The 72,089-nt window shown below is 32.3% G+C and overlaps 3 protein-coding genes across 3 annotated transcripts; all 3 read right to left on the bottom strand.

Annotated features, from left to right (window-relative positions):
- Positions 1–5,939: 5,939 nt before the first annotated feature.
- LOC116007467 (heavy metal-associated isoprenylated plant protein 35-like) lies at positions 5,940–7,841 on the bottom strand. The gene is made up of 3 exons (XM_031248142.1): positions 7,708–7,841; positions 7,538–7,613; positions 5,940–7,293 (listed from the first exon to the last, which is right to left on the bottom strand). Exons 1-3 carry the CDS (start codon positions 7,759–7,761, stop codon positions 6,341–6,343), a joined length of 1,083 nt encoding a protein of 360 aa, XP_031104002.1. The 5' UTR covers positions 7,762–7,841; the 3' UTR covers positions 5,940–6,340.
- Positions 7,842–26,148: 18,307 nt separating this feature from the next.
- LOC116006016 (respiratory burst oxidase homolog protein B) lies at positions 26,149–32,971 on the bottom strand. Its single transcript, XM_031246259.1, has 12 exons — positions 32,343–32,971; positions 31,531–31,690; positions 31,386–31,434; positions 31,185–31,298; positions 30,225–30,653; positions 29,352–29,738; positions 29,150–29,245; positions 28,330–28,445; positions 28,149–28,251; positions 27,967–28,040; positions 27,140–27,654; positions 26,149–26,388 (listed from the first exon to the last, which is right to left on the bottom strand). The coding sequence occupies exons 1-12, from the start codon at positions 32,812–32,814 to the stop codon at positions 26,279–26,281; spliced, it is 2,625 nt and encodes an 874-aa protein (XP_031102119.1). The 5' UTR covers positions 32,815–32,971; the 3' UTR covers positions 26,149–26,278.
- Positions 32,972–38,444: 5,473 nt separating this feature from the next.
- On the bottom strand, positions 38,445–42,319 carry LOC116007181 (probable xyloglucan endotransglucosylase/hydrolase 1). The gene is made up of 4 exons (XM_031247788.1): positions 42,055–42,319; positions 41,862–41,962; positions 41,028–41,221; positions 38,445–39,084 (listed from the first exon to the last, which is right to left on the bottom strand). The coding sequence occupies exons 1-4, from the start codon at positions 42,239–42,241 to the stop codon at positions 38,679–38,681; spliced, it is 888 nt and encodes a 295-aa protein (XP_031103648.1). The 5' UTR covers positions 42,242–42,319; the 3' UTR covers positions 38,445–38,678.
- Between the last annotated feature and the right edge of the window lie 29,770 nt (positions 42,320–72,089).

The following is a 72,089-nucleotide window of genomic DNA, read 5'->3' on the forward strand; positions in this document are numbered from 1 at the left end:
AATTACGCGTAATTGCAATTCCCTCCAACCAAACGCTGTAATTGTCGAATTCATTGAATTGAAATTCAATAAATTACAACTCAAACCAAATTACACCCAACCAAACAACCCCTTAAAATACATTCAATCAAACGGGTTGTTAGTTGTAAAGTTTTGCACCTTGATGTGCAGGCAAAGCTATGCACTGACTATTCTAAAGTAGTTAAAGCTGGGCATTTAAATGTGCAAAGCTCTGCACCTTAAAGCCCAAATTTATGCACCTCAAAGTGTAAAATTATGCACCTTGAATTGCGAAGCTATGTACTTGAGTACTTCAAATTATGCACCCCAATGTGCAAATTTATGCACACTAAGTTACAAGGTAATGCACCTTATGTTGCAAAATTATGCACGCTAAGGTGCAATTGTGCAAAGCTAAGTTATGCATTATTCTATATTTGTTGTTATTTAATGATTTTTCAAGTGAATAACTTTGGTTGATCCTTTAAATTATTAATTCCAATTAGTTGACTGTATTAAAGCCTGATTAATGTTTTTTGTTGTGAATTCAATGTATGAATTATTTTAATGGCTGAATTTGATCTTCACACTACGATTTGAAGAATTATTTCATTAAGCATTAGTAATTGTCGAATTTGATCACTAGAATTATTTCATTAAGCATAACTTTAAACCTTGCGATTAGAAGAATTAACTTTCATGAAGATTTTTTCAAAAAACAAAAAACAAAAAACAAAAAAACTTCAAAAAAGATTTTCTTAATTGATTCATGTATGCATTGGAAGAGTTATCAAGAAAGCACCACTCTACCAGTTGGAATGCACAGAAGTGTTATCACAGATACAATATATATTACAGATTTACAAATCCACAGCGCAACATGACTGCCAATAAGCTGAAAGCCAGTAATAGGGAAGTATTTGAATCGTTAAATAATGCCCCAAGAACCACATTCAAGAATAAATTGTACCATCAAAACTATGTTAATCAGTATTTTTTTAAGACACCCGCCATTGCTCCACCGCAGCAGAACTTGGAGTCATCCACCGAGCAAAGGAATTGGAGAAGTAGCTAAGGCGGAGGAATATAAGTAAACACACGAATGGAAACAGAAGCTTCGAAGGAATCTGACGAATTTGTCGCGAATGGCTGGTTTCAGAACACTAATATGCCCTTCCTCTAAAAAGCCTTAACTATTTTAGAATGATCAAATACCAATTTTGGTCCACGACTATTAGCAAATACCAATTTTGGTCCACATGTTTAATTTCTACCAATTTTGATCCTACCACTATTGTTTTAGTACCAATTTTGGTCCCACGACTACTGTTTTAGTGCCAAAATTTATCGCGTAATTGCGTCGGTCACCCATCCGTTTAAAACGTGCCGAAATCTAAAATTTTTAAACGTATTTTCATCTTTTCCAACTCAATATCCCAATTTGAGCATGAATAAAAAGATTTAAGCTCTAAGATCGATCGCAATTCACAATTCTCCTCCTCTAATTAAGGTAAAATGAGGTGGAAAACTGCGAATTTTGATCGATCTTAGGAATTTTGCTAATAGTAGTGAGACCAAAATTGGTATTTGCTCATTTTAAAATTAATTTAATGAAAATCCAATGTTAACAAAATAATTAATCAGAATTGTGCATTAATCTGAATCAAGGGTCCGAATCAGTACACAAATTTACATATAAGAAGAGATTCCCATTTGAACCTAATTTTATATATATAGAACTAGACTGCGGGTGTTTGCAGATTGCAAGTCACTAGGAACTGTAACATATAAACAACATGTAATAGGTGTGTGCTGTTAAACCTTAAGGTGCGTGTTATCAAGCCTTAAGGTGTGTTAATTAAACTATCCAATGCATTAGACTTACAAAGTGTGAGAATTTTTCAAATGGAATGTTTAAAGTGCGTAGTTTGGAAGTTTAAGGTGTGTGAAACAACATCTTCAGGTGCGTAGTTTTTCTGTTTAAGGTGCGTGTCTTCAATGCTAAAGGTGAAGTAACTTAATGTCTACACTCCGAAGCCTTCGGTGTGTACAGTTAAACCTTCATGTGCGTAAACGGATATCTTAAGGTGCGCCAATGTAACAACAATTGAATTCAAGGAGCGTAGGGTAAGTGTTTCAGGTGCGTGATTTGTATCCTTACGGTGCGCGACTATAAGTCCTTAGGTATGCGCAAAATAACAATGATAGAATTTTGGGTGTAAATCACTTAAATCTTATATTGAAACCTTAAGGTGCGTCTATATAGTGCTTAGTGTGCATAATCTTCCTAATTTAAACCCTACGATGTGTGTTTTTAATCGGTATATTGAAAAAGCAACAGAAATATAATGAATGCAAAATACCTTAATCGAGTTCTGCCATTGTTGAACAATTGCTCCTGTTTTCGAATTCGCGATCAAATATGAAGAGAATATATTTTATAGACAATAATCGAGATTTGAATTCGGCTGAGATTAGGAAAGAATGGAGATTAGGAATCCATGGAGAATTTGGAAATCGGAGATGTGTGAAGAAGGAGGTTATAAGAAAATGACAAAAACGCCCTGACTAAGCCGTTCTCCTTAATTTCACGCTAAATCTGCTATCCGTTAGATCTAAGTAAATAAAAAAAAGTGTGTCCTGAAGCTTTAGACTGACGCACCTTAAGAAGGAAAACAACGCAACAACTAACGCACCTTAAGAACATAAACCACGTACCTTAAGAAGAAAAACACGCACCTTAAGCTTCAAGTTGACACACCTTAAGTTTCAAGTAATCATCTTAAGCAAAAAACTCACGCACCTTAAACAAAAAAATCACGCACCTTAAGTACAAAAACCATGCACCTTAAGTACAAGAATCACGCACCTTAAGCACAAAAATCACGTACCCGAAGAAAAATCACGCACCTTAAATTTATGTCATCAAATCAACGCTCCATATATATGTTTTACAAAAAACACCATTCTACGTACTAAAATACACCAGAGGACTGATAAAGCACAGAATTCCACACTATAAGCAAATACACATATTCACTTAAAATTCATCAGTATACGTAATAAAATGCATCATTCTACGTATTAAAATGTACCACAACGTGCCTCATGTCAGATTATAAACATACACTATTTACACATTAGAAAACATGTGCTAAAATATGCACCATTCTATGCATTAAAATGCACCACAACGTGAGTTAAAATGCACCACAACGTGAGTTAAAATGCACAATTCCACTTATTGAAAATCATCATCCTTGATTATAAACATGCACTATTACACTTATTAGAAAACATGTGTTAAAATACACACCATTCTACGTATTAAAATGCACCAGAGGACGGATTAAAACACACCATTCCACAACACACTTATTAGAAAACATGTGTTAAAATACACACCATTCTACGTATTAAAATGCACCAGCGGATGGATTAAAACACACCATTCCACAACACAGTTAATGTACCAACATACGTAATAAAATGCACCACAGCATGTATTAAAACGTACCACACCATGTACTAAAATGCACCATTTGAATTCACGTAACATAAATACTAAAATTACCATAATAACCCAACTTAAACATACGCGAATTACAGTTGGATTAATGAAATCAGACGACGCAGATGCAACCACACGATCGCATGGGAGCTCACCGCCGCATTAATGAGTAGATATATTACAACTCCATCACACATGAAGATGAAAATATTCTCAGCATGCATTGACGTAAATAACAAGTGATAGACGACGATGTTTAATGCATATATATTACTCCATGGTCCGTACATAGGGTTGAACAAATCCTAATTATTTATAAATGTGAGCTTCGACTCCCATCCAAGAGAAAAGACGAAACCAAGAAATATAATAACGCAAAGAAACACTTGCTTTTAAGGATTAATTAAAGAATTCATAAAGTTCAACATATACTACCAAACACTTTGTAGTTGGCATGTGCATATGGTACATGATGGCTTATTAAGAACTAATTGATGGAGATTCCATTCTTGTATAGAAGAGGGAGAGAAGAAGTAAGGAAAGATTGCAGAAAATTAATTTTTAACTAGTCTCAAAACTTGTGGTCTAGTGGTATCCGGTTACACGTCCACATGAGAGGGGGTGGGTTCGAACCTCAGTAAATGCGATATTGGCTCTTGGCATTTCATTTGGTTGAGAAAGTAGTTATGAACAAATACTACATTGTAACAGAGTTAATAGTACTCAAAAAAACTATTCTCAAAACTTACTAGTTATATTTAGAGGGCTTTGAGTTGTAGAAAATAATAAATGAAGCAATAAATAGAATACTCATAATAATGGTAAACACATTTATTTATTTATTATTTTTTAACTTAAGTGATGTCAACTTTGACTAATAACATCTGCGGCCCCAATCTGCCCACCAGTCAAATCGTAGTCTTATGTTCATATAAGGGATAATCTAATTCAAACTTTCTATCATCTTTGAGCCATTTTTTTTTTCATATATGTTTCCAGTGAAATTTGAATCTCAGTATCTCACACTGCTACTTCCAGTCATGACCTTTTAAGTCATGTGACGAATCAACTACGCTAAACCCGAAGGCAATGGTAAACAAATTTATTGCCTAGGAATATGGTACGGTCGCTGAATAATCCTGTACAGGTGTTTCTGTTTATCTCCTATTTATGGGCTAATATATTCATATATATATTTAATTAATCTTCCAAATAAGATACCAAAGTTGAAGAAGAAAATGGAAGTGATAAGAAGGTCTCAATTAAATAAGTGTCATTATGTCATAGCTATCCTTATTGCTACTTAAGTACAAACCCCAATTAAAACAAATAATACCCTTTTCTGAAGATAAACTTAACTAATAATATGAAGAATAAAAAAGTCATTTTACAATGTGACAATTAACATTTATATATTGGAAAACATTTTTTTAAAATAAGGTACACAAATAAGAATTAAAAGAAAAAGAAAACAAAAATATTAATAAAAGGAGAAACTAAGGCAGAGAGTAGAAGTAGTAGGACAGAAATAAAGTGGTTGAAGTCATAATTAAGTTAAGAAACAAAAGCAAAAGACAAAGCATTTGTCATCAAAACCTCAACTCAAAGCATTTGAGACTTTTAATGAAAGGCATTTGCTTTCCAAAAGAGACTCCAAAAACAAGGACCCCTCACCCCTCACCACCTTGTAATTTCAATCCCCCTATTCAACCATCATCACACTCACTTTACACCTCACACACACTAACAATACACTATTACTTCCTCTCTTCTTCTTTTTTTTTTTTTTCTTTTTTTTTTTGGTACATTTCTTTTTATTTGAAAACATTTTGGGTACATTTATAAAGTTAAAGTTTTACCTTGGTGAGTTTTAACACTTGAGAAATTTTAGTTGCTCTGGCCTACAAAAATCTAAGGATGCCAAATTGGCAAATCTGCCTTTATACATACTATATGGTGACCATGAATTGAAAGTGTCCAAACATCTCAACAAGTTTTGGGTCATTACGTGACCAAACATCTCAACAAGTTATGGGTCATTACTTTTCAAGTGGGTTTTCACCGTCGGACATAGGTCGCTCCATACCCAAACTCAAGAACTTTTTTTTTAATATTATTCTACTGAAGCACAAAGAGTAAATACTTCTCATGACCTGCAATTTGAAAGAGTCAGTTCGTGCTATTAGACTACAAAATCATTGAATTGGCACAACGCTTGAATTTAATACATAAATAAAAAGGTGAATTTAATACATAAATAAAAGGGTTCTAATGAGTAAAATTTTCATTGTCTCGAACCCACGACCATTTGCATGGCTCTAATACTAAATTAAAGCATGTGCTCCATTTCAACTAAAAGTTTAAACTGATAATTAGACTGCACATCTTATATTTATGCTCAGAACGAAAGTTAAAGCAAAGCATGAGAGAGAGATAGAACTATATATGCATTACATGGCTAACAACTTTTACAGCAAAAGAAGCCAAAATGACTACTAAACTTACCAACTAAGGCTACATTGTACAAAAGCAAGTAATAAAGAAAACCCCAAAACCTCTCTTTTGAACTGATTGAACAACAAACATCTCATCCAATAAAGATTTGACACGTGTTCACTTCCGTGGACACGAATCTCAGAACACTGGATGAGGGGGTTATATTCGACATTTTGCTTGGTTGTTTGCTTTTTCACGGGGTTTCCTTCTAATTCTAATTCTGATCCCTAATCTCTCCCACTTTCATACATCTATACAATTTCCAAAATTAGCCCTCACAATCTTATACGAGTGGTATAAGCGAAGCAACCCTTTAAAAGGCTACAAATAATATCACATAACTGAGCACCCATTAGGGTTCTCATCACTGAATAGTTCAAATGAATCCAACGGCTGCTGTGGATGCACCAAATCGGACGGTGGTGGTTCCATGGTGGGGCCGGGGTACGTATAAGCATACGAATTCGAGGGCGGTGATGCGTAGTACGACGTCGTACTGCTACTTGTTGGGTAGGCCGTATTGTAGCTCACGGCGTATACGGGTGTGGGGCCATAGTATGGATGATGTGGAGTGATTTGATTGGTGAAAGTAGAAGCCGCGTGTGGGGCCGTTTCATGATGTTGTGATCCCGTACCTGCTGGTCCACCTGCACTTGATGAGATTTTCTCGCTGGAATTCCCATTTTGCCCTTTCTTTTTCTTTGTTTTACCGGTACTGCCATTTTCTGCCCCACCGCCATTCCTGTCCTCACCGGCGGCGCTACCGCCGGCTTCGCCGTCCTTTTTCTCCGCCGTGGCCGGAGTTTGAGAACTACTTTCTCCTCCTGTTTCAGGTTTCTTCCCCTCTGATTTTGACTCTTTTGCTCCTTGTAAATTTTCAACACTCTTAGAGTCACCGGCGCCGGTGCCGGCGCCGGCGACACTGTTTCCTTCGTCTTTAGCAACACCGCCGCCGCCACTAGCGGGTTCCTCTCTACACCCTTCAGTTTTCTTAGCCGGAGGCTCTTGAATCACCGCTGCTACTTTTCCCGGTGGTTTGACTTCTCTTTGACCGCCGCCATGGCCGGAGGTACAACTATCCTCTGGTTTACTTTCTGGTTTCAGTTCTTTGGCTTTCTTAACGGCGGCGGCGGCGGCCGGAATCCCCTCCCTCGGCGCAACCATCTGCGGCCATAGCTCCGCATTTTTACCGGACTTCACCAGCTTTTTTATCAGAGTATCGGCATGAACGTCGCCGGTTACCACAACCCTTTGCTGTCTTATGTCAATATCTATATCTTTCACACCTGAAAACCAAACAAATTAAATTTTAAACGAACAAATTTCATACTCAACATCAAAATAAACTTTCACAACTTCTCTATAGGGCGAAGTAAAATTGTTATGCGGTGGTAAGTAAAGGATTAAATATGTTGCCGTATAAGAAAATAAAATTATGTATTCACTACTTGCTATAAATTTTTGTTTAAAAGCTTTATTTTAAGGAATAATTCGAGTCAAAATATAATAAATACTCCGTAACTTATATACCTGGGACTTGCAGAAGAATTTTCTTGACTTTCCGTTTACAGCCTTCACAGTGAATAGAAACTTTCAAGACCCACATCTATCAAGTAAAAGAAAAAAAAAATATTAAGAGAATTATATTGATCGAATATAATGGGAAAAGAAGCAAGAAATTGGAAGTGAGGGTGGGTAACCTTGTGTTTGAGAGGTTCTGGATGGTCTGCTGGTGCAGCTGTGTGGGAAGCCATTGCTGATGGGTAGAGAGAGAGAGAGAGAGAGAGAGAGATGGGGAGAAGAAGAAGAAGATGCAGTGAGGCTTTAAAGGTGGAGGGAAAGACGGAAAGAGGGAGATAGCAAAGCATTGGTGCAAAATCTCGCGGGGCCCGAGGGGATACCTAGTAGTAATTATTCCGTAAATCAATGGAATAGAAAAGATGGGTGATTTTCCATGATTCCTGGTTTATTATTTGCATTCCCAGTAATTCTTTCAAAATCAATGAGTATCTACTTGCTCATCATCATAAATATATGCTATACTTTTTATCAATGTTTATTATTGTTGTATCAGATACACTAACAAACCCCTTTGTTGAATATTATGTGGGACAATTGACCTGTATAATGATCCAACTCTTGAGATTTCGTTAATAATGGATGAGTCCATTCTTCTCAACTAACCACACCCTAATAAAATAAAATAATTATAATATTTAAAATACATGTGAATAAAGTAGGAATTGTGTCTGACTTTATCCCGTAAGAAAGGATTAAAGTATAATAAAGTAGGAACTGAAATTTCATTATTTGGTAAACATAAATATAATTATTGAGTATTTCAATTAGAGTATTTGATATATATGAAAATTGAAAGTGAATATAATAAGTAGTATAAATATCAAAATATCTGTATAATTGCAATTTGGAAAGATATAAAGATTATTACAATCTACAAATCTACAATCTATATGTAATATTTTACAATCTACAAATCTACAATGCACAAATCCAATTAAAATTTATATTTTACAATCTACCTTCCACAATCTACAATCTATATTTTACAATCTATAAATTAATATTTAGAGTTAATTCCAGCAATGGTCCTCCGACTATGTTGATTTTTCAAAATTAGTCCCCGACTTATAATTTGGATAATTTAGATCCCTTGACTTTCAAATTCTTTCCAATGTTGGTCCTTTCGTCAAATTTTGGTTAAGTTGAGGTCAAATGAAAGGGTAAAATTGTCCGTTCACCTGTTTAGTGTATTGTTACTCGTATTTCTCCTGTCCTATACGCTGTATATATGAATATAATCTCAGTCAAAGTCTCAATCGAAGCCATATAATCAGTCAATGTCTCTTCGATTGATATTATATTCATATATATAGCGTATAAGACATAAGAAATATGAGTATACAAGTGAACGAACAATTTTACCCCTTCATTTGACCTCAATTTAACCAAAATTTGATGAAAGGACCAACGTTGGAAAGAATTTGAAAGTCAAGGGACCTAAATTGTCCAAATTAAAAGTCGAGGACTAATTTTGAAAAATCAACATAGTCGAAGGACCATTGCTGGAATTAACTCTTAATATTTATATTTTACAATCTATGAATTAAAGTTTATATTTTACAATCTACAATCTATATTTAACAATCTATAGGTGTGCTGAATTATTGGGGAAGTGAGTGCAATGCTATAGAACACAGTGTGCACGTGTCGCTCAAAGCGCAATGCATACACCTGTTTGCGATTTTGCAGCACTGTTATACCAAAATGCATGATAGTAAGCACACAGTGTAGATAAGGTCGTATGGCTTCACAACCTTTGGCAGCATTACTATGGTTTCTATTATACACACATGGACAGATATGCACAATATTCAATATTATTCTACAACATTAGGGACTCTCAGTAAAATGCACACACCAACTTGGGTGTTTGCACACATTTAGGGTATGCCGTATGCTTACTAAAAAAACGTACAACATGATTCCTGTATTTAATTTTTTTTTTTTTTTAGTTTTGATTCCTACCATTTATAGAATCCCTTTTAATAAGGATAATATTATATTTCAATTATATTCCAATTCAAACAAAAAACTAAAATTACTATGTCACCCTTATGTATTAAATATATTCTAATATAAATGGGTCTTTAAATTCAATCCTTATCATTAATTAAATTTAATTGGATGATTGAGATGGGATCTAATGATCTCATCTACTAGGGTGGTTTCATAGGATCCAACCCAATTTTAATTGGATGATTGAGATAGGATCTAATGATCTCATCTACAAGGGTGGTTTAATAGGATCCAACCCAACTGACTCTATTACATTGTAGTATCTGTTCTTATATACTTTCTCAACCTATTGAAGCACAAAAAGTCGATACTGCCTCCACTAAGGCTCGATCTCATGTCATCCCATATGTATGTATGTATGTATGTATGTATGGATCAAGTGCGAACAGCTTGACTTGTGTGGACGTATGGATGCACTATCAAGTCAGTATTAATCTACAGCAAAACATTTCGAAATGCACCATGCATTACTTTCATCCTGAGTAGCCCTATTTGTATGAGACACCTTTAAGCATGTACCATACTCAAACTAATCCCTGTTCGCATCAGGCCGACTAATTTAAGGGGCAAAGTGCTGGCCAGATTGGGTTTTCCATACAAGAGGGGGTTCGGATTTTCAACCTCTCTTAAGGGACGAGAGTGCACGACCACTCACGCCAATCAAGCTTGTTGCATCATGCAGTACTTGATTCTCATTGATTGTCAACTCTGATGCATTTGTAAATGTTTGACAATACATTTTAGGAATATTTGGTGATGCATATTATTTATGAAAATCAATGAAAGGGGGATGATGCACTGTCAAACAATTAACAATGCACCGTAAAACATTTTCAAATACACTGGGTACTGCGTGATTGTTAACACTTGTACATTTAGAAATGCTTTACGGTGTATTTATACTGACTTGATAGTGCATTCGGACGTTCTCATGAAAAGACTTGTATGCACTAGTGTCTAAGTCTATACACACACACACACACACATACTAGCGGGGCACGCGTGATGCGCATCATGCAATGCCCAATAGAGATTGAAGACAATAACTTGTATGAGAAAATAGTAGTAGACGATTTTCAAGTCGGGTAACATTTGCATTTCAAGTTCAACCGGCTCAGCTCCTCTCTTATTTTCTCATCTTCTAGGATCTTTCCTCTGGACAACCGACTTCACGTAGAGCTCTACGCTTTTTCGAAGGTCGGTGCAATGGTTGCCCAATCCTAGCAAGATAGCTTTCCTCGATTTTTACCTCTAGGAGTGGCCTTTTGCCTTTTCTCCTTTTCTTCATACAACCCCTCTTGCCTTTTTCTACTTTGAATTAGCTAGGGATTGTTTTCTCTAAGCTCACTGAAACGCTCACCTTTTGCCCCATGCACTATCAATGTTTGTTCAATTCCAAGCTTCGCTTATCACTTATCTTTCTAAAATTAAGAGGTGCACACTCCCACTTTGAGAGATCATTGACTAAGGTCCTCACAAAATAAGAGGTGAACATCATGCAAGCACACAAAATTTCACAAAACTTTCATTTTTTGGTCAAGGCGGAGGTACTTTCCACGGCTATTCAAAGAGAAAAACTTTTTGGCACATACTTAGCATTCCTCATAGATAATGCGAACAATTACGCACTTTCCAAGGATCGGTCACACCTTTACAACAAAACACATCATTAAGACAAGTAACTTAAAGCAATTTCCAAATTCACAGCACAACGTGCTCTTTCCACACTTTAGAACAAACATCGTCCTCGATGTTGTCATGAAGATTGATGGAACAACAGCACATGACCAACAAGGTGAGCGCCTTTCCACACTTTAGAAGTGTTTCCAGGGCTCTGAGGTTACGGGAAAGTAGCCTTAAGTGAACAACTTGTGGTGCACTCATCATGTGTGCAAAATGCTATGCAAGAGAGTTTATCAACTTTTCCACACTTTTAGAACAAGAAAATGAGGCATAGAAAAGCAATATAAGAAGGGATAGGAGGTATAGAACCTAGTAAGCATCCTCACTCTCCATGCTTCAGCTTTTAAACACATGTGCCTCCTTTACAAAGGTTTGCAATTCTTTCCTCGAACCCTTTGCACCTTCAAAAACCTGCATTTCAGAGCTACAAAACCTACTAACTAGGGGTATACAATCAACCAACTTGGAGGGCTAAACTACAAGTTTCAAAAAGGTAAAAGTGAAAGCAATGAAAATCTCGGGTTGCCTCCCGAGTAGCGCTACGTTTAACGTCTTTAGCCCGACGAATTTTCTGCTTTTTTAGCAGTCATCATCCCATGGCTCCAAATTGCAGCAATGGACCACTCCTTGCATCTCTTCCGTTCCGAAGTATTTCTTAACTTGATGATGATGATGATTATTATTATTATTATTACTACTACTACTACTAGTATTTTCACCCATGCGATGCACGGAATGGATTTGTTATAATATATTAAGAATATTTGGATCGATATATAATTTATAAATTATAATATCAAATATTATATAGTGCAATTGAAGATATGTTTTGGATTGATTATGTTTTCTGATGTTATCCTTGTTTGAATTCCAGCAAATAATTGCTTAATTTATAGCTAATGTGTATATGTACGCATGCGGTGCTGGAACTTTAGAGATTTTATACATCATTGTTTAGGATTTTTATAAATTGTGCAAATATGCTTGTTCTCTAGTAATTCAGTTACAGGAATCAATTGATATTCTAATTCTACCACAACTACCACCACCATCACTTATTATTATTATTATTATTATTATTATTATGAAAATTAACCAAATAGAAAAAATGTACTACCTCCGTCCCATTTTGTTTGTCTGATTCGGTTAACGAGGCTTGACTGGAGTTATTTTAAATTCAATTTTTCATAATATTAAATTTAGTATTAGTATATAAAATTTATATATTTAGAAACTACATTAAAAGTACTATTAAACACAAAAAATCAAATTTAAAAATAATTAAAAATTACTAAAGAAAATAAGCAAGGAAGAAAAAGTTGGTTTGACCAATGAAGAGTAAACAGGACAGGTAAAATGGGACAGAGGAAGTAATTTTTTAACTTTCAGTCAAATACAAAAAAAATAATTTTCTATCCTTCAGTCAAACACTAAAAAAATAAGATATATTTCAGAAAATAAGCCATTTCCTAAAAATTATTTTCCAAATTTTCAGACGTACTCTAATAAATTCAAGAAATATAATCTTTTAAATTTTTTTCTTCCATATATTTTATTCCAATATTCAAAATAAACAAAGGGAAGGCTGGAAAATAAATAAATTTTATGATTATTGACATATTTAAATCAGATAGTAAATTAGTAAAAATAAATAAACAAATATGACAATTAAAATAAAATCCGATAGTAAAATAAAATTACTGAATCAAACATGAAGGCGCGCCACCCACCCTAATATATATATGTGGGGAATTGGTTGTGAAGGACTGAATCACATGGGGGAAGGACAGTGTACAAAATAGAATTGAAGCAGCCATGTTACTACTTAATTAGTAGCCTCACCCACTCTGCATGATATGGATTGAATCCCATATAATTGATGCCTTCAATCTTGATGCTCACAACTTTAAATGGGTAATGACCCACGAAAACGACCATTCCTATATTACTGCCTCTGTTTTATTTATTTATTTATTTTTATTTATTTTTTTTAATTAATTGGACCATAGCTTTTAAAAAAATATTTTTAATATATTAATTAAGTGATACATTTTCATTTTTAATAATTAATAAATGCACATTAAATTGTTTCTATAATAAATGCGGAAGGTTTTTAAAAATAGTTTTGGATAATCAAATAATATATATTTTTTTGTATTTATGAAAAGTCACAATTTTTTGTAATGTAATTTAATTTAAAGAAGAGGGTGATAAAATTGAAATATGTATTTCATCCCAACTATGTATTCCCAGCCTCATTATGTATTGCAGTTACTTTTTGATAGATTCCAAATTTCACATGGATATAGTCCGATATCAAATTGAATGATGTGTTTTTCAAGTCTAAACTATCTATATAAGAGCAAACTCACATGAGAACTTGTTTCAAGGAGAAAATTAAGAAACAATTTTAACTGTTAATCTAGACACATCTAATAATTTTAAAGCAATAGAAAAAAATTAGTGACATTTTAGTAAATGCTTTAACTTTAAAGTGCAAATCGCAACACAACAAAGTGCACTTTGCAAAGTGTATGTTATAGTGTTACAAATACACTTTTACATGAATTTTAAAGTGTCAAATTCAATACCGCAGAGTGTACTTTCATATAATATCGGATGAACTCTGCAGCCTTGCAAAGTGCATTATATAGTGTTACAAAATGTATTTTAAACTTTGAATTATTTACCAAAATGTTACAACATTTTTTCTCCTTATTCTAGAATTGTGACCATATAGAAGACTGAGATTGATTTTTATTTTTATTTTTCTAGAAACACATTCTCATACACAGGTAATGGAACATATGGGAACAAGTACTTAGGGAAAAAATTAAGAATCAATCTCATCCTTATATATGAAAAATCGAACGGATCATATAATTTTTATTTTTTTTAATGCGGTGACATTTTTGTAATTATCACCAACTTACTATGCAAACTTGAACGCTAAAATTCGCATATTTCAAAATTTTTAAGATTTGCACATTTAGTTGTTACAAAATGCAGAGTTAGTATTAAGAAATTACACATTTAGTATTAAAAAATTGAACTTCCAAAAATACGAAAATGCAATGCACTTAGGGTTTGGATTTTAGAGTTTATTACTAAGTTTTTTTTTTTAATTTTTTTTTGTTTAGGGTTCACTTTTTTACTACTTAGGGTCTACCATTTATGGTTTATATTTAAAATTTAGCTTTTTTTTTATTGATTTTTTAAAAATTTATCCAGTTTTACATATTTAGTTGTTACAGATTGCACATTTAAGTATTCAAGTTTGTAAAGTAAAGTTAACGATAATTACAAAATGTCACCGTATTTTTTTAATTAGATTTGATTTGTCCAATTTTTATAAATGTAAGGCTGAAATTGATTCTTGATTACACACATATATGATTAGGTGTAGTAATAGGTTGCAGGTGAAAGATGGGGCTTAATCTCAACCCCTGATTTAGCCAAAATCAATAGCCTAAATTAAAGAAAACTTTAAAACAAAATGCAGTGTCATTATGGTAAATTTGGATAAGTTCAAAACTTAAGTTGCGTAGTTTTATAGCTTAGGGTGTGTCACTTTTATAGTTTAAGGTGCATCAGTTTAAACTTAGGTGCGTTGTTTTATAGCTTAAGGTGTGCTGTTTTATAACTTAAGGTGCATAGTTTTATATTTTAAGGTGCATTAGTTTGAAACAATTGATCATTTGCATGCATATTGGCATGATGCGTGTTTTTTTAAAATAATTTTTTTTTTATTTGAGCAGTTGATCTAGATTAGATCAACAGCTATAAACTTGTGTTTAAATGAAAGCACTTCCTTAGGTGAGAAAGTGCGAACAAGCACGAGTGCACATTATCTACTCCAAGGTGTCCACCATCATCCAGACATGCCTAAGAGTAGATTGTGTGCACTCATGCTTGTTCGCACGTTTTCACCTAACGAAGTGTTCTTATATGGTCCTATATATATACTAGTTTTTCACGCGTATTGCGTGAATGTGATAATGTCCAATGTTTAATTTTAAATAAGTACTTCAAAGTATATCAATGCAAGATTATATAGGAGATGTTCATGCATAAGTAATTGAATGTTGAATTTGTTTATTTAAATCGATAATTCAATGTATGGTATATATATATAATATATATGCAAGATAATATATGAGAGATTGATTATAATTGTCATTAAAATAAATGTTTGCAATTATGTAAAAACACTAGTCTAAATACTTAGTCGAAAAATGATAGTCTAAATAAATACTACTTTTGGTTTGAATTTTGATAGGTGCTAAAGATACCTATGTTAAAGGTCTAAATAAGGGGTGAAACTGTGTTATTCGATATCCTTTTGTGGTTAATCTATGGTGTTTTGTGCTCTAATGTGTTAATCTTTGCAAATCTCTAGTCTTGGTACACTTTAGGTTGTTTTGTAGGTTTTTGGACTCAAGGAGAAAGCATATGAGCTTGGCAAGGAAACAACCAAAGGAGGAAGCATGTTGGGAGCATCCACGTCCAAGTGCACGCGTGGATTGTGGCATGGTTTATTTCCAGAAACTTCCACGCCACAACTCCACGACGTGGAAAGGAGATGGAATGCTTTTAAGTGAAAAGTCCACGTGCGATCCACGTAGGTGGACTTACTCGTGGAAACGTCTTTGGCGCGAAAGGTGATCAAAGTGCAATTGGATGAAGCTATTTAAGGGATTAGATTAGATATTTTAGCCGTTGTTAATCATTTTTTTAGACATTAGACAAGTAGTTGTAGATCATATCTTTAGAACACTCGTAGATTGTAGAGAGAAGATTGTGAAGAAGATCATCTTGGAGACATTTGCTTGAATTTCAATTGCAAGTTCTTACGTAAATCCTAATCTCTACTTTGATTTGCATTTCAATTTGATTTCAATTGCGTTCTTTATTTGTCCAATCTAGGTTAATTGTGATTTTCCTTTGCAAGTATGAGTAGCTAAATCCTTCTATAGGAATTGAATTGTAAGTGTGTCATGATGCTAAGTGTGGTTCCTCAATTCTAATTTGGAGTTTGTGTTGCCTTGATCGGATGATCTATTCTTGTTAATTGTTGGTGAATTGTATGGTTTTCTATGAGGGTGGCCATCTCATTGAATGATCTAAGGCATCAAACCTAAGTATGATATTGCTAAGATTGTTGTAGTTCCAATCAACATTGATTTTCTATTCTAGACCTAAAAAGTGTGAGTAGGAGAGGTGACGTAGGCAAGGTGTTTGTTAAAACACCCCTAAGCTCTTTCGTTACCTAAAAGTACTCCAAATCTAGGGAGAGCCTAATAGACCTATTGGTGAACGGTGTTTGGCAAAACCACCCGTGAATAGCCAATCAAGCAATGCAAATCTCCTAGACCTTAGACACACTATAATGCATCATTTCCACTAGAAATTCATTTCCTAGTTTCCTTTAATTGATTTTTAAACCTCATTCCCTTTATTCTTTGAACTACAACATCTATTCTTTTATTCATTGATTGGTGTGTGACAATGGCGAATGAGGAACATGCTTTATATTCCATAAACTAAGAACTAACCAATACTTCCAATTTGTTTTCCCTAGAGACCGACACAACCCGGGGGTAACCCCAATCATCTTTGATTTATCCGCACACTGAAAGCGAATAAAATCAAATTTCTATAAGTCTCTTTAGTTCTCTTTCAAGTAACATTGTCATTGTTTTCATCTTCAGTATTTGTTTTTTTTTTTAACTTATTAGTAATGTTTTATGTGCAATTTGGTTAGTGGTGGTAGTATAGAAGGCAATGTCATGCAATGAGGTTATAGTGTAGGAAGCTGTGGATTTGCCTCGTTGTGTTTGTGTATATGACTGAGATCTTTGCTGTACTATGAACTCTTGATCTTGCAAACGCCTGTTGATATTTGGCAGTGGTAGTTTTTCCTACATGTTTCATGTGTTGTGAGATGTGTGTCGTCCATTCTCATGTGAAAGTATTGAACAAAATATTAATATTTATTATATTTGTAGAAGGTTAATGAGTAGTACCTTTTGTTCTAGTTTCATAATTTGTTTACTTGATAGTAACAACAATGACTTTGCATGTAGTCCGAATACTGATACAACAATATGTCTAGTTTCATCAATAGTTTCCACATCCATTTTGCACATGTTCATTTTGATGTTCATATTTTTGGAATTAGTATGAATGAGTGTAGTGCTTGATTTTATGTATGCAAGTGTGTGTGTGTGTTTTTGTTGAATTGTTATTAATTTTGGAGTATCCACTGCTACATTTTCACCATAATGCATGCAGTTAGTTAAATAGTTTGCCACTTTGTGCATAAGCAATTTTAATAGTGACTACATCCTATATACCAATTATTTATTTTATTGTCAAGATTAATCCTAATTTTGCCTTTAATCTAAGTAGGTTGACTATAGAAAATGAAATGAATTGTAAAGTTATATTAGTTCTAATATATTTAAATGATGCACAACAAGTATTTTACATACAAGATTAATAAATGCTGCAATGGTAGCTATTTTTGAAATTTCTTCATTTTTTGGATTTGAAAGATTGATTCTAGCAAAGTTGTAGTCTCAGCATCTTTTCAATAAGTCAAGTGTGTCACAATGTTCTATTGCCCTACATTGACACTTTTAATAATGAGTTTTAAATATAGCTGCGTAGGATAATGATTACCATTTACATATTATTATCAGCATAACAACATATAAGTTCTTTAGGTATTCTACTCGAGGTACTTTTGGTTCAACCATTATGGTTGAATGAATTCTTGTGGATATAGAAATTCATGGTTTATTTAAGGAATAAGATTAGATAAGGTAATAAAAATTTATACATATTAAATCATATTAATAAAGAAATACGATTTACCTTCAAAGTGAACAACTGTGATATAATTCAAAGATATTACGGGGTAGTTTCCCGCTTCAATTTATTAGATTATTTGAATGTCTTCTTTGTCAACAAATCATCACCAAGTAGTTAATATGATTGATTTTAAATTGTTTTTTTTTTAAATTTTTCCATGTTATTGATAGAATACTTGGTAAATAAATATGTAACATTATTTTGTATTATAAGTTTGATATTTAATTACAAGATAGTGTAAAAAGAACATAATGGACAATTTAATGAATATCAGTTGATGAATTTGAATATAAAGAATATTTGCATTAGAGAAAATAAAGACAATATAACTAATACAATTATTTTTCTTACTTAATTTATTGATAATGAATACTTTTTTTTTTAAATAAAGGCATTGTAGACACATAATTCTAAATTAAAGAAATGCATATGTATCATTTTTTGTCGTAACTACTAATTTATTTAATTCAATAAGAGTAAAATAGAGTGATCCCGCTTCAATTTGTTGGGTTATTTGTGTACTCTCTTTGTCAACAAATCCCAGAATAGTTAATATAATTAGCTTGAAATTATTATTTTTTTTCATGGTATTAATAAAATACTTGGTAAATAAATATATAACATTATTTTGTATAATAACTTTGATATTTAATTACAAGATATTGTAAAAAGAAGATAATGGACAATGTAATGAATATCAATTGATGAATTTGAATGTAAAGAATCTTTGCATTGGAGAAAATAAAGACAATATAACTAATGAAATTATTTGTCTTATTTAATTTAATTTTTTGATAAAGAATAATTTTTTCAAATAAAGGTATTGTAGACACATAATTCTAAATTAAAGAAATAGATATGTATCATTTTGTGTTGTAGCTACTAATTTATTTAATTTAATTAGAGTAAAAATAGAGTGAGGAACTTAATTATGCCAAATTTGATTGCGATGAGGTTCGAACCTAAGACCTTTCTTATACAAATTAATGGGTAAGTTAAAAGTTAACGGAATATTAACGGAGAAGAGATTGTTTAACGGAAAACTTAACGGATAATCATATAATTAAAGATAAATTAGAAAATCTCAAGGAAAAATATAAATCTAAACAATCTGAACCATGTATCCAATTGAGTTAATAATTTGACCGTCATTTTTTTTTTCTATCCATTATATATATATATGGTGAGGTTTTTATGAGAATCAACCTCCCCATGAGTTCATGAGAACCAATCTCATCCATTAAAAAAATAGATCGATTAATTGGGAATTAAAAATGTAAGTCTGTATATTAACCATTATGATGTGTACATATTAAGTATGTATATACTTTGAATTACTTATATCTACTATACTAATAAGAGCCAAAGAGAGTTAGGCCTAAAATGGGTAGAAAAATGGCGGTCAAATTATTTAATCAAATGGATGGTTCAGATGAATTATTTAATCAAATAGATGGTTAAGATAATTCAGATTAATATTATTAATAGAGATTACCTAATTTAACCTTACTTTTATGATTATCCGTTAAGTTTTCCGTTAAATATTCTCTTCTCCGTTAATATTCCGTTAACTTTTAACTTACCCATTAATTTCTATAAGAAAGGTTTTAGGTTCGAACCTCATCTCAATCAAATTTGACATAATTAAGTTTCTCACTCTATTTTACTCTTATTAAATTAAATAAATTAGTAGCTACAACAAAAAATGATACATATGTATTTCTTTAATTTAGAATTATGTGTCTACAATACCTTTATTTGAAAAAATTATTCATTGTCAAAAAATTAAATTAAATAAGAGAAATAATTCATTAGTTATATTTTCTTTATTTTATCTCATGTGAATAATGTTATATATTTATTTACCAAGTATTTTATTAATACTATGAAATTTTTTTAAAATAATTTGAAGCTAATTATATTAACTACTTGGGGATTGGTTGACAAAGAGAGTACTCAAATAATAACCCAACAAATTGAAGCTGAATCACTATATTTTACTCTTATTGAATTAAATAAATTAGTAGTTAACCAAAAAATGATACATATGTATTTCTTTAATACCATGAAAAAAATAAAAAAGAATAGTTTGAAACCAATCATATTAACTACTTGGGGGATTTGTTGACAATGAAAGTACTTAAATAACCCATTACCCAGCAAATTGAAACGAGAAACTACCTTTTAATATCTTTGGAATACATAATATTTTAAATTTTCAAATTTTTATTAATTTATTTAATCTTTTTTCTTAAACTAGGGATTTCTTTATCGACAATAACTCATTCAACAATAATGGTTGAACCAAATGAACCCCAAGCAGAACACCTAAAGGAAAGTTCATAGCTCCTATATCATAATCTCATTGCATGACGTTGTCATCTATGCTACCAATAATAACCGAATTGCGAATAACACACTACCAACAAAAAGGAAGAGAACAAATAGTAAAAATGAAGATAATGACAATGTTACTCAAAAGAGAATTAAGAACACTTATAAAAATTCGAGTCATTGCCATTTTTTGTCTTACTGTTATTGGGGCATTGCCAATTTTAGTCCACTTCATTAATTTTTGCCACATTGCAGCCAGTTTTATTTAGTCCTTGCCACTTTTAGTCCACCGTTAAAATTCCCGTCAAATAGTCGTCCAAAACAGGGGTATCTTCGTCTTTTCATGCTTTGGTCATCTCCTTTACCATTTGTAGTGGTTTTCCTTACACATTTTCATCAAATGGAGACCTAAATCTTTTTATGCGGCGTCCCCTATTTTGGACGACTGCAAAGGGTAAAGGAGAAAGGGACGACTACAAATGTGTAAGGAAAACCACTGCAAAGGATAAAAGAGATGACCAAAGCATGACAAGACGAAAATACCCTTGTTTTGGACGGCCATTTGACGAGAATTTTAGCGGTGGACTAAAAGTGGTAATGATTAAATAAGACTGGTCAATGTGGCAAAAATTAATGAAGTGGACTAAAATTGGCAATGTCCCAATAACAATAGGACAAAAAATGGAAATGACTCTAAAAATTCAAATTAAAAGTAGTATTTATTTAGACTATCATTTTTAGATAAAATATTTAGATTATCGATTTTACAAGGTTGCAAACATTTATTTTAGTAATAATTATAATGAATTTTCTATATTATCTTGGATTCCTATACTTTGAGTTAGATATTTAAATAAAAAAATTCGATATTCAATTACCCATGTATAAACTTCTCCTATATAATCTTGCATTGATATACTTTTAAATATTTATTTAAATATAAACATTGGGCATTAACCCATTTGCGCAATGCGCGTATAAAACTAGTTTAAATATAAACATTAAACATTTAATCAGTCGCACAACGTGGGTGTAAAATTAGTATATATTTATAAAAGATAATTTGAGTGTTTTAGTCTTTTAGATACAGAGGGGTATCGCCAACCAACCTTTTTAATTCGACAGCTACTTTGGCTTCTGCTCTTTTAACTCTTGCTACAATGCTACCTACAAAACATCATTACTCATAATTCACCATAAATGTTCCCAATAAATGTTCTCAAGATATTTTTGTTTTGTTTTTTGTTTTTGTTTTGTTGTGCAGCTTTGTCCTACTAAACAATAAAAATAAAAACTCTGTTTAAAGTTGTCATGAACGTGTTTATTAATTGAAGAATTATTAGATAGTATATTCTAAATAGGATGCTTATTTCTATTTTATTATTTATTACTGTTGAGTATATATCTATTATACTAATAAGAGCCAAAGAGAGTTAGGCCTAAAATGGGTAGAAAAAATGGCAGTCAAATTATTTAATCAAATGGATGGTTCAGATAATTATTTAATCAAATAGATGGTTAAGATAATTCAGATTAATATTATTAATAGAGATTACCTAATTTAACCTTACTTTTATGATTATCCGTTAAGTTTTTCCGTTAAATATTCTCATCTCTGTTAACATTCCGTTAACTTTTAATTTACCCATTAATTTCTATAAGAAAGGTCTTAGGTTCGAACCTCATCTCAATCAAATTTGACATAATTAAGTTTCTCACTCTATTTTACTCTTATTAAATTAAATAAATTAGTAGCTACAACAAAAAATGATACATATGTATTTCTTTAATTTAGAATTATGTGTCCACAATACCTTTATTTAAAAAAATTATTCATTATCAAAAAATTAAATTAAATAAGAAAAATAATTTCATTAGTTATATTGTCTTTATTTTCTCTCATGCAAAGATTCTTTACATTCAAATTTATCAATTGATATTCATTACATTGTCCATTATCTTATTTTTACAATATCTTGTAATTAAATATCAAAGTTATAGTACAAAATAATGTTATATATTTAGTTACCAAGTATTTTATTAATACTATGAAAATAATTTTTTAAATAATTTGAAGCTAATTATATTAACTACTTGGGAATTGGTTGACAAAGAGAGTACTCAAATAATAACCCAACAAATTGAAACGGAATCACTCTATTTTACTCTTATTGAATTAAATAAATTAGTAGTTACACCAAAAAATGATACATATGTATTTCTTTAATACCATGAAAAAAATAAAAAAGAATAGTTTGAAACCAATCATATTAACTACTTGGGGGATTTGTTGACAATGAAAGTACTCAAATAACCCATTACCCAGCAAATTGAAGCGAGAAACTATCTTTTAATATCTTTGGAATACATAATATTTTAAATTTTCAAATTTTTATTAATTTATTTAATCTTTTTTTCTTAAACTAGGGTAACTCATTCAACAATAATGGTTGAACCAAATGAACCCCAAGCAGAACACCTAAAGGAAAGTCCATAGCTCTTATATCATAATCTCATTGCATGACTGACGGTAATAATGCGTTACCGGTATATTATTTGAGTATTTGAATGTTTGTCAAGTATACAGTATTGAGTGCAATGCACAGTATACAAAATGAGTTGAGTGTTGTTCTTTTGTCTAAGTTCAAGTGTCGTCTCTACAAGTGTTTTTTGTGAGCCTTTTATTTTGTTCAGCTCAGTAATGGAGCATTAAGGCTGCTGAACGTTGGTCATCAATGCTGAGGAGCTGAACGTCTGAGGAGCTGAACGTTGGTCATCAATGCCGAGGGTCAATGCTGAGGAGCTGAACGTCTGAGGAGCTGAACGTTGGTCATCAATGTTGAGGAGTTGGACCGTTGCGCATTGATGCTGAGGAGCGAGGTGTTGAACGGTTGGTTGAACGTCCGTTGCCTTGCCTCTGGGTCCTGCTAGTGGGTCCGGGTCGGGTGCTGCTAGCCGGATTACTCTGTCACCAGTCCCCCCCACTCCCTAGCCAACGAGAGTGGTTGAGGTGGTTTGGGAGTAATGACCAGCCTAAAAATTGTTTTTTTTTGTATTTTTTTTTTCGTTGCATCCTCACCTCGGCACCGTGCAGGGGTCACGTAGCTGTGACTTCGGCACGGGGCCGAGGTCACATGACCTCGGCCAGCGCCGAGGTCACATGACCTCGGCCAGCGCCGAGGTCACGTCGTGGTGTGACCTCGGCCAATGCCGAGGTCACGGTACGTGAGTCACGCCGCGGTGTGACCTCGGCTAGTGCCGAGGTCACGCACTGTACGTGACCTCGGCGTTGGGCCGAGGTCACGGGCGTGACCTCGGCCAGTGCCGAGGTCACGTCGCGGTACGTGACCTCGGCGCTGGGCCGAGGTCACGGCGCGATCTAGAGAACTCATCTTACAGTCAACCTTAATCTTAACTAAGATATCGGCAAATTATTATGTGGACCTACACAATTTACATACTGAATGTTCATAATTTACATATTGAATATTCAGAACTTGAATTGTGAACATTCAGTATGTAAATTGTGACAGATCTATCTTATAAGGTGAATCCGGGTTCATGGTATAACTATTGCAAGATATCAATTATGCATAGACTTATACAAATATATATATTGATAATCTTTGTTGGTGTGGCAATGAACGATGAATCTTAAATTTTAAATTATGTCTTATTTTGAATGTTACGTCATTGTCAAAATTCAAAGATGTTATCCAACAAAGATGCCATGTCATTGCCATTTTCGCTATTTTAACAACATTATGCACTTGTCAACTACTTAGTTCCCGATTGTATTGAAATTGTCATAATACGTATTTAATTGTAACAAATAAATAAAGATTAGTTCAAATATTGATTGCATTTATTTTTAATTAATGGGGTGTTTAACCACACTCTTGTCAAAATTAAGAAGATACATCTAACTATTTCATCTAAGAGATGGTTTGTTTATCATTTCAAACTTTAATTTTTCAACCACTCGCTCTTATGACAAACACATAGGTGAGTATTTTTGGTGTAATATTCATTCGGGGCTAGGTTCGGACAAATATTTTGACAATCTTGATTGGAATAGCAATGCATATGACTCACTATTAGAAACAAGTGTCATTTAAGTTTTGATGATATCAAAAAAATTAGGAAATTTAGGTTCCTAATCTTTTTTTTTTCTAGACTTAAGAAATTTTTCATGTAAATCCGAAAAAGGTCAACTCTAGGAACAAATTATACTTTCTGAAAGTAAAAATACGGAAAAGTAAACTCAATCCAAAAATTAAACCTTATGATAGTTGAGTCTTAAAAAGTAGTGAATAATAGTAATCTTTGAAAAGTCGCCATCCGAAAGGTTGAAGACGGAAGAGTTCAAGATTTAAAGACCGAAAGGTTGAAAACGGAAGAGCATAAGACTTGAAGTTTGAAGCGTTGAAGACCAGAAGGTTAGTGGTCGAAATAGAAGGGCCAACCTTGACTGGAAAGTAGTTTGGGATAAGAAAGTTAAGCTAATCGAATAGTTAGTTTATACCAGAAAGTAGTAAGATTTAACTTACAATGTAGATCATGGTCCACAGTATACTGATGGTCTGTTCTTGGCCTAATTTTGTAGTCAGAAAGCACTCATTCTGATTAGGCTGATACAAATCATATATAGAGAAAGTGGTGGGTGAGATGACAGTTGTTTGTTTAAGATTAGGCTCATAAATTGTTTGTTAATGGTAGTGGAGAAGCAAAGTATTCCAGATAGATGATATCAATCAGCACAAGCTTTACAGCTGATAGTTGAGTAGTCTGTTCTTAATTTTTGTATATTCTCTATAACATCATTCAACTAATTGGATTCAAAGTCAGATCACCAATCATATATCCATGAAAATCTTGTCTTTCTTTTATTGTAGTACAATGATAGTGTTGGATGGGCAGATTTTAACTGCTGGTTTTACCTGAAAACTTTGTTTTGTTTTTCTCTCTTCCTCTCTCAATTCATTTCTGACGAAAATTTTTACCCACACTTTCGATAAAAGGTTGAAGTATTCGCCGGTAGTTTTAGTTCGCAAAGCTTTTACTTTGAGTGCTCAAAGTTGTAATCTGTTTTATCCTGAGAGACTAACGCTACAACGCTCCTAACACCTTCAAGAGCTAGTGACAATATTTTTCTCATTGAAAAAGATGGCTATGATACAATGACATATATCCTCAAGAAATTCTAAATTCTAAATAGGGAGTATTTCAATTTTAGGACTTTCAAATCACATGCTAAGTGCCATTAGCCTTGTGTTCAAATGGCATGTAGTGGCTCTCCATATGGAAGGTCACGAGATTGAGTATCAGTGGAGGCGATACTAACTCTTTATGCTTCAACAGGTTGAGTTAGTTGTATACATAAAAATCCTAATCGTTATAATGAAATGAAACTATCAGCCATAGTGTGTGGAAAATGAAAATTACAATAACATATATTGTCAAATGAAGGGTGCTGAAGAGTGAAAATGTACAAAACACAAAATTTAAAGTGCAATGGCGATGAAAATGAATCTTGAAATGAAAAATTACATGGGCATTGCCCGGATATTACACTAGTGTTCTTTTATAAAGTGGAAAAAAAGTTACCTATAAAACTAGCATCCCCTAATGGGAATTGTAAATTACATCTTTAATCTTTTCTAGACCAATATCACCTCAATTTGCATAAACAAACAAATTATATATTGAATATTTTACAACCACCTTAGTAAGGAAAAATACATCTTAACAAAATTATATATGTTACATTTGAGATATAGGTTAGAAATTCTCCTTGTGAAAATCAAACTTTGTGGTTGTCTTGTGGGTGAAATGTTGAGACAATTGTCTCAGCTCTCCAACCAGGCCAGGCGGACCGCAATAGAACACTCCTGTCACAAATCAAACCATAATCACTATTTAGATATGTGTATTGGGTAAATCTATTCTTGTCTCAAGCTGGCAACGCCTCAAACCAAAAAGGGCGATAAGCTTTAGGAGTTGAACTTGTAACTTTTTTATTACTAAGTCAGCAGGCCGATAGGCTCTTCCATCTAGGAGTCCAACTTGTAACTTTTTGATTACTAAATCAACAGCCTAACCAACTTAACTGAGATTGCCCCACTACTCGATAGTGTGCATTGGGTAAATCTCATCTTATCCCTAACTGGCAACGACTCAAGGCATATGGGAGTCAAACTTGTAACTTTTTGATTACCAAGTCAATAATCTGACCAACTTAGTTGGGATTGCCCTTAAGCGATGGTGTGCATATATAAGCTAAGGTAAATCATGTCTTGTCCTTCACCGCCAACACCTCAAACAAGCTCGATAGACTGCTCCCTATGGGAGTCGAACTTGTAACTTTTTTATTACGAAGTCAATAGTCTATCGAGATTCTTCGGACCATATTTCCTAGATCAATTTGATTGGGGTTGCCTTTAAATCATTACCCGATGACGTGTATTGAGTAAATCTCATTTTGTCCCTTGGCTGACAACGGCTCAAACCAAGAAGGTCAATAAGTCACTTCATCTAGAAGTCAAACTTATAACTTTTTAATTACTAAGTCAAAAGCTGACCGACTTGATTGGGATTGTACTTAAAACATGAAATTTTGGAACAAGTAAAAGTAGAGCATACCAATTCTTTGATCAGGATGATTAACGGCGACGTGTTTAAACACCTGGCGCCAGTTTGGCCTGGCAAAGTGAGTCTTAGCCCTGGTGCCAGAAACAATGTCCAACCCATTCTTGGCGTGCTGGATGGACTGAAGCATGGTGATGAGGGCCGAGCGGGCGTCTCCTTCTTCATAAACACTGGTGCAATAGTTATGGAGCTCGATCAACCCTTCCTCATCGTTCTCAGACACCTCATTCATCACCCCTCTGAACCACTCGAACGACCCTTGCTCCCGTGTAACCCAATAGAAATAGGCTCGTCTTGTGGCGAAAGGCTTTTTCTTTGTGCCCTTCACACCGCTCTCTACTGTCCCTTCTTCCTCCTCTTTTTGTTGCTTAATGTTGTTCAACACATCTTTTACTATGCTAATCAATGGCGTCGCGCCTATTCCTAGGCCGACTAGGAGGACGACGTCGTACTCCTTGTAGTCCTGTGCTGGTGCCCCATATGGACCATCAATCAATAGCCTTGGCACTCTGATAAAAGCAACCATAGGACTAAATAAAACATTGAACATTAATTCTACTGAAAATTATTGCATTTTTTGTTCTCCAGTTATACTGTACCCATGGTATAGAGTTCTTAAATTATATATATGATCATTTTAACCTTAAGAGCAATACTAAGAGGGGTAATTTTGGATGGTTTTTCACGCATCATTTAAGAGTTAAAAAAGATCATGCATATAACTCAAAAACTAAATATGTACCACGGATATAATTGAATGACCAAAAATACAATTTTCCCTTAATTCTGTGCTGAATAGAGCTAAGGGATATGTAGTTTACCTAGGCATGTTCTCTTCTTGTGGAATATCAGCCCTGAGAAGCCCACTCTGGTCACTACTTGGAGGCTGACACACCTATATGTGACACAAACAATATTAGAATCACTGTCTAAGATTTTATGCTAAGCTAATTAAGGTTGTATAGTAGCAATGGTAGTTGTGATTTTCTGAGGTAATTAATACCTTGGAGAAGAGAGTTTTGAGCTGTGATGTCCAGTCACCAACAGTTCGAATGTGAATACTTAGATAATCATCACCAGGAGCAGAGGTAATCGAAAAAGGATGCCTGCAGAAATGCAATGGTTATGGATCAGTTGTCATTATTGGTAATTAATGAGAGAGTTAAATATGATTTTTTTGTTACCATTGGAATGGTGAAACAGCTGAGCAATTCACATTGATGTATTGTCCACTTGTGTACTTAAATCCTGGGGGTTTAGACATATGAAGTGCCATTACATTCCCTGGGTACACTGCAACCTGAAAGTCAAGAAAATTATGGCATGTTGTTAGCTAGAATCAAGCGTCCAATTTCCGGAGTCACTAATTGTTGGACTTGTTCTATCAATTCTCCCTCCCAGTACTTGCCCCAATCTTCCACTAATTGCTAGACTTGTTCCATCAATTCTCTTCCTAGCACCTTCCAGTCTTAACTGCTCTATCAAGTGCCCAATCTCCTTAGCCACTAATTGTTGGTACCGTAACTATCGCTTGTTAGATCAAACTCTTACAGCTAAGACGCAACTTTATTTCCTTATTTACAGTCACTATATTTTCGAGTGGCAAAGTGCTGGACTTGATCCTTTCTCCGACACTTCGCCGAACAATCCCCTAGCCATCAGTTGCTAGACTTGGCCTATACCGACCTCCGCCCAACAATCTTGTAGCCATCAGTTACTGGACTTGGCCCATACTGGCTTCCGCCCAACAATCCCGTAGCCATCAGTTGCTGGACTTGGCCCATACTGGCCTCCGCCCAACAATCCCGTAGCCATCAATTGCTGGACTTAGCTTATACTGGCCTCCGCCCAACAATCCGGTAGCCATCAGTTGCTGGACTTGGTTCATACCAATCTCCGCCCAACAATCCCCTAGCCATCAGTTGCTGGACTTGGTCCATACCGGCCTCCGCCCAACAAATGCTCTTTACTTAATTTCAGCAGTCTAGAAGTGGGAGAATTTACCTTTAAGATTTTGACTGTCTTATAGCCAGACCGGAATGCGCGAATCAAGCGTTCACAAGCATATAGTATCATTGGGACAGCAAGGTACATCCATGTCTGCCATTATTATAAAACACCAAGAGATCATCAGAACATGCATTAGGCCATCAAATATTCCATATGTACATATATGTGCTTGAGTTTAATTTCTGAAGGAACTCACAGTTTTCTTGTACCATTTCTTCTGGAGATAGAGGAAGTACCCATGGATTATGAAGAGGACATAGACTATGACAAATAAGTGGTGTGAGTACCAAAAGGCATTGAATCCAGTAAGCCTCTTGATTGTTGTTGGGAGGTTGAGCCTATTCCTCCGAAACCATGGCTGTGCTAGTATGTAAGCTATGGCCATAAGCACTACCATCACCACACCAGTCCACCCCTCAGTGCCTTTCACAAACCACCAGTAGTTGTTTGGTCTGTCATCCCCAAAGAACGGCTTCATTGGTTCGTATTCTGCATCTGTCGCGTGTAGTAACCGAGGAAAATCACACGTTAAGTGCGAAATTGCATGCAGCCCTACACCGACTACCACTCCCAGAGCTATCACCTGAACAATTATCATATTGTTTTATAAATTAAAGGGCTATCTGTTTGATACTACCTTGTAAAGAATCATGAGCCTTATTAAAAAAAAAAAGGAGGGGGAAGGGGGTGGGAGGGGGGGTTATTTGTTTGTTGTTGTTAGGCCGTTCCCATTAGCCATTTTGGACACAAAAATTAAGGAAAAAAATGACTCATTGCATTTTGAACAAATGGGAAGTGGTGCTTTATTATGGAATCTTTCTCCTGCAAATGGGAGATTTTTCAGGTAAATGGTGGGGGCCCCACCATTTAAGGCAGTTGCGCCGCGTGAGGCCCGTGCAGTTCATGCGCCCGCCTGGGTGCGTAATATTGATTTTTTTTTTTGTCAGATTTTGTTTTTCTTTTTTCTTTTTTCTTCCAGTTCATTTTCTCTTTCCTAATCACACTTACAAAATCTTCTCAAAATCTAGACCAAAATTCTAACTATTGGAGAAGGCCTTATGGATGTTACCTTGTGGAAATTAATGTTGTCATTGAAGGGGATAATAGCCCCTAGCTTGGTTCTAGTCCTTAGCCAAGTGATTGTGTTTCTGCAGACAGGCAGAAGGATGAGAGCCATATTGAGCTTAGTGGTTTCTGCTCCTCCTTTTGCAGTGCTGACACAATAGCCCATGATGTCAAAAACGGCTCTATGCTTGTATTGAATGAATTTCCAGGTGAAGAGCCCGGCGCAGATTGATAGCCACAATGCCATCACCCAGATTCTCTTCCAGTTATCCTCTATGAAATATTTCAGCTTTTTGTAGCATCTAATCAAGGGGTTGGGCTCTTTGGTTGGCTTCAGTTTCTGGCTCAGTAGCTGACTTAGAACACGACTGTTTGTGGCAAGGTTTGTTGAGTGGTTCGGCGCTTGCAGTAGTAATGTCTCCAGATTGTGTAGCTGCAGGAAATGTTACATATGATTCTTCAGTAATTAGCTTTTGGGTGACGAAAGAAACCTGCAATCATTAGCCTAGGGAAGAGCGTGTATGAGATATATCCCACATCGTGACCCTAGCTGAACTACAAGGAAGTAAACCAGCCTATATTGTCTATGGCTGATTGGTTCAAATCAAGAATGCTAATTGACGAGAAAACTCGCTATCACTACCTAAGGGTAGCTAGCTGGCAAAGGACCACAAGATGTAATCCAGCCTACATTGTGCATGGCTGACTGGTTCAAACCAAGAAAGACAACCCTTAGTCACTACCATAGGGTTGCATTAAGTAAATCCCACCTTACAAAAGGACCACAAGGGGATTAATCAACCTAGATTGCTCATGACTGATTGGTTCGAACTAAGAAGGTTAATAAGTCACTCCGATTGAGAATTAAACTTGTAACCATATGGTTAACAAGTCAACCGTCTGACCAATTAGCTGGGGTTGTCCACTTATTAACATTATATTGTACAAAGGTAGATTTACAGACCTCAATGTGTCCCATGTTATCTGGATCCAGTTCTTCCATAATGAGAGCTGCATATTCCTCAGCATTATCTTGGATTTTGGAGAGCTTATTGGCAGAAGCGCTGAGAGTGATAATCTGCAGAAATTTATTTCAGATCAAAACATAAACTATAAATTTTTCCTATCTAGCTAGTGCATTTTATGGGTTAGAAAACTAACGTACCTCTTTGACCTCTTCTTCAGTGATTCGGCCATCTGCATCTTTGTCCACCCTACATGCATTATAATAATAATTCCATTATATTCATTAACAAGTAACAACTAAACTTATGATCACATTCTAAGATTCTGTGTGTTGGATTTCTTACATGTCAAAGAAGGTTTGCAGCCTGGCATCGAAGGAAGTGTCGGTAATTTGTTGCCAGAAATCTCGCAGCTCGGCCAAGCTTATGGAGGGTGTTGTGATGCATCTTCTTCTCGCTAGAGCATCAAATAATTCATCTGCAAATTCGCCCGACTCGTTCATTCCTGCGCCGCAAATTAAACCACAAAACATTAGCTCATGATATGTGATATGTCTGGCTTGAAATTGCAGCAACAAAGGTCACATATTGTTGGGCAGATGCCTGTAAAAGATGAAGTCTAGCACCAAGTAGCTAGAGAATTGTTGGGCTGAGGCTTGAAATGGCAAGTTCAACACTTGCCTCTCGAACACTTAGTGGTATAAGGAAATAAAGTTGTCTTCACTGCTATAATTTTTAGCATATTGATAAGTGCTTGACGATTCTAGCAAGAGTAAACTGTGCACTAAGAGGTGTTGGGCGGAGGTCGGTAAGGACCATGTCCAGCACCATGTGACAAGGAAATTATTGGATGAGTTGGAGGTCTGTAAAGAATAAGTCTAGCATCATATCCTATCTAACTCTCGAAAATGTGATAGTAGTTTAAAAGGAAATAAAATTGTGTCTTTGTTACTAGCTATTAGAGCTTTTGGGGAGTAGTAAGCCCTCGATCCTAACAAGTGGTATAAAAGTTTGAGTCCCAACAAGTTAAGAATGGCTAGTGGTGCTGGGAGAGAATTGTTGGGCGGAGGCTAATAACCGCCAAGTACAGCACCATGCTGCTAGAAGTTGTGCTCTTTAATAGGAGAGGAAAATGTAACACACAGATGGAAACTAACCAATGCATTTGCCAAACAAAGACTTGGGAAGCATCCCAGCAACAGAAAGCTGAGCAAACCGGGTTTCAACGTCGGACCATCCTTCATTTCCGAGGACGTTGTTGTGAATGAACCTAAGACCTCGGAGAGCACGAGCAGCCCCGGACTTAGTCCGGTCGAGATTCTCAAGTTTCCTAGAAGAAGTGATTCTTCTGAGCTCATTGGAGACCTGCCTGAGATGCATAGACAGCTGCGACCCAAGATTATTGCGTCTCTTCTCCATCTTGCTAGCCAGCAATGCGGCTTCTTGATCACCCCCTTTAATGTTGTGGACCAAAACACCATCGTCCCGAACATCAAGCGTAATTTCAACATAGGATTCTTGGTCGAGTCTGCTGTTTTTTGCGGTGCTCACTAACGGACCGCTAAAACTAACTCGGCTGCTCCTCACGCTCCCCGTCTCCGAGTGATCGCTAGCGTATCCTTTCTCCATCTTTTCTATATGACCAATACTTTAAACAACAACAACAACAACAACAAATGATTGGGACAAATTAGTTATCTTGGTTTTCCAAGAAAACAGTAAGGGAATGTTTGGTTTTGCTTTGGATGAGAGAGATGACAAGTTTTAGGAGAATGCATGGAATGGAATGGAATGGAAGGAGCATATATTTGAGTGGGGAAGGGAGATAGGGTGGACTAGACCATCAAACCAGGGGGCGAAATTTGATAGTTTTTGAAGTTTGATTCCAACTTATGATGAGTTGTCTTTTGAGGGTGGTTGAGCCGTTGAGTCATGAGATTTTTTAAAAAAAATTTTGGTTTGAAATGTTCACGTAATTGGTCAAAAGTGGATTGTGAGAGAGGTAAGTTCCAAAAGCTTTCTCCCCTACAACAAAACTAGCTAGAGTTTGACATATGATGCACACCCATGACCCATCTCTCAATTTTACTGCGCAACATCTACTTTGAAATTTTGAGGCAAACGATGAACCTTCAAGATTGACTCCATCAATATGTTGCTAAACCTAGTGGAAACATAATAACTCATGCATTTTGGGAAAATAGTATTTTTAGAAAGTATGTTACACCGTAATAAATTTTGAAGGTGTTTAGTAGAGATCACGTACGTATTGTTGAGGGTAGAAGAAAAAGACACATTATAATCGAAAGAGATAAGTTAAATATCAATTTTAAGTTAAAAAAAAGAGGGATAATTTTGTGTCAAAGTTATTTTATTTATCTTAAAATTTATGGAATTGAAATACCATAAGGGATGTAATAGAATTGTAATTCGCTCCAACCAAATGCCATGTGGTTGTATTTAACGGCCAAATATGCATAGGATGACTACTAAATGTTTAGTACAAAAATGTTAAATGTATCATCACACAATGAGTTTAAATTTTTCTCACCCAAAAAAAAAAAGGAGTTTAAATTTTTAATTGATGTGTAAAATATCATTAAATTTTCTAAAGTAAAAAAAAGGAATATTAAAAACTATTTGGCCCATATGACTATAATATTGACAAAAACATCAATTCAACTCATATATTATTAATATAGTACACTCAATTTCATTGCATCTTTTTATTTGTTTATTTATTTATTTATCAATCTTAAGTTTTCAATATTTTAATCAATTTCGTTACTTCATCACCAATTAATCCATATTACCATTTTCACTCCTTATGCTTATGGATTATGAAAAATAAGAGAAAAAGAGGAAAATAACATTTTGGTAATTAATATAAACTTGTGGTTAAACGGCATAGTTGTGACCCTCCCAAGTAAAAGGTTACAGGTTTGATCCCCAATGGATGAAAAAAATATTGTGAGTCCATTAATTAATTATTAGCAAATGCACTTTTGAGTTTGTAATAATTTTTTTCTTAATTCTCTTTATTTTCAATCGTCAAAGAGTCAACAGTTGCCTCAGGCTCGAACCTACTCCCATCCATGTGGAAGTGCAATCCAGGTATCACTAGACCACAAGGTATTTAGCCAACATTTTCATTATGTGTGTAAATCATATTTAACACTACAATATATAAATTGCTTGCAATTTATATATGATGATCACAACTCAAATCTTATAGTTTTGACAAGATAATTTGTGTATATAATTACTTAAACAATTTATACCTTCAACTTGACAACTAGCGAGTTGAAATTTTCGTATGATATTCGTCTTCCACATGCAATTACTTAAGTTAGACTATATATTAAGCATTTGTGTGCATCATTGAGAGGCCAATAAGAATTTATTCAGAAGCTTCGGTTTGAAAGAGTTCCTTGTATGAACCTAAAAAATAATTAAAATACATTTTAAATTAATCAAAACTTAATGTATATGACAATTGAATATCGAGGGTTCTCATATTATAATATCAAAAAGTAAATAAGTGGTAATAGGTAGATGAAATTAAATGATTCGATGTTGGTTTCCAACAACGTATCTGATATCTCTAATTTGAGTCTTGATAATATAGTTATTTTGAAATTCATAAGAGAGTATTTTGTCACCTTTGAATTTATAAGGTTTGTGTATCTTACTCGAAAAAAATATGTGATCAGACAAAAAAAAAAAAAAAGATGTAAAAAAGAAGAAGAAGAAGAAGAAGAATGGAGGCTAAGAATTTATGAAGCAACTAGTTTACGGCAGAAACCATTGACCTCTTGGCAAGCCCACGGGTTATATTCACTGTTCTAACACACCTACTGCCATTTGGTAGGACTAATAAATTAAAATATTACTGCTTCTATTATTGAATCCGTGAAGTTCTGAATCCTGCCAAGTTTGGAGTAATACCAAATCTTATTATTTTAGCAAACTTACAGTTCCATCTTATCCATTGACACGTACGTACCCAACCAAACCTTAACCTAAGGTGGCAACAAGTTGGAGATATTAACAATATTTTCAACTATTTTTGTCAAACGTTAGAGTAATCTCAAAAGATTGATTTTTTGTTTGGTATTTGCAGGAATATGTATGAAAGAAAAGGAAGAGAGAAAATGAAAAATAAAATAAAATAAAATAAAAAATATGACAAAAAGGAAAAAGAAAAAAAAAATCTCTCACGCACCCACTGCACCCTGGCACAACATCAGGTGCTCCAGTCGCGCACTTGCATAGTCTAGTTTACTTTTAATTATTTTTAATGAGACTCACAAAAATTTTGTATTTGCAGGAATAAAAACCCCTCAAAAACCCTTTCCCCAACCCATTTAAAAATAAATAAATAAATAAAACAACCTTTTTTTGAAAGCAAAAAAAAAAAAAAACTAAATTTTTTGTTCTACAAAAAATCTTCAAAGAATCACTGATGTGGTTGCCCTTATTACAACCTTTCTTCATTACATTAATCTTAACTAATTAATTAGTCAAAAACTTGGTGGGTGGTTATTAGCAAGTTGAAGTTTTTTGGAGTAAGAAGTTGGAAACAGTTTCATCCTTAGGTTCATTGAGACTGAATCTCTTGATTTGAGTAAACAAATAGTCAGGTCAAAGTTTGGGTTAATACCAATTAATTTGTGGCAGACCCTAATGATGATTTTAGGTATTAAATTTGGGGGGGTGGGGACGACAGTATAATAAGATGAGACTTGAATAACGAAGTTGTCAATTCATAATTACATGGAGATTATTAAGAATTTTCTTCTTTCAACTCAACTGTTCAATGATCAAAGAGTGATGATTTCACAAGTCATACTTTACTTTTTTTTTTTTTTTACTACAACCATCCGATACAAATTTCTTTCACAGGCAGGTCATATCTTCCCCTTTTTTTTTTCTTTACCTGTCTAATACAAATTAGTTAAAGGTATTTGATTGACAAAACGTTAAATTACCATTAAAAATAAATTATTGAAAATATCATTTTTTTTTTGAAAGGAAAATATCATATATTTTTATTAGGAATGTGTTCAACACATGTTGGGTACGTAATTGTATTGATAGAAAATAGGGATGGATTATGCACCAAATATATTGTGGACTAGAGTTTATTTTGCATGGTGGACCCTAGTCCAAAATGACGTCGTGTTGTATATTAAATGTCAACTAGTTTATCATATTTAATAAAATATCATGTATTATGTTTATAATATTGTTTTATATGTCCATAAACATAAATCTTAATGTATATAACTAACACTAAAATAAATGCACATCATATGTATTCACATTCATTCTATAGTAGATTCATAATGTTCATTATATATGTTCATAAATATAAAGCAACGTATATAAACAATATATATACTATAGGCGCTTCATATTTAATAAGATTTTTCATGTATTATGTTCATAACATTTAATTTGTTCTATATGTTCATAAACCTAAACATTAATGTACATAAACATTTAAACTAAATATACATTATGGGTGTGTTTGGTTGGTAGGTTTAGGCATAAAGAATGGGTATGAAAGTGATTGCTTGTGTTTGGTTGATAGGTTTTGTGAATTCTACTATGGGTTTGGAATACCCCATTAATGAGAAAATCCATACCCTTATTAAATAAGGGTTTCATCTCCCTTCCTCCTTTCTTCCCTAACTAATAATAATCAATCCCATTCCACCCAACTACCAAACATGCTAAATACTTTCACCAAAACCCATTACCATTACCAGGTATTTGATACCTATTCCGATTCCGATTCCCATATGAGAACCAAACACACCCTATATGTATTTTCATTCATTCGCTCTATAGTATGTTCATATATAATGTTCCTTTTATATGTTCATAAAAAGAAAGCTTAATACATAAACATTCATATAGAGGACACGGTGTCGGGGGGATATCACCGTTGTCAGGATTAAGATGATGGGGATGATGAGTTGCAAGTGGAAAAACGAAAGTGTCATCAACAAAACAAAACTTGTTTCTTCCTTTCAATTAGGGTCATTGCAAGGGATCAAGAATAACAGTTACGTTGTTGATGCCTGTGAGATGGTTGGCAACAAGAATAGTGCCTGTGTCATGTGAGGAATGGAGGAAATAAGGGTTCTTGATGTTAACATGAGTAGCATTTGACGGTAGTACGATAATGGGAGGAGTTAATGTTTTAGTTGAGAGAGAATGTAATGGATGAATATAATAATGTTGGAACATGATAATTATTTAACAAAAGAGAGATGAAAAAAGTATTGCACAGGAAGAATGAAGAAGATACTCTACCAAGGAAGAATTGTAATATATTATCCATGTGTTTATTGATAAACATGTAAAGAGGTATATATATACAAATAAAAAATTAAAAAAAAAAAACTAACAGTAATAAATAATGAGTAAAGAAACTTTGGATGAAGTTGGTATAGCCTCAGGCTAGTCATAAACCTATATAAATCCTCCATCTGTTTTAGCAAAAATATAATGTGAACATGGATTTGCAAGAACATTATATATAGGGGTGAGGAATACATGGTCTTTTAAGAAATTTTTGGGCCCACCACCTTTAGTGGGCAAAAGAAAAAAGGAAATTTTTAAGTTTTATTAAACGTCAAGTGAATAATGTTACACATGTCTTAACTAGAGTAGTTTATTCTATATGTTTGAATGTTATTCTTAGTTTGATGTCCCACCTCTTATCATCTTTGATAGTTTGAGACTTGATTTGAACTAATGAAATTTGGTGCTTTTACTTTCAAAAAAATTTAAAGATATAAAGACAGTTCGCAAAGCAAGAGGCCAACTAGAGCAACAAGATTTTGTAGAGATCTTAGAGGGGAGTTTCATACTCATATTATTTGCTCAATTACCATTTCAAATGGATGGTCATAGTTTTGAACTTGTGGTGAAGACTTCAATTCTTTAAGCTAAAAATGTTTTTTATATATGTACATATATATATAGATTTTGGTTCAGGTGCGGCCGTGCGGTCACACACCACTCAATGTTACGAAATACACCATTCAATGTTAAGAAACACACCACAATGAAACACATCACAATGTTTAAGAAACACACCATAATACATATTTATGTGGTGTGTTTCTTAACATTGAGTGGTGTATTTCATAACATTGAGTACTGTGAACCGCACGGCCGCACCTGAACCTGACCATATATATATATACACAAAATTTTAAAGAATAATGAGTGTTTAAAAAAAATTACCCGAGTAAACTTCTTTTTTCTTCATAAATAGACAATAGTCCATTAATAAAATATGATGATATATATCAATAGAAAACATGAATTGATAGAAGACATACAATGATCACACATACACATGCATATATTATGGCTGCTGCAGAGTATAGAAACAAATATCCCTCCCCCATTATCCAACAGGACGATGGATACAATAATAGAACAGTCCCTAGCTTCAATTCCCTTAGCTTCCCTTAAATGTCTCTATACTTGGCACACTCAATAGGAACAGTAGGGTATCTGGCCTTGTCATAGCAGTAATTGTAGACGGTGTATTTCTGGCGAACCCATCGGAGTCTCCTGTACTGCTCGGCGTCTAGGTCTTGGAATGCTTTCTGGTCCCACCATCTCTTGCCAACTGTGTTGCACACCTGGACTTCTTGTGGGGTAGAGGCCATGCAGCCGTCCACGTGGAAGGACGTGTAGGATGCTATGAAGGGTGCTTTGGACCAGTCGGTCTTCTCCAGGCCTCCCCTGGTGGCCCAATCGTCGGCGTTCCACAGGCTGGAGTAGAGCTTCATGGGCTGGTTGAAGGGAAACCGAAGACCCAAATCCTTCGAGTTCTTGAAGATCCTAATGGGTACATCGTCCACTAAGAACCTGCATGCATTCCACGGCCCAACCTTAGCTTTTTTGTTACAACTTACAACTAATAATAAATTAAAGTCCACGCCCCAAGGCTCATCAACTCTATTATCATATATATCCCTCCCAAAAGTATAAGTGTAGCACTATTCATTTTTGAGTGACCAGAGAAATCTGCAATTACTACTTAAGGTAAATTTTACCTTATAATCTTAGTAAGCAAAAAATCACACAAAGGTAAGCCAGTTTAGAATGCTCATAATTGATCAGCTCAAAGTAAGAGGACCAATAGATCACTCTCACTAGGAGTGAAACATAGAACTTTATTATTACCAAATCAATAATCTGACCAACTTGACTAGAGTTGCCTCAGTGTAGCATTATTATTTGATTTATCAAAAAGTGCTCAAAGTGAAGAGCAACAAGACCAATAGACTGCATGTTGGGCGGAAGTCAGATAAAGGGTCAAGTCCATCAAATGATGGTTAGGACGATTGTTCGGTAGAGGCTAGTAAAGGGCTAAATTCAAAATTTTGTCTTTTGAAAATGTAATGATAGTCTATAAGAAAATAAAATTACACCTTTGCTATTTACTATAGCTTTTTGAAGTAGTAATAAATTTTTGATACCAATATTTATGAGAAGGTAAAAGTACAACAAACTTGGCTCAGAGTAGTGTACCATTATTCTTAAGTATAATGACATTATGAGCTTTTAAAGCGTTCTATTTTTTTACTCAAAACCTTTTTTATAAAGCATACCAAGACAAACACAATAGGGTTATGTACAAATATATCACTGCAAAGGGAATCTTGAAAACAACAAAAGTTGTGGTGGGGTTTCACGAAAGCTGTTTCCTTAATGTTTTTCTACATACAAACATATAAGAATCAATTTCAAATTGATTTACAATCTTGAAATTATTTATATATATATGGACTATTGCCTCCCCTTAAATTTTCAACCTGATTAATTCATCAACTCTGATAAAGGTGCATTATTACAGTACGTTTTTTAGGTGAACAGACATAAATATCCGTATCATCATTTATAGGTGAAAAACAAATCGAGATTTTAATTGGTCAGGACCACTTTATAAAATTATTGAAAATTTTTACCAATGCCAGAACATATCTTCATATATTAATCAATAAATTTTAGTTGGCTACATAAGAGTTTTTATTTTTACTCTTTCATTGTACATATTCTCTTTCATATTTATGCTTCAAACCAATTTTTTTTTTTTTATTTCGTACTCTTATAAGCTTTAAATTTAATTTTCTCTTATTTAATACTGTGTAATACTTTTAATAATATTTTAAATATATAATTTTATATATTAATGTTAAACTTAATATTATAAAAATAATAATTTTAATCAATCTCGTTAATCGAGCTAGACACATAAAATTGAAACAGTACTAGTACAAATGTTGAAGTCAAATTTAAAAATTATAATTTGTATTTCTTCTATTTTATTTTACCTATCATATTTGCTAATCCCTAGTCAGATGTGCTCTCTTTTTTTTTGGCTTTTATATATATATATATATATATATATACTACTGACTCAGTTAAAATACAATATCTGTTCATAATTACTTTCTTAACCTACTAAAGTACAAAGAGTCAATATTTGAGACTCGAACCCACCACCTTTCATATGAGATGCAACCGGGTGCTATTAGACCACGAGGTCTTCGCACACTAATATTAAACTTAATACTTTGAAAAATTTTAATTAAAAACAATTCCAGTTAAATCTCGGAGACACATAAAATGGGATGGGGATAGTAGTTTTTAAAATAAAGGCAATAAATAAATGAATAAAGAATAGTGGGCAAATATGGTTTTTTACCATGACCAAGCAGTGTGAACAGACCAAGTCACCACCAACCAGTTTGAAGATAGCAAGGAAGCACCAATCAAGGAAAAATTAAAGGAGGAAAGAAACTTACACAATACAGTACATGTTCCAAAGAACAGAGTAGGAGTGGAAGCCTTTGGTAGGGTCAAACCAAAGGTAAATCCTCTGTTCTCTGTTCCCCTTGCCTCCGGTGAACACATTGGTCTGAAGTATGTATGGCTGCCCTGTCCTGTTTCCCAAGAACTCAAAATCTATCTCGTCGTGCTCCGCATTGTTCGACGATAACTGCCACAAAATCATCCAATTTTTAATCAACTAATCTCAATGTTTTAGACAATAGACCGAAGAAGAAGAACAGCTAATCTGTGACCCAGTCAAAATGGCTAAGGATACAAATTTGTAATCATAAAGTCAGGAATTTGAACCTCAAACGTCCTAGTTTGAGCCAATCAGTTATGGGTAATTAAGACTGATTTAATTTCACGTGTAATCTTTTGTCACTTATAGTCAAAAAGTGAGACTTATTACCCAATACACAGGACACTGATTGCGGATTTTCTCGTCACTCCACCCAAAAAGAGAAATGAAAAATGGGTACATCTTAATCCCACACTTATAGTCAAAAAGTAAGACTTATTACCCAATACACAAGTCAATGATTGTAGGTTTTCTCGTTACTCCACCGAAAAAGAAAAATGGAAAATGGGTACATCGTAATCCCAAGGATACAAACTCGTAATCATAATATTACGAATTCGAAGCCCAGTCTTCTTAGTTTGAGCTTTTTTATTATAAATAATTTAGACTGATTTATTTTTATACAGTTTTTTGTATGCTAAGGCCACAAAGCAATTAAACAGTGCACACCATTAAATAGTGACAACGGGTTTTCATCCGATAGGAAAATGAAGAAGAAGATACATACATAGAATGCTGTGACAACACCAGCTGAGTCTCCTCCAACAAGCTTCATCCTCATGCTGAAATGCCCAAACTGGTAGGAGTTTTTGGACTGAAACCCAGTCCCTTTAACCCAAAACAAAACACAAAAAAAGGGATGAGATTCAGATCTAAACTTTTTTAAATTGGAATAAAGAGGGTAAAGAACAGTACAGCACCTGTGTTCCTGTCAAGAACAAGATCCACAGATCGGCCGCCATTGATGTACTTGATGTGGTCTGCAGCCCAAGTTGGGACATAGTTCGTGGAGAATGGAACATCCACTGGTCTCCTGGGTGCCATACAATGAACACCTAGTCCTATGTTGATGAACACTAAGCCCAGAAATATGAGTTTGCCCACCATTTTTGCCAAACCTATATATCTGTCCACCACCACTGTCTATTGGAGAACAGCTCTTTTAAGTAACTTCTATAAATAGCTTAGAAAAGCAAGCTTGAGCGTGGTGTATATATACTAATGAGCTGATGAACAACCCCGTTATATTCCTTTTCTTTTTTTTTTTTTTTTTTTTTNCGTACCGATTTATCAAAATAAGTATTTCATTATTTTCACTATATATGACTGTGGTTAAGTTCTGGTTCACGGTTCAACAATTATTTAATTTTATTTTTTCCGTTCTAAACCGTAACCAGAACCGTCCATACTATTTCGGTATGATTGCTACAGTGTTTGGTTAGGTTCGAACCGAATCGTGATCATCCATACATATAAGTAATAATTTGTTGGAGAAGAAAAATAAATGAAATAATTATTTTTAATGGTAACAATGTCAATTTAACATTTCAGGGAGAAAAACTACCACTTTAATAACACATGGGGAAAAAGTGCTATATGCACATAACATAGGGGGAAAAAGTATCATTTTCCTTATTCTATAATATGTATTATATGTCCTATTTTTTAATAAATAATATTAGTGTTAATTTTTGTTAATAAATGTAATGTTCCGGTTTTTAAAATATTTTTGAATAAATTAGTGAAAATTATATTCTTGAATAAATAAACATACACCTATAAATAAATCAATTTGAAATTATTATTAATCAAAAGTAATTTTTCACATCAATAAAATTTAATTGAGTTAATTCCATTTTTGGTCCTAGATATATTGATGTCATTCCACTTTTAGTCCTTTTTTTTTCAAAACATCCCATTATGGTCATAGTATTATTGTGGCATGACCATTTTTGGTCCTTTATCAACAAAATCGTTAAAATTCTCATAAATAGGGATTTTTTTTTCAAAAAAGTAAAAATAAAAATATAGCAGATCAACTTACTTTGTAAAAAATAGATCAAAATGCCCCTGTATTTAACGTCATTTTAACGATTTTGTTGAAGGAGGACCAAAAATGGTCATGCCACAATAATACTAAGACCAAATGTGGATGTTTTAATAAAAAAGGACTAAAAGTGGACTACCACCTATAAATCTAGGACCAAAAATGGAATTAACTCAAATTTAATTTGACAAATATACATTTGATGGGGATATTGGGTGTGGGCTTTATTTATTGGGCTTGTGATGGTGGGCCGGGTTGAGGGGTCCACGGAAAAGCGAGGCCCTGGTCGGTCAGGGTGCCGCCGACGGGGCGCCGGCGTGCCGGCGGGGGCGCTGGCAGCGCCCGGTCATGGCGCGCCCAGCGCACCCGGTGCGTGGCCGGGCCGTGACCTGGCGCCCCCCTCCGTGCCGGCGGTGCTATAGGGGGGGGGGTCGAGTGGGGTAGCATGCAGGGTGAGGTGCGTGGACCACGTGGCACAAGGAACTGGAGTGAGATCTTGGAGCGTACGCGTGGGTGAATCTGAGAGGGGGGGAGCCAATATAAATTGAGGGGTCCGGGTATTCATCAGACACATAAAAAACACGGCAAATACTACGGTCTAGTGGTACCGCTTCTTACTTTCAACCCCTTGTCGCGGGTTCGATTCTTGTAGTTACTTTTGTAACCGCCTGGGCTCTAGTATGTTAGACCCGGCTTCCCATATCCAGTTTATGGTGGACTCGATCCGTTAAAACCATCAATATTAATCATATTTTATCATATTAAGTAAAATTATAAATATATAAATTAAAAAAAATTTAACAATAAATATAGAATTAATACAAATTTATGTCCCGAAATCATAGGAATGCGATGAATGACAAAATATTTTTTAAAAAAAACTTTAAATGGTAGTCGAGTTTTCGTTAAGTATGTATTAATTTAAAACTAAATATACAAAAAATGCACTATTATATTTGCATGTTCAATAGAAATTTTAAAATTTGTGAATCTAAATACAAAAATTCATGCATCACAATCACAATAACAATAATAATAATAATAATAATAATAATAATAATAATAATAATAATAATAATAATAATAATAGTCCCAACTCCCAGGAAATAGAATTAGAATGGTCATGGGGTGTGTTGGTATAATTAAGGGACAACGTAGAAGGGCTGTTTCCAGCTACGAGGGCGCGTGTTCACGTGCCATAATATCGCGTGAACGTTTCCTCGGTGTTCGAGAAGGCAGATCTCTTCTGCATGCTTCCGCTGATTGCTCCCCCAACTCCTCTTTTGATTTGATGCTTTTTCTGTTCTCAATATTCCTGAATTGTTTTTCAATTGTAAATGTAATATCTAGTTTTTAATTTGAATTAATTTGATCTTTAAATTATTTAAAATTTTATCAATTAAATTTTGTTAAGAACATCTTTAATAGTGGAGTTATTTCACGGTTATTGAACAATTTTTGGATGTGTGATTAAAAAAAAATGAGAAAGAATGAAAAAAAAAACAAAACTGAATATAAAATAATAATAATTATCTGAATTGTCATGCGTGCTTGACGCGCCCAGCAAGCACGTGCAGTGTTGGGCGCCTGCTGTGCGCATTCGCGCACAACAATTATTACTTTGTTTAATTTTTCTTTTTCTTGGGACGATAAATATTTCTTCATTTGCTCCACCTTTCTCTCTCTTAATTTCTCTATCTTTCATGTGACAAATAATCTGACATGAACATAAAAAAAACCTCTGATAGTGATGCTCAAAGTCATTAAAATATGATCTTATTTTTAAAATTTTATTAATTTGATCTCAAATATTTAATTGACAAAATTTTAATCCATTCAATGATCAAATTAATTAAAATTGAAAAATAAAAATCACATCACAACTAAAAATCAATTAAAAAACCAGAATAATGATCCCTTATTGCTCTCTATTGACCTTTTCTCACCTCTTTCCACTTTCATTATTCAACCTTTAATCCAATCATAATAAACAAAAGAGTCATTTCCATTTTTGGTCCTAGTGTTATTGGGGAATTGTCAATTTTAGTCCACCTCATTAATTTTTGCCATATTGCGGTCAGTCTTATTTAGTCCTTGCCACTTTTAGTCCACCGTTAAAATTTTCGTCAAATGGCCGTCCAAAATAGGGGTGTTTTTAGTGTTTTCATGCTTTGGCAATGCCCTAATAACAGTAAGACCAAAAATGGAAATGACTCTAAACAAAAGTACGATTAAAAGAGCCAAGAAAGTAACATGTTTGGTTCGTAAACAATTGCAAAACCCGGAATGAAAAAAAATATTTCATAATAAACTAAAGTATGATTGAAAGAGCCAAGAAATCAACATGTTTGGTTCTTAAACAATTGAAAAACCTGGAATGAAAAATAATATTTTTCTTTGTAACTAAAAATACTATTGTAATAGAGTCAATAGTACTAAAAAAAAAAATACTCATCTCTTTCCAAAAATTTATTATCCTTTTTTATTATACTCACAAATTTATGAGAATATATTTAATATATTAATTAAGTTATATATATTTTTATTTTTGTTCATGATAAATGCACAATAATCTCTTTCCTATAATGAATATAATAGGCTTTTAAGGGTGTTTTTGGACTTTTGAATAAAAAAATAGTAAATGATGTATTTATATGAAGTGACATTTTTTGCCAATGACCTTATTGTTTAGTGGCATGAAGTGCAGTTGTTATATCGTGGACCATGATAAAAAAAATGACATCGTTTCTTTAAGTGAAGAAACGACAACCGTCACATCTTAACGGAACTCCGTAACTGAAACTACAGTTCATCTCAAACGATATTGCCTCACATTTGTTTTTATATTATCAAATAAAATGTAGTTATATCAAAATGAAACTGTAGTTGTGTTGAAAGGAAACTGTAGTGTATATAAAATGAAATTGAATAACAGTTTATATTGTCTAATGAAACTGTAGTTATATTGAAATGATACTGCAATTGTGTTGAAAGGAAACTGAATAACAGTTTCACATATTTGAGTGTATAATGTCGAATGAAACTATAGTTATATCGAAAAGAAACTGAATATGTTATACACATAGAGTTACGTACTTTTTGCGGAACGGCGCGGAACGGGTGTCATTTCTGGCATTTATTCTCATTAATCAAAACAACGTCGTTTTGATGCATGGACTACCATGCATTGTGGACCGTGGTCCACAATAAAATTTGCACAAGAAGTAGCTTTTTCAAATGGGATATCATGGGTTTGAGCCTCATCAGTGGGAGCAGTATTGACTTTTTGTACACCATTAGGTGTGGTGCATTTTTGCATACTTAATAGTGAATCCCCACCGACCGTACACGAAAAGCATTGTTCGCATTTCAACTAGTATATATGAGAAGTGTTGAATAATTGAATCGTCTATCTTGAATGATCAATGGCAAGAAAATAAAAGAAAAAAGGTCATAATATTTATAAAATTAACCACCTTTTTTGTTTCTTTTTCCCTTTTTTATTTTTTAAATTTTCCAACAATTAAATCTAGGTCTAGCATTACACCAAAAAATATAAAAAATCCAGGTCTTGCATTTGTACATACCTCTCACGGGGAGCATTAATATTTAATACTCATGGGAGTCTTAGAAAGTAAAGGAAATGCATCCTGAAACTTAATTTAATTACATAAACTATCTTGAAGCATTTTTGAATAGCTTTTAGAAATCATTTGCAGAGTGTTTGGTTGGATGAAGGAATCAGCGTCTAAAGTAGTACAATAATTTTTTGTCAGATGTATTTTTAAAGTTTTCACACTCGAAAGCGTGGTATAAATGAGTTTTAGATTTATATATATATAATTTTGATGAATAAATTTTGTGTAAGAGCGTTTCATGTAAACTATGTAATACTTTTTATTAACTCATAAAATAAAATATTGTCTTTTTTTTTTTTGAAAAACAAAAAAATATTGTCTTTTAGTTAAAAAGTATTACACATCTTACACAAATTAAATCTTTATTTAATTCTAATACATTTCTAGAAGTCATACCCCATGAAGTATTTTAAATATAGCAAACTTAATTATTTACACAAAATTTTATATCCAAATGTGTACATAATATTATGATTTCATTGTACATTCAATTATATTTATTAACAACTTATAAATTGATTAGTCTCATAATAAACTAGTTTTTTTTTTTGAGTTCTACTGAGTCGGTTACAATGTACATCCATTTAATCTAGGATAACCCTATTTCTACCTTTGTAATAAAATAATGTTTCTAGTGTTTTTTTTTTTTTTTGAATAATACCAAATATATTAATTAAATAATGGTTTCTAATGGTTTCTCTTGATGAGCTATTTGTGAATTCTTCTATATCTTTTTAAAAGCGGGGGTTAATGATCAATTATGATACCGCGGTCTAGGTTCTATCTTGTAGGGTTGATCTTCGTCTAAAATGATGCCATTTGTAATTTATAGAACGATGTTTTTATTGGTGCTATTTTTTTGAGCAATCAGCAGAAACAACTTTGGTACTAGATTTACATAATCTATTAATCACATATTCACATGTATATAATATGTTAACTTTGAGTAGATGATCTGTTAACTACATATTATAAAATCAATACATTAAGGGTGTGTTTGGTTCACCCATGGGAATTGGAATCATAATAGGAATCAAATACTTAGTAATGGTAATGAGTTTTGGTGAAAGTATTTGCATGTTTGGTAGTAGGGTAGAATTTGAATGATTATCAATATTGATGTTTAGTTATGTATGACCCTATAATGAGAATAAAGGTTTAAAAATGCAAAAATAAAAAATCAAGACAATTGATCGTAATATAATGACATCCAAAGCACCAATATGAACAAAAACAATCAAAACAAAAATCTAAAAACACTAATCCAAACTTAAAAATCATATTACCAATAAGATGGATCAGAATGATATCTATTTTTAATTAGAGAATGAGGTTTTTAATTGAAGGGATAATCAAATCCTATAGTTCTGTTCTAAAAAGTTGTCAACCAAACACTAACTATCTATATGATTTTGATTCTCATTCCTGATGTGTAAACCAAACACACCCTAAGTGTATAATAAAAACTTGCTAATTTTCAACTAAACATCTATTAGAATTATACAATAATCATGATTATATGTCAAACACTCAATTTATGACTCTCTAACTTTAAGTTTATTTACGTATATTTCATATATTATGAACTTAGAACAATACTAGAATTACTCGACATGATACATTTATAGTTAATAGATTATGTATTTATAGATGTAAGTTTATTTACATACTGTTGTTTTACGGCTGTGCTTCAACCATTTCGGCTGGCTAATACTACCGTAGAACTCTAAAAAATTTATTGAGGAAAAAATATGCAAGTATAACATGGAAAATGCTTAAACTTGCGTTAAGTTCAGAACCCTTGGCATTGAGACACCATGTGGGTATTTATACAAGAATAATAGGTTTAAGTAAGGAAATATGAGAGAATCTTAACAAAAATAACTTGGGCCAAAATCTGGAATAGAAAAGAATCTCTAAAAATCCGCCATAAATGCTGATTCTACACGATCACCGCCTTTTTGGGGCGCACCCGGTCGGGCACCGCTTCCCGACTGCTTGCGGAGACTGGGCCGCGCAAGTCATTTGACCCGGGCCACACATCGCGATGAGCTGGTCAGTCAACGGGCTCCAGATACCGATTTCTTTGGGTCGGGGACCCCAATCGGGGTATCCATCACATACAATTAACAATTACGTACTTACTGCAAAAGTGAATGCTTGTCAAAAAGAAATATAAGAAAAAAAAAGTCGCGCTAATTTAAACAAAATGACAGGGTATACAGTATAATATAAGGTGGATCTTGATTCTTGAATCCTGATCCACAATATAATTTGCGGATAATAATGGTTAAGGTAATCTCTTCACATTTAATATTTTTAGTACAAATATAAAATATGAAAAATTACACTTTTGTCCATAAGTTATACGATAATTGTAAATATGTCCCTAAATGTAGATCATGTTCTCTTTTCGTCCCTAAGTTATTATTGGCGTTGCACTTTTCATCTCTTTATTAATTAAACATTAGGGGCAAAATTTGCAACTTTAGTATAACTCATGGACGAAAAGTGAGCACGGAATGTTAATAAAAAGACAAAAAATGCAATGCAATGATAACTTAGGGGCAAAAAGTGAACACGACCAACACTTAGGGATAGTTCTACAATTACCTTATAATTTAGAGAAGAAAAGTTTAATTTTTCCTATAAAATAATTTAAAAAATAATGCATAGTTGAGCAGGACCCTTCCAAGAAATTTGACTTAAAAGTATAATGAAAATCAACAAGAAATATTTGGTCTATTAAATGGAATAATAAAGATTCAAAGTCTTAAATAATTCTTGAAAGAACATGGTGTCAGGTGTGTGTAATTAAATTATTTTAGGTAATTAAAATTTTAATAATAAAAAATTAGTGGTAAGTGGTGACAGAGGGTTTCGATATTAAAAAAAGAATAAGGGTCAAATAGGCCACCGAACTACACAAGAAACTGCAATTAGGCCATCGAACTAAAAATCAATGCAATTGGGTCATTGAACTACACAAATCCATGCAAATTAACTCAAAGTGACTTGTTTGACTTGATCTTCCGGTTACCAACTTTAAAAATAATATTTTAAAATAATTTTAAATTAATTAATTTAAAATTATTTTAAAATATTATTTTTAAAGTTGGTAACCGGAAGATCAAGTCAAACAAGTCACTTTGAGTTAATTTGCATGGATTTGTGTAGTTCAATGACCCAATTGCATTGATTTTTAGTTCGATGGCCTAATTGCAGTTTCTTGTGTAGTTCGGTGGCCTATTTGACCCTTATTCTTTTTTTAATATCGAAACCCTCTGTCACCACTTACCACTAATTTTTTATTATTAAAATTTTAATTACCTAAAATAATTTAATTACACACACCTGACACCATGTTCTTTCAAGAATTATTTAAGACTTTGAATCTTTATTATTCCATTTAATAGACCAAATATTTCTTGTTGATTTTCATTATACTTTTAAGTCAAATTTCTTGGAAGGGTCCTGCTCAACTATGCATTATTTTTTAAATTATTTTATAGGAAAAATTAAACTTTTCTTCTCTAAATTATAAGGTAATTGTAGAACTATCCCTAAGTGTTGGTCGTGTTCACTTTTTGCCCCTAAGTTATCATTGCATTGCATTTTTTGTCTTTTTATTAACATTCCGTGCTCACTTTTCGTCCATGAGTTATACTAAAGTTGCAAATTTTGCCCCTAATGTTTAATTAATAAAGAGATGAAAAGTGCAACGCCAATAATAACTTAGGGACGAAAAGAGAACATGATCTACATTTAGGGACATATTTACAATTATCGTATAACTTATGGACAAAAGTGTAATTTTTCATATTTTATATTTGTACTAAAAATATTAAATGTGAAGAGATTACCTTAACCATTATTATCCGCAAATTATATTGTGGATCAGGATTCAAGAATCAAGATCCACCTTATATTATACTGTATACCCTGTCATTTTGTTTAAATTAGCGCGACTTTTTTTTTCTTATATTTCTTTTTGACAAGCATTCACTTTTGCAGTAAGTACGTAATTGTTAATTGTATGTGATGGATACCCCGATTGGGGTCCCCGACCCAAAGAAATCGGTATCTGGAGCCCGTTGACTGACCAGCTCATCGCGATGTGTGGCCCGGGTCAAATGACTTGCGCGGCCCAGTCTCCGCAAGCAGTCGGGAAGCGGTGCCCGACCGGGTGCGCCCCAAAAAGGCGGTGATCGTGTAGAATCAGCATTTATGGCGGATTTTTAGAGATTCTTTTCTATTCCAGATTTTGGCCCAAGTTATTTTTGTTAAGATTCTCTCATATTTCCTTACTTAAACCTATTATTCTTGTATAAATACCCACATGGTGTCTCAATGCCAAGGGTTCTGAACTTAACGCAAGTTTAAGCATTTTCCATGTTATACTTGCATATTTTTTCCTCAATAAATTTTTTAGAGTTCTACGGTAGTATTAGCCAGCCGAAATGGTTGAAGCACAGCCGTAAAACAACAGTATGTAAATAAACTTACATCTATAAATACATAATCTATTAACTATAAATGTATCATGTCGAGTAATTCTAGTATTGTTCTAAGTTCATAATATATGAAATATACGTAAATAAACTTAAAGTTAGAGAGTCATAAATTGAGTGTTTGACATATAATCATGATTATTGTATAATTCTAATAGATGTTTAGTTGAAAATTAGCAAGTTTTTATTATACACTTAGGGTGTGTTTGGTTTACACATCAGGAATGAGAATCAAAATCATATAGATAGTTAGTGTTTGGTTGACAACTTTTTAGAACAGAACTATAGGATTTGATTATCCCTTCAATTAAAAACCTCATTCTCTAATTAAAAATAGATATCATTCTGATCCATCTTATTGGTAATATGATTTTTAAGTTTGGATTAGTGTTTTTAGATTTTTGTTTTGATTGTTTTTGTTCATATTGGTGCTTTGGATGTCATTATATTACGATCAATTGTCTTGATTTTTTATTTTTGCATTTTTAAACCTTTATTCTCATTATAGGGTCATACATAACTAAACATCAATATTGATAATCATTCAAATTCTACCCTACTACCAAACATGCAAATACTTTCACCAAAACTCATTACCATTACTAAGTATTTGATTCCTATTATGATTCCAATTCCCATGGGTGAACCAAACACACCCTTAATGTATTGATTTTATAATATGTAGTTAACAGATCATCTACTCAAAGTTAACATATTATATACATGTGAATATGTGATTAATAGATTATGTAAATCTAGTACCAAAGTTGTTTCTGCTGATTGCTCAAAAAAATAGCACCAATAAAAACATCGTTCTATAAATTACAAATGGCATCATTTTAGACGAAGATCAACCCTACAAGATAGAACCTAGACCGCGGTATCATAATTGATCATTAACCCCCGCTTTTAAAAAGATATAGAAGAATTCACAAATAGCTCATCAAGAGAAACCATTAGAAACCATTATTTAATTAATATATTTGGTATTATTCAAAAAAAAAAAAAAACACTAGAAACATTATTTTATTACAAAGGTAGAAATAGGGTTATCCTAGATTAAATGGATGTACATTGTAACCGACTCAGTAGAACTCAAAAAAAAAAACTAGTTTATTATGAGACTAATCAATTTATAAGTTGTTAATAAATATAATTGAATGTACAATGAAATCATAATATTATGTACACATTTGGATATAAAATTTTGTGTAAATAATTAAGTTTGCTATATTTAAAATACTTCATGGGGTATGACTTCTAGAAATGTATTAGAATTAAATAAAGATTTAATTTGTGTAAGATGTGTAATACTTTTTAACTAAAAGACAATATTTTTTTGTTTTTCAAAAAAAAAAAAGACAATATTTTATTTTATGAGTTAATAAAAAGTATTACATAGTTTACATGAAACGCTCTTACACAAAATTTATTCATCAAAATTATATATATATAAATCTAAAACTCATTTATACCACGCTTTCGAGTGTGAAAACTTTAAAAATACATCTGACAAAAAATTATTGTACTACTTTAGACGCTGATTCCTTCATCCAACCAAACACTCTGCAAATGATTTCTAAAAGCTATTCAAAAATGCTTCAAGATAGTTTATGTAATTAAATTAAGTTTCAGGATGCATTTCCTTTACTTTCTAAGACTCCCATGAGTATTAAATATTAATGCTCCCCGTGAGAGGTATGTACAAATGCAAGACCTGGATTTTTTATATTTTTTGGTGTAATGCTAGACCTAGATTTAATTGTTGGAAAATTTAAAAAATAAAAAAGGGAAAAAGAAACAAAAAAGGTGGTTAATTTTATAAATATTATGACCTTTTTTCTTTTATTTTCTTGCCATTGATCATTCAAGATAGACGATTCAATTATTCAACACTTCTCATATATACTAGTTGAAATGCGAACAATGCTTTTCGTGTACGGTCGGTGGGGATTCACTATTAAGTATGCAAAAATGCACCACACCTAATGGTGTACAAAAAGTCAATACTGCTCCCACTGATGAGGCTCAAACCCATGATATCCCATTTGAAAAAGCTACTTCTTGTGCAAATTTTATTGTGGACCACGGTCCACAATGCATGGTAGTCCATGCATCAAAACGACGTTGTTTTGATTAATGAGAATAAATGCCAGAAATGACACCCGTTCCGCGCCGTTCCGCAAAAAGTACGTAACTCTATGTGTATAACATATTCAGTTTCTTTTCGATATAACTATAGTTTCATTCGACATTATACACTCAAATATGTGAAACTGTTATTCAGTTTCCTTTCAACACAATTGCAGTATCATTTCAATATAACTACAGTTTCATTAGACAATATAAACTGTTATTCAATTTCATTTTATATACACTACAGTTTCCTTTCAACACAACTACAGTTTCATTTTGATATAACTACATTTTATTTGATAATATAAAAACAAATGTGAGGCAATATCGTTTGAGATGAACTGTAGTTTCAGTTACGGAGTTCCGTTAAGATGTGACGGTTGTCGTTTCTTCACTTAAAGAAACGATGTCATTTTTTTTATCATGGTCCACGATATAACAACTGCACTTCATGCCACTAAACAATAAGGTCATTGGCAAAAAATGTCACTTCATATAAATACATCATTTACTATTTTTTTATTCAAAAGTCCAAAAACACCCTTAAAAGCCTATTATATTCATTATAGGAAAGAGATTATTGTGCATTTATCATGAACAAAAATAAAAATATATATAACTTAATTAATATATTAAATATATTCTCATAAATTTGTGAGTATAATAAAAAAGGATAATAAATTTTTGGAAAGAGATGAGTATTTTTTTTTTTAGTACTATTGACTCTATTACAATAGTATTTTTAGTTACAAAGAAAAATATTATTTTTCATTCCAGGTTTTTCAATTGTTTAAGAACCAAACATGTTGATTTCTTGGCTCTTTCAATCATACTTTAGTTTATTATGAAATATTTTTTTTCATTCCGGGTTTTGCAATTGTTTACGAACCAAACATGTTACTTTCTTGGCTCTTTTAATCGTACTTTTGTTTAGAGTCATTTCCATTTTTGGTCTTACTGTTATTAGGGCATTGCCAAAGCATGAAAACACTAAAAACACCCCTATTTTGGACGGCCATTTGACGAAAATTTTAACGGTGGACTAAAAGTGGCAAGGACTAAATAAGACTGACCGCAATATGGCAAAAATTAATGAGGTGGACTAAAATTGACAATTCCCCAATAACACTAGGACCAAAAATGGAAATGACTCTTTTGTTTATTATGATTGGATTAAAGGTTGAATAATGAAAGTGGAAAGAGGTGAGAAAAGGTCAATAGAGAGCAATAAGGGATCATTATTCTGGTTTTTTAATTGATTTTTAGTTGTGATGTGATTTTTATTTTTCAATTTTAATTAATTTGATCATTGAATGGATTAAAATTTTGTCAATTAAATATTTGAGATCAAATTAATAAAATTTTAAAAATAAGATCATATTTTAATGACTTTGAGCATCACTATCAGAGGTTTTTTTTATGTTCATGTCAGATTATTTGTCACATGAAAGATAGAGAAATTAAGAGAGAGAAAGGTGGAGCAAATGAAGAAATATTTATCGTCCCAAGAAAAAGAAAAATTAAACAAAGTAATAATTGTTGTGCGCGAATGCGCACAGCAGGCGCCCAACACTGCACGTGCTTGCTGGGCGCGTCAAGCACGCATGACAATTCAGATAATTATTATTATTTTATATTCAGTTTTGTTTTTTTTTTCATTCTTTCTCATTTTTTTTTAATCACACATCCAAAAATTGTTCAATAACCGTGAAATAACTCCACTATTAAAGATGTTCTTAACAAAATTTAATTGATAAAATTTTAAATAATTTAAAGATCAAATTAATTCAAATTAAAAACTAGATATTACATTTACAATTGAAAAACAATTCAGGAATATTGAGAACAGAAAAAGCATCAAATCAAAAGAGGAGTTGGGGGAGCAATCAGCGGAAGCATGCAGAAGAGATCTGCCTTCTCGAACACCGAGGAAACGTTCACGCGATATTATGGCACGTGAACACGCGCCCTCGTAGCTGGAAACAGCCCTTCTACGTTGTCCCTTAATTATACCAACACACCCCATGACCATTCTAATTCTATTTCCTGGGAGTTGGGACTATTATTATTATTATTATTATTATTATTATTATTATTATTATTATTATTATTATTATTATTGTTATTGTGATTGTGATGCATGAATTTTTGTATTTAGATTCACAAATTTTAAAATTTCTATTGAACATGCAAATATAATAGTGCATTTTTTGTATATTTAGTTTTAAATTAATACATACTTAACGAAAACTCGACTACCATTTAAAGTTTTTTTTAAAAAATATTTTGTCATTCATCGCATTCCTATGATTTCGGGACATAAATTTGTATTAATTCTATATTTATTGTTAAATTTTTTTTAATTTATATATTTATAATTTTACTTAATATGATAAAATATGATTAATATTGATGGTTTTAACGGATCGAGTCCACCATAAACTGGATATGGGAAGCCGGGTCTAACATACTAGAGCCCAGGCGGTTACAAAAGTAACTACAAGAATCGAACCCGCGACAAGGGGTTGAAAGTAAGAAGCGGTACCACTAGACCGTAGTATTTGCCGTGTTTTTTATGTGTCTGATGAATACCCGGACCCCTCAATTTATATTGGCTCCCCCCCTCTCAGATTCACCCACGCGTACGCTCCAAGATCTCACTCCAGTTCCTTGTGCCACGTGGTCCACGCACCTCACCCTGCATGCTACCCCACTCGACCCCCCCCCCTATAGCACCGCCGGCACGGAGGGGGGCGCCAGGTCACGGCCCGGCCACGCACCGGGTGCGCTGGGCGCGCCATGACCGGGCGCTGCCAGCGCCCCCGCCGGCACGCCGGCGCCCCGTCGGCGGCACCCTGACCGACCAGGGCCTCGCTTTTCCGTGGACCCCTCAACCCGGCCCACCATCACAAGCCCAATAAATAAAGCCCACACCCAATATCCCCATCAAATGTATATTTGTCAAATTAAATTTGAGTTAATTCCATTTTTGGTCCTAGATTTATAGGTGGTAGTCCACTTTTAGTCCTTTTTTATTAAAACATCCACATTTGGTCTTAGTATTATTGTGGCATGACCATTTTTGGTCCTCCTTCAACAAAATCGTTAAAATGACGTTAAATACAGGGGCATTTTGATCTATTTTTTACAAAGTAAGTTGATCTGCTATATTTTTATTTTTACTTTTTTGAAAAAAAAATCCCTATTTATGAGAATTTTAACGATTTTGTTGATAAAGGACCAAAAATGGTCATGCCACAATAATACTATGACCATAATGGGATGTTTTGAAAAAAAAAGGACTAAAAGTGGAATGACATCAATATATCTAGGACCAAAAATGGAATTAACTCAATTAAATTTTATTGATGTGAAAAATTACTTTTGATTAATAATAATTTCAAATTGATTTATTTATAGGTGTATGTTTATTTATTCAAGAATATAATTTTCACTAATTTATTCAAAAATATTTTAAAAACCGGAACATTACATTTATTAACAAAAATTAACACTAATATTATTTATTAAAAAATAGGACATATAATACATATTATAGAATAAGGAAAATGATACTTTTTCCCCCTATGTTATGTGCATATAGCACTTTTTCCCCATGTGTTATTAAAGTGGTAGTTTTTCTCCCTGAAATGTTAAATTGACATTGTTACCATTAAAAATAATTATTTCATTTATTTTTCTTCTCCAACAAATTATTACTTATATGTATGGATGATCACGATTCGGTTCGAACCTAACCAAACACTGTAGCAATCATACCGAAATAGTATGGACGGTTCTGGTTACGGTTTAGAACGGAAAAAATAAAATTAAATAATTGTTGAACCGTGAACCAGAACTTAACCACAGTCATATATAGTGAAAATAATGAAATACTTATTTTGATAAATCGGTACGGTTCGGTTCCAATTTCGATTTTGAACCGCCAATCAAAACTTATTTATTTATTTTTATAATTTTATTTCTTATTTAAAAATAGTATAAATTCAACAATTATTTTATTTTATTTTAAGGGCAAAAATGTCAACTTAACATTACAGGGGAGAAAACTACCACTTTTAAAATAACTTAGAGGGAAAAACTGCCACTTTAATAACATAGGGGGAAAAAATGCTATAAGTACATAACACATATGGGGAAAAAGTGTCATTTTCCCTATAGAATATGAATAATATATTTTAAATTGAAATTTATTAATGTTCAAATTTATTTTGATTACCAGATTTAAAAAAATAAACTAATCATAATAATTTTAAATTAATTTATATATTTATAGTGTTATTTTTAATTTGTATTTATTTATTTATTTTATATACATAGTTATAGTTTAAATTATTCTAAAATATTGAAAGAAATTGGAACATGTCATTTTTTAGGAAAAATTATTATTGATCCAAATATCCAATTTATTAAGAAAATACAATGTATATTATACAAAGTTGATTGAAAATTTTATTGACAAAACTTCTGTTGTTATATAGCATTGACCTTTAACACGGGAGGTTTATGTAAGTTATCATGATTCGTTTGTGTTTTGGAACATAAGATTTTGAAGAGTTATACTGAAATTCTGGAAAGCGATTCTCAAGTGACTACTCAAAAAAATAAACAATGTCGAAGTAATATAGATCTTCAATTTTATTGGTTATTAAAGGCATTAACAAAGTTCTTACAATTAATTAAGTTGAATTGTTCTGTTGGTCAGCCATTAACTTTTCAAAAGTCATATTTTCACTATTTACAAGTAATATTCATTAATACCAAATATTTATTCTCTCTATATATTTTCTCAATATTTTTTTCATATACTCGTTACTTTAAGGGTTGTGCTAGTTGGTCAGCCGCTCACTGTCCAAAAATCATAAAAACAAACATGTTCGATTAGGTACGATGGGACTGAATGTATCAAGATGATGAACCAAGCACAAAGGTCGGGTCATGAAAACAAATAGGTCGAAAGATGGTGGGTCGAGACAATGACCCAAATATGTACCTATGAATTGAAGGTCTATCCATCAGGTTGTCCAAATTCTCTTGGATATTTATAAGTATAGATGGAGTTGTAATTGCATTAGAAGTATTGTATTCCTAATGTAATATAACTAATGTATAAAGACATGAAGTAATAATATGGTATAAATTAAAATTTATGAGACATATATACAGTTTTCATGAATATTTCTCCATATTTTCTTAATAATAATATATGTACTTTAGCATTAATAAACTCTCTTCACTCATGTCAAGTACATTGTGCTCAGTTAACACCTCTATGACTCTCCTTAAGAGAAGGTTACAAAATCGAAGCACATAAAAATTAATATTACTGAAAAAAAAAACCTCTTCACTCATATTACGCCAAAATAATAATAATAATAAAACTTAATCAAGACGTACGTACTCACCCAAAAAGAAAAAAAACAACAAAATTGATTTTTGAACTAATTGGATACTTATACAATGCAAAAACTTTATAATTTAATTGTACATTTTTTACATTCCCTAGAGAGATTCATTCCTTATTATTTATTATTACGGAGTAATGTTTTAAGAGTGTCTTGGACTCTTGGTCAATATTTATACAATTTTGATTTAATTTTTTGACATGAGGCACGTTGTAGTGCATTTTAATACATAGAATGATGCAGTTTATTACGTATGTTGATAAATTTTAAGTGAATATGTGCATTTAGTTATAATGTGGAATGATATGTTTTATCTGTCATCTAGTGCATTTTAGTATCGATGATTTAATTTTATTGTTCAACAATGTTTAATTTTGGGGTAAAGTTTAACCCTACTTTTATGAGTGGGCCCACCTTGATTTATAAGATACTGTTTGATTATACTTTTTTTGACTTTTTTATAATGTTAGGTTATAAAATAGTTTAATTTCTTGTCACACTTTTGGTTGCCTACAAATCAATTATCTCAGAAGACTTCATCATCCCATCATCTCCATAAGTCATGTGTTGTGTTTAGACTATTGAAAGATGAAAGAGTAATGAGCAAATAGATATAGCAACAAATATATTTGTGAAATAATTTCTTAGCAAATTTTATAATGCGGAATAATAAAAATGAAGATTATTATAAATAAAAATATATGATAATATTTTTATTGATTGAATAATAATTTTACTTTTATTATTTACAAAAATGTCATTACTATATTATATATTTATAATATTTAACAATATAATTTTACATATTTTGAGTATCTAATAAAAAGTAGACCCCAAGTGTTATTGCATGTAAGGAACGAATAACGTATATGATCCATGTGGCGGGTTAGCTTAAGATGTAAATGTAATACTATAATACTAATACGAAATAAAGTGTACTTATAACGAAAACTGTAATATTTTAAAAAATAATACATTTACATTTTAATTTTATAATATTACATTTCTTTTCAAAAATATTGTACTTTTCATTATAAGTAACAAATATTTTATTACTTATTTGTATTATATTTTTTAGTATAAGTATTAAATTTTCATATTGACCTGACCAATCTGACAGGAGAGTCACTCTTATTGTAAATCCATCAAAATATGTTAAAGAAATATTTATTCTTTTATTTTTATTATAAATAATACAAATTATCTCTAAGTTGAAAGGGGTAATTGTAATTTGAATATTGTAAAATGTTGTGGATTTAAATACATTTATATCTTTCTACATGTCAACATATATAAAATCGTTAATTAATTATGGTGCATTTAGTTATATTTTAAAGCTAATTTTCAAAGTTTACAGTCAAATGAAGACAGAAGATGTGAAAGGCAGACTGAAAATTTGAAAACGTTAGTCAATTAACATTTTAAAAAATAGTCATTATTTTCAACATTAATATAAATTAATAGTCCATTAAATAATAAATATTATGAAATTATAACGAATTGAAATTAATTTTTATGAACAAATATTACTTGAAATATTGATCTAATTGTTTAGTTTATGAAAACAAACTTATTGAATAATGATAATAAAAATTTAAGTTGAAATTTATTTTTCATGGAATAGATTCGATCTTCATCGATTAAACAAGGTAAAATCTATTTATTTCTTCAAATTTGAGCATTAAATTCTCTCAAAAACTTATTTTTCGCATACCAAACAGTGCACAACCATGGTTTCGGATAACTAATCAAATAGAAATATTATAATCACATTCTATTTTTGTCATGATCATATAAAATGTTACCTCTTAAAAAGGAAAATTATATTATGGATTATGGTCCACATTGCTTCATGGACCATGGTTCATTATTATACTACTGTAAGTTCATTAAAAAAAATCATTAATTATGGCTCATTATTATAATATTGTAATTGCATGTTCGGTTCACGGAATTGATTTTGAAGGAATAATAGAAATGCTATTCCATAGGGAATGGAATAGATAAAACATAGAATATAAATTATATTCCATTGTTTGATTCACTGAAAGAATAAACTTCATGAATTGCATTACAGTGTTTGATTGGATTAAGGAATAAAAATGAAATAAATGTTCAAATAACATAAATACTATTCACACGTAATGACATAAATGTGTGTGTTACCTTAAAGAACCTACATTAGTTTCATAAGTATTATAATGTAGTTGCATTATCTAAAAACATAATAAGTTTCAATCCAGGTTATAACCCTGGTTTATGTCCCTCTGTTAATTTTTGTTGTACCTTATACTATAAAAGTTGTACTACATAATTTTATTTAGTAATTTATCATTTCTATAATTCTTACGTCAATAATATTAATATGAATTCTACAATTATAAATAAATAAATAATACACACACACACTATTATTTAAAAAAAATATTAATATTATAAATGAGCAGCAACATAATGCCTTTCGAGTTGAACTAAGACAGGATTTTTGAATATCAATCTGTGAAAGTTGTTGAATTGAGATAGATGAAATCAAGTACTATGTATATCCATATATGAATATAAATTTATAAGGGATATATCTCTAATTAGAAGAAGACTACATTTAAACAAATTTTATTCATTTTCAAAGACAAAAAAGTTGTACTACAACGTTGAGTACCCTTAAATCACAGTAGAATGTATTCATCACTATCAATTTGAAATTCTTGTGTTAATTTCAAATACATATACAACAAAAATTTTACTCGAATATTTATAAAACTTCGACAACTCAAAAAAAAAAAAAACCGGATTATATCTATTTTAAAATGATTTACTAATTGGGTTTAAATAGTAGCACAAGTTTTCGCGCAAAGCGCGTATAAAAAACTAGTTATATTATTATTATTATTATTATTATTATAAAGATGGACATGCAATATTGTAAAATGTCTCATCAATATTGTAGTTGCATCATTATTGTAAAGATGAATATCCAATATTGTAAAAATGAGTCATCAATATTGTAAAAATAAGCATGTTTCATTAATAAATCTATTTGAAATTCATTATTATAATGTAGTTGTACGTATTACGTATACAATTGTGAAAATGAACATATAATATTTTTCAATGATATGTCTCGGTTATATTTTTTTTATTAAAAATACAAAATAAAATTGAAAACAGTATTATAACTTAACTTTGCTAAATCATACGATCACATAATGACATACTTTTATAAATTGTTTGCATTATAATTAAAAACAAAAACGTATTCCATTTATTTCATTTTATTTGTCATGTTTACTATTTATTGATCAAACAAATTATATCTCCTTTGCTTATTTTCTTTTTTTTTGTTTTTGTTTTTGAGTACTACTGACTCTGTTACAATGTAGTATCTGTTCATAGCTACTTTCTCAACCTACTGAAGCACAACGAGTCAACAGTTGCCTCTACTGAGAAAAACATGCACCTTAAGAAGAAAAACACGCACCTTAAGCTTTAGGTTGACGTACCTTAAGTTTCAACAACTACTCAACTTAAGCAAAAAAATCACGCACCTTAAGCAAAACAATCACGCACCTTAATCACAAAAATCACGCACCTTAAGTACAAAAATCATGCACCTTAAGTTTTAAGAACTACTCACCTTATGCACACAATCTACGCACCTTAAGCACAAAACCCCACGCACCTTAAGTACAAAAACCGCGCACCTTAAGCACAAAAATATGCACCTTAAGAAAGAAAAAACGCACCTTAAATTTTGATCTAAATGCAAAAATTACTAAATTGCCACCGTATTTTTTTTTTTTTTTTAAATTCTGGTTATCCTAGACATTGATTTAAGCAAGATTAACGGCTCAGATTTAACCGTACAACCGCAAGAGAACTGAATTATATATATATATATATATATATATATATATATATATATAATTTTAAATTATAATGTCTCTGTTTGGCAGAGCTTATTTAGGAGCTTATAACTTATTTTAAGCTACTAATAAGCTATAAGCTTTGTTTGGTAATGTTCTCAAAATAAGCTAGTAGCTTAAAATAAGAGCTTATGTTGAAACGCTACTTGGGGTAGTTTTTCAAAAATAAGCTAGTAGCTTTTTAACTTTTTTCCATCTTTATCCTTATTATTTTAAATAAATGACATCCTTTTACCCCCTCTCAATTAAAACCCTTTTGACATTTTCTTTTCATTATGTTTGGTAGTAATTTCAGTTTGACATTTGTGTTTGAACATTAATTTTTGTATGAACTAATCTTATGAATTATAAACATTTATTTACTTTATATATTTTCAAATATATGTTATTTCTTTATATTTTATTTAAATATATTGATTTCATTATTTTATATTTTAATATATAAACAAACCTATTTAAATTTAAAATTATTTAAATTGTATTAAGATGTCCTTTTTAGTCTTTTTACATTTATCAGCTTATCAAAAAGCTAATTTTACCAAACACTTTTAAGCATAACAACTAGCTTAACAACTCTTCAGATTTTAGCTTCGAGCTTATAACTTTTCAGTTTTCAGCTACTTTTCAGATTTCAGCTACCTTTTCAGTTAGGTTTGCCAAACATAGCCAATAACTATTCAGGAGTGGGGTAGGGCGCAAATTATATCGTGGACCGCGCATCAAAACAACGTTGCTTTGATTAATGAAATAGACAGATGAAACCACATCCGTTCCGCGCCATTCACTTTCAGTTCATATACACTGCAGTTACATTTCAACACAACTGCAGTTACATTTCAACACAATTGCAGTTACATTTCGATATAACTACAGTTTCATTCGATAATATAAAAAACACAAATGTGAAACGGTTATTCAGTATCAGTTCATATACACTGCAGTTACATTTCAACACAACTACAGTTACATTTCGATATAACTACAGTTTCATTCACAAATGTGAAACCGTTATTCAGTATCAGTTCATATACACTACAGTTACATTTCAATACAACTACAGTTACATTTCGATATAATTACAGTTTCATTCGATAATATAAAAACAAATGTAAGACACTATCTTTTGAGATGATCTGTAGTATCAGTGACCACGGTCCACGGTATAACGACGGGGGCGGGGTGAAAAGAGTATCCCGTTCTCTTTTCTTAAAAATAATTTTCATATCTGTTTTCCTGTTAGGACGGAGATTGGGATCCTCATTAAAAATGGGGCAAATTACCATAGCAAAGAGTAATAAATAAATATTAGTCGGTAATATATGAATTGGATAAAGACGAAAAGAATCCGTATGTGTTACTGTAAAAAGGTAGAGGGGGAATCTCCCTACTCCCTCCCCCTAGTCTTAATCCGTCAACGTCAATGGATTGGGCATTTGGACATGTGTTTCGGTCGCACTCCTCCATGCACCCAAAATCGGGTCAATCTTGACTGTCGGCGACGCGCCTTCCCCCACCCCCAACCTGTATCCGTCCGCCATTTTAAATTTCTAAATATCGCATCTCCAGCTCATTTAAATATTGGAAAATCGTACATAGATTCTTCGTAGTAGAATTTCCTTCATGTATTATAATTGATTAAAAAAAATGAAATGATTAAAGTGCTACTGAATCTGTTATACTGTCCACTGAAACTCAAATTAATGACTTCTCATTTAGAAGAGTCACTTCGTATTACTAGACCATAATGTTATTGGCAACTTAAGATGATAATTAGAATCTTACAAGTTTCACTCTCAATTAGAATAATTTATAGGTATTCTTGGTTTGACCTGGTCAGTTATAAACAATCTAAGCTGATTTATCTTCCTGTGGTCATTTTTTGGCTAGAGTCTCAACTTTCAAGGTGAGATTTACTTAGTACACACATTTATACGGTCGTGATTGATTTCTCTTGTCACTAAAAAAACAAGAGATTAATAAACTTATGACTCGTACTTTTGGTGGGATGAGAATCATATGTCCACTCTTATTTTACTTCACTAGTCTTTTCTATGCGCGATACCCAATATATGTGGGATGAGAATTATATGTCCACTCTTATTTTACTTATTTTAGATATTTTTTTTAAAAAAATAACAAACAAATCTTTACTAATTAAAATCTATATGAAATTAAATTTATTTATTACATGAATCCAATATATAATGTCTACAATTTATTATCATTAAAAAATATAAGAAAATATATGGTGCATGCATATGCATTGTAAGAATAATGGAAAAGATAACAAAAATTATAACGATATGAGTATTTTTATCCAGAAAATTATATAGTACAACTCTAAAAGTAGAATATACAAAATGATTAGCACTAAAAACATAAACATAAATTAGAGATATAACTCTGACGGAGACTTATTATGTATTTAGATATTTTTTTAATGTATTGATTCATTTATTTTTATATTTTAAAATTTATTTTTCTGAATAATTAATACAGACCAAATTAAAATACAAGCATCATTTTCTGCCTGATATGTGATAATGATATTCCCTCCATCCTTCTGTCGCTGAGTTGCATTTGATGAATTTTTGTTATTATTTCTTCGTCCGACCCTTGCTCTCAATTATTTTAAGACAAGTCACGATATTTCTTTTTCTTTATCCTTTATCCATAAAATGACAAAAGTAGTGATTCTTCGAATTATTTTAACAAATAAAATTTTGAGTTTAAGTCCTGAATATTTTATAAAAGATTAATTTAGTGTATATATATATAGCCAAGTTCTAATGCGGTCATGTTTTAACGTGCGACCGAGTTATGAAAAAAGCACCAATAGTGTTAGAAAATGCACAACAAAGAAATGCACAAATATTGTACCACAAAATGCACCACACATCCAATACAATGCATCATACCTCACCCCACTTAATGGTACATTTTTGAACATTGTGTGATGCGTTTATGCGTACCTAATTGTGCGTTTTGTGGTGATGCGTACCTAATGGTGCATTTTTTTGTGCATTGGTGCATTTCTTTGTTATACGTTTCCTAACACTATTGGTTTTTTTTTTTTGCATAACTAATGGTGCGACTGCGGGCACCAGCAGCACACTAAGACATGGCCGCTAGGGATGGCAATGGGTCGGGCAGTGCTACATCCATCACCAAACCCACCTTACATTTCCACCCACCCCCACCATCAACCCGCATCGGGTGGACTTTTTCAAAATTCACCCCCACTCCACCGGCTGCGGGTGCCCACTACGGGTACCCACCACTTATCAACTTATTATTTTTTTTTCAAAAAAAATATTTAAATTACTTACACATAATAAAATAATAAAATTCATTAGTTATACTAAAACATAAAATAATAGAAATATTCAAATATAATAACTAAATTGTTAATTTTTAAAAATTCCAAAATCTGTTATACAAAAAAATCCAGAATCTGTTACAACGAAGAAAAATGAATTACAAACAGACATAGAAGCGTCTCAGAAGGAATTGGAAGTCCAAGCATCGTTGGAATTAAAGAAGCAAACTGTAAAAAATAGCGCACCTTAAGAAGTAAAAAAAAAAAAAAAGCACTTTAAGAAGAAAAATAACGCACCTTAAGAAAGAAAACCACGCACCTTAAAACAGAAAACAACACACCTAAAACTTTAGACCGATGCACTTTAAGTTTCAACAACCGACACACCTTAAGTTTCAACAACTTACGCACCTTAAGCACACACCTAAAACTTTAGACCGATGCACATTAAGTTTCAACAACTAACACAACTTAAGCACACAACACAGAAACCACGTACCTTAAACTTGACCTAGATACAAAAATACCAAATTCCCGACCGTAATGCACTTCTCGAGCATAATGACCCTCCCAGTCTCATTAGACTTTCGGGTCTCCTAGCGCTCCTCCACTTGGGACTCGGTTCGTAAACCGAGCGCAAAAAGGAGAAATCGCCATGTTCATATAATCTTTTATTTTCAAAACCCATCATAGTGATTAATATGCTAATCAAGACTAACCAAACACGACCGGCCAAAAACGATCTTGGAGCCAAGTAACCTAAGTCGGGGTTTGACCAAGATCAAACTAGCTACGACCAGTTAGTACGAGTAAAGGGCGTTGGGAAAAGCGTCCCCACTTATGATCGTTAAGATAAATAAATGTCCTTTGGACCGTGAAATAAAGTCCAATCCCTTGATTGGTAAGACTATCGCGGGATCTATTTAAAAAATCCGACCTCTTGATTGGTAAAATTCGACCTCTCATTCATATTGCAAATCCGATCCCTAGATCGGTAGAATTCAAACGACCCTTGTAGTCCAAAAGGCAGTGTCTAAGGTTGTGCTCTTTTTTCCTTAGCTAAGATTTTTTCCACTGAATTTTTTCTTACTCTAAGGTTTTTAACGAGGTAATCGACGTAAGTCGCGGACTGTATGGTCAGTTTTTCCAACCTGAACCCTTCCTCATTAGCTCGACGTCAAGGCACGGACTAGGGACTACTTGATAGGGAATATACCTGGATATACTGCCCTACGTATTTTGTATGTTTATTCGGTATCGTGTACGTGTCTAGATGCCTATATAAAGGGCCCTAGCCCCTCAAAAGGGGGCGGGGGGGGGGGGGGTTCTCTCTTAGCTCTCTCTCTCTAAAACACCACTCAAGAGACTTCTCTACCTTCTCTCTAGATGACTTAGGGTCTGTTACTAACAGAAAATTGTTTTTTTTTTTGTTTTCTAATTTTTCAGTTTTCATTCTTTATTTTCTGTTTAGAAAACTTGTTTACTAACACTTATTTTTTCAAATTTATTTTTTTAGATTAACGTTATAAAATTAACACAAGTTTAATTTCGAGTGATTTTTAAACCTTATATTTAAAATATTTTTAAATATATTTGGTTTAAATAGAATAAATATAATTTTCACTTTTAAGTCTAATATATGTAAAATTTTTACCTTTAATATCCGAACCAAATTTATTTTTGTATATAACATAACTAATAACCTATTAAGTTCACATAAAATTTAGTTTAGATAATATTAATATTTTTTGAGTTAATATTTAAAATATTTTTGGATATATTCATTTGAATGACATGTATATAATATATAATTTTTATTTTGAATTCTAATATAATAATATATGTGAACTTTTGATATCTGATATTTGGACCAAAATTGTATCCGATATAACATAATTAAAAATATCATAACCAATAATCAATTGAATTCAATCAAAATATAAAATGTGGTATAGATTTCAATTTTTAATTTTGATAATGTGAATGATGTGTAATTTTAAACATAAGCAAATGAGTTATGTTTAAATAAGTAATGCAAGTAGAAAAGATAGAAGATGATGATAAGTAAAAGAAAATGATAATGAATGTAATCATAGTAATGTATAAATATGTAAGTAGGTAATGGTGAGAATGTGGTTATAGTGACATATAGTCTAATATAGATGATTCTGTTTTCCATTTAGAAAACAGTTTTTAATAGTGTTTCAGTTTTTTATAAAACTGAAAAATTGTTTCCTGTTTTCAAAATGAAAAACTCTGCTAGTAAACATCTTTTCTATTTTCTAGATGTTCTCCAATTTTCCAAATTTTCAAAAAAAAGAAAAAAATTACAGTTAGTAAATAGGCCCTTACTCATTTTTTCCTCTCTACTCTCTCTAGAACATGGAATAGAAAGCTTCTTTGAGCCATTTTCCAGGATCCTCCTGATTCATACACTTTGATATACACACTATCTACATATTTCATACACATCAATACATAAAATGAGCAATTTACGCTATCAAACACATCAACCCTAAAATTGATGCTCAAAATAAAATATGGTTATTATATTTAAAAAAGGATTGTATCCCAAACTTGAGGCATGCACTGCTCTTAGTATCTTGACCTTGAGGGATGTACACTTTTTACTCTAGAGACTTGATGAATGATGGGAATCGGGAGATGTGTCTCAATTGTTTCACAAGTCCCGATTGCCTAGTTCTATCCATGCACCTTGCAACGGCTAGCAAATAAAAACTACCAACTTATTTTGGATTAATTGACCAATTAACTTCTTCTCACGATATTATACATTTTTACACCCTTAGTTATCAACTAAAAGTTGTGTAAAAAATGTTATCAACTCAAAGTGCGCCATTCAAATTTAAAAATCTCTAATTATTGAAAATATATCATATATGTTAACAACAACAACAATAGTTAATAAACTAAAACTAGAAATTATTCTAAGAATTTTTTTAAAAAAATACTACTAATACACTACAAGAAAAAATAAATTTACATACGAAAAAGTCTTTAGGTATTTAATTTATCCACTGATTTTCGTAGATAAATCAATGAAATATATAACTATTTAAGTTGTATGCATTTAATATATAAGTAAATTTGTAGTCTATAGATATAACATGAGGGTGTGGTTGAGTGAATTGAATCATCAATCTTTAACTAAATGTTAAGGCCGAGAAATCGTTAGCGTTAAAAATGGAGCAACTTTAAATTTTCAGACCAACTGCCCTACCCTTAGAGATACTTATAATTCAGCAAACATGTCATGAAAAAATATATATAATAATAAGAAGATAGGCATATCCAAAATGGGGTAGCTTATAAATGATAATTTGATGGCATACCAAATGGTAACATGTTAGATGAATTATTGTTCCAACACATTTCTCCCGAACAAAAGACCAATACACATGCGGTGTAGCTCTTCTCTTATCCAACCATTTATTACTTTTTGGTATATGTATATTATGCCAAAGATTATATATGCAACCAAATCAAAGCCATATATAGACAAATGCACATGCATGCCAACTTATTTCTTTTAGTTCATGCATCATATCCAATCATCATTTTCATAACACTGCCCACCCTAAACTCTTATTTGCATATATGTTTGGATCACACCTGATCATATGAGATACTGCTCTCCCAACTCCCTTATACCCAAATTAAATAACACTATTAGAAAATTTTAATCGAATGCTACAAATTTTTGCTTCTAAATAAGTAATTTTATATTTCATTTTTTGTTTTCTTAAAGTTATCAAACCATAACAACAATAACAATTGTTAGTTTTCTTTGAGATGGTCCAACATACGTGAACCATATGAATATGATGTGAAAAATAAATGGACAAGGAAAATATTTTACATGGAAATTGTAAATGTGAAAATCAGTGACCAAAGGATTGAGATTTCTAAGTCAATTAGTGTTGCAAAAAATAGCATAAAATAACTTTTGAAGTTTCTATTTTGTGGTACAAATATCAGTCAGGTTCACTTTTCATTTGGGTCAGGTTAAAGCGGATTCACGTTCTTCATAGTGAGACGAAAAAATTGATATATTGTAGGCTCAAAACGAATAATGAAGGTGGAAATGCTTGGAAGAAGCCTTTGTCTCGTATTGGAAAGAGAAGTGTGTTTGCACTAATATATATACACGTCCCTTTTAGAAACTGAAAAATTATTTCCTGTTTTCAAAATGAAAAACTGTGCTAGTAAACATGTTTTATGTTTTCCAGTTTTCAAAATTTCCAGAAAATTAGAGAAAATTTCCAGTTAGTAAACGCACCCTAAGTATTCATCTCTATTATAACAGGGTAAAAGAGATAGATTAAATAAAAAAAAAAAAGAGGAAAATTTAATAAGGCGTTTGGTTGGGATGAGGAAATTACGGGGAAAATGAATTGTAATTCTAGAGGAAAAGAATAAGGTGGAATAAAGTAGAAATTCAAATTACATTGTTTGGTAAGGAGAAATAGAATTATTGAAAATGAAGGGGAAGAAGTAATATAAAGACTAAAATGCTCTTTATGTAGTAGGCTATAGGAATAAATTAAATATCACTATTAAAATCGTAATATAAAACAGTCAAGTCCCAGTCCCAGTCCCAGTCCGTCCGTTGTAGCAAACAAACTAGGCCAGGAATGCCAGCTCAAATGGGTCGAGCCTGGATTGGACTTCGGGCGAACTCGTCCGTTTTACATTTCTAATCCTAGTCGTTATGCAAGGTGGACTCGGGTCCATGTTCATAATTTTAAAACTTTCTATTCATAATTTTAGATATGTATGTTCACAATTTTTAAACTCTATGTTCACAATTTTTGAACTCTATATTTATAATTTTTGAATTCTATATTCACAATTTCAGAACTCTTTGTTCACAATTTCAAAATTTTATATTCAATAGTATAACACAATTTTTTTAATTTATATAACAAGATTGTGAATATAGAGTTCAAAAATTTTGAATATTGACTAATGTAATTTTATATATTGAGATTTAAAATTCTGAATATAAAGTTTTAAAATTGTGAACATAAAATTCTACAATTGTGAACATAGAGTTTTTAAATTGTAAACATGAACTTAGTCCACCTTGCAAGGTGGACCCAGGTCCATAGCATAATTTGCCTTCTAATCTAATGTAAGTATGTAACTATAGACATATATCTATTTCTTTTTTAATGTACCGTAAGTCGGTTAATTCATTGTAACCATTGAATTAAAAAAAGATTTATTTATATGCTACATTGTAACCATTGAATTAAAAAAAGATTTATTTATATGCTAAATGGTAACAAATTTTTGTTAAAAAGATTTATTTATATGCTAAATGGTAACAAATTTTTGTTTGTAACTATAGACATATATCTATTTCTTTTTTAATGTACCGTAAGTCGGTTAATTCATTGTAACCATTGAATTAAAAAAAGATTTATTTATATGCTACATTGTAACCATTGAATTAAAAAAAGATTTATTTATATGCTAAATGGTAACAAATTTTTGTTAAAAAGATTTATTTATATGCTAAATGGTAACAAATTTTTGTTCCTATAACTTTTTCCTAATTTTATTTGGTCAATTCGCTAATATTAAATGAATATCTAAATTTGTAATTTTGTAATATTTGTTTGGAGATATTTTCCTAATTGTTTATTATAACGAACGTGTGAAAGTAACCTTTTAAGGAAATGTAAATATATGGAAAACGCATTTGTAACGTCAAACATATTTATAAAAATCGGCCATCCTTTGAATTATTTGTGATCATCGTAGAGTTGAGTTTATAGGATAACAAGATAGATTTTGGTAGAGTTTGTTTTTTCATGCTTCTTGCTGTCATTCGCAAATTATATGGTGGACCATGGTCCACAATGCATTGTGGACCATGATTATGGCTGATACTGCAGTTGTGTTGAACAGATACTACAGTTGTGTTGA

This window comes from Ipomoea triloba, chromosome 15 (genome assembly GCF_003576645.1).
Source record: "Ipomoea triloba cultivar NCNSP0323 chromosome 15, ASM357664v1".
Taxonomy (NCBI): Eukaryota; Viridiplantae; Streptophyta; class Magnoliopsida; order Solanales; family Convolvulaceae; genus Ipomoea; species Ipomoea triloba.

Excerpts from the sequence above, each read along its gene's own strand:
- LOC116007181 (XM_031247788.1), bottom strand. The coding sequence starts at position 42,241 with ATGGTGGGCAAACTCATATTTCTGGGCTTAGTGTTCATCAACATAGGA. Across the intron at positions 41,963-42,054 it reads TGTTCTTGACAGGAACACAG|GGACTGGGTTTCAGTCCAAA; the intron begins GTGCTGTACTGT and ends TTTGGGTTAAAG. Across the intron at positions 41,222-41,861 it reads GTGTTGTCACAGCATTCTAT|TTATCGTCGAACAATGCGGA; the intron begins GTATGTATCTTC and ends ATTTTGTGGCAG.
- LOC116007467 (XM_031248142.1), bottom strand. The coding sequence starts at position 7,761 with ATGGCTTCCCACACAGCTGCACCAGCAGACCATCCAGAACCTCTCAAA. Across the intron at positions 7,614-7,707 it reads CAGAACCTCTCAAACACAAG|ATGTGGGTCTTGAAAGTTTC; the intron begins GTTACCCACCCT and ends TTTACTTGATAG. Across the intron at positions 7,294-7,537 it reads AATTCTTCTGCAAGTCCCAG|GTGTGAAAGATATAGATATT; the intron begins GTATATAAGTTA and ends TTTGGTTTTCAG.
- LOC116006016 (XM_031246259.1), bottom strand. The coding sequence starts at position 32,814 with ATGGAGAAAGGATACGCTAGCGATCACTCGGAGACGGGGAGCGTGAGG. Across the intron at positions 31,299-31,385 it reads CTGAAGAAGAGGTCAAAGAG|ATTATCACTCTCAGCGCTTC; the intron begins GTACGTTAGTTT and ends AAATTTCTGCAG. Across the intron at positions 26,389-27,139 it reads TCATCCTGATCAAAGAATTG|GAGTGTTCTATTGCGGTCCG; the intron begins GTATGCTCTACT and ends GATTTGTGACAG.